Raw genomic sequence first — 72,089 nt, 5'->3', positions numbered from 1 at the left:
TCTCTCGTTTCTCTTTTTCCTGGAGTATTTCTCTCCTCCATGAGAAGCTGTACTCACTCTCGCTAAAACAGGAAGCGAGCCAAAAAACACAGCCATAAAAATCAGACACCACTCTGGAAACGCCATCAGGGCAGTAATGCTAAAGGCTGCAGCTGTCTACTATACTGACCTACATAGGACACACACACACACACACACTCCTAACAGCGCATGTTACTAGCAACAGCTGTGTTTCATTCAGCCGTAAAACTTTGTTTTCAGTGTTAGGAAAAAGTCTAATGTTTGACATTATCAAAGCGTTTGAGGATATTTGTGATGCAGGGATACTTCAGCTCCAAAGCAAAGAAACAGCGTGTGACTGTTACGGTGACTTGTGCTAACAAAACAACAACACATCTGTGAGTCAGCATACACACACACACACACACACACACAAAAACTACAACAAAACCTAAAACACGGCAATTTCAGAATAAACAAAAACAAAAACACAAACATTTTAGAATAAACTACAAAAAAAACAAAAAACAACTGATTCAGAATAAATAACAACAAAACAAAAACCACAACAGTTTCACAATAAACGACAACAAAATCAAAAACACAACAGTTTCAGAATAAACAACAAAAAAACAACAAAAACTGACAACAAAATTCAGAAGAAACAAAAATATAACCATAAACACTAAAACCAATTAAATTAAAAAACAACAAATCCATTAATGCAATGACAAATTAAGAATAAACAGCAAAAAAACCCAGCACAACACAACAGTCAATTCAGATAAACTAGAATAAAACCATTATCACAAAGTAAACAACAACAAAAAACAGCAGGAAATTCAGAAGAATTACAACAAAATGGCAAACTTGTCAAATTTGTGAACAACAAAAAAAATCCAATGACAACAAATCTACAAACTCAAGAACCCTAACCCTAACCCCAACACCAAAAACACAACAGCATTAACTTGAAATGAAAAAAGGGACGTTCTACCTGAACATTTTTCTGTTCTGTTCATTTGATGTGATTTTAGACACACTGTTATCTTCATACAACTTTAATTTAATTTTAGTAATATTTTTTTTCGTGTTATAGCTATACACTGTGTCCAATTAGAGAAGAGCTTTCATTTTGAGGTGTTTCATCATTCATGGTGACGTGTTTGTGTATTTACTGTCATGTTTTTCATTCGTTCATGTGTTTTGCATATATGGGCCATCGTTAGTCTATAAACAGGAACTCAAAACATCACTAACATCATTGCGATATTTTTTTCTCCTCTGCCCAATAAACCAAATCCACAGCTCTGAGGTGATGACGCATGTGATGTCCTGCATTCAGCCAGAAACACTGAGTCACGTGCACTGAAATAAACGTTTCTGTTACTGTGTCAGTTCTCCCTACACCACACTGAGGAACACCAGCTATAACCATCAGATACACTTTCCTATCATCTGTTTACTTCAGGACAATTTTTACTTCAGGATAGTTTTTACTTCAGGAGAATTTTTTACTTCAGGAGAATTTTTACTTCAGGACAATTTTTACTTCAGGAGAATTTTTTACTTCAGGAGAATTTTTTACTTCAGGACAATTTTTTACTTCAGGATAGTGTTTACTTCAGGAGAATTTTTTACTTCAGGATAGTGTTTACTTTAGGACAGTTTTTACTTGAGGATACTGTTTAATTTAGGAGAATTTTTACGTCAGGATATTGTTTACTTCAGGGTAGTTTTTACCTCAGGATATTGTTTAATTCAGGAGAATATGTTACTTCAGGATAGTGTTTACTTCAGGACAGTGTTTATTTTAAGACAGTGTTTACTTCAGGACAGTTTTTACTTCAGGATAGATTTTTACTTCAGGACAGTGTTTATTTTAAGACAATGTTTACTTCAGGATAGATTTTTACTTCAGGACAGTGTTTATTTTAAGACAATGTTTACTTTAGGATAGATTTTTACTTCAGGACAGTGTTTATTTTAAGACAATGTTTACTTTAGGATAGATTTTTACTTCAGGATAGATTTTTACTTCAGGACAGTGTTTATTTTAAGACAGTTTTTACTTCAAGACAGTTTTTATTCAGGATAGTATTTAGTTCAAGACAGTTTTTACTTCAGGATAGTGTTTACTTCAGGAGAATTTTTACATCAGGATAGTTTTTTTTTTTACTTCAAGTCAGTTTTTACTTCAGGATAGTTTTTACTTCATGACAGATTTACTTCAAGACCGTTTTTTAACTTCAGGCAAATTTTTTACTCTAGGACAGTTTATTTTAAGACAGCGTTTACTTCAGGATAGTTTTTGTCTCAGGATAGTATTTAATCCAGTACAGATTTTACAGACTGACATGAAACATTCATAAGGCCTTTATGACAACTGACATAAAGCTACAGAATAATTTATAAAGGTGACAGCTGTCATCGCTGATTTCTTTCTTTCGAAAACATGTCGCTAGTTCATTGACATGTTCCATGCTGACTGACTGGGTTTTTTTTTCACACTTTAGGTTTGCCCTACGACCTTTTTTTAATGATCATTAAGTCGATGCACAGTTTTAAGCATCTGAGCTTTTTAAGCGCTTGCAGCTGACCCACTCTGCCCCCAGCATTAGCAACCGCACCACGTCCTTCATTTCCCTTGACGCAATGGAAAAAAAACAAGTGATGTGAGACCCCACAAATATGTCTCAAGCCTCCAAGAATACTCCCAGTGTCTCCAAAACAAACGTCATAGCAAACTGTCCCAGGCTTATCCATCGTTTTCTCACAGATTAGAAGAGAGATACAGAGAGAGAGAGCGAGCGAGAGAGAGAGAGAGAGAGAGAGCTTGTTCTTACACAGATTGCAGGCTCCAGACACAGGGTTGCAGTTTTTATCATGGCAAGGACAGGTTTGTGCGCAGTTCACCCCAAACTGGCCTGAGTCACACGTCAGATTGCAGCTGAAAAAAATAAAAAGTGAAGAAATAGTCAATGAAAGTGCTAATGAGTAACGAGTGAAAAAATGAGAAGCTTTTAAAAAAATGTTGAAGTTTGGCCAGGGACATGCCTACATCAGCACGACTCTCATAACCAGAACATCACTGAGTCATTCAGCGTATGTGGAAAACTTCACATGGTTTCTGACTCTGGTTTGGTCTTTGCATTTGTGGAAAGTGTGTAACAACCTTGATGTTATTAATGGACAGACATCTTCAGTCTGACACGATAATATCTGCACCTGTTCTAACCCCAGAGCTCAGTTTATCCAACACATTTACATAGCCATGACTGATTAGACACCAATCACAGAAACAATGCAAACAGCTGCAGAACCAGAGAAAAGCTTATTGTATTTCTTTCTTTTTCTTTCCATCTTTCTTTTTCTTTCTTTCTTTCTTTCTTTCTTTCTTGATTTATATCCTTTCTTTCTTTTGTAATCTTTCTTCTGTATCTTTGTTTCTTTCTTTCTTCTCTTGGTATGTCCTTTCTCTCTTTTGTATCTTTCTTTGTTCTTTCTTTCCTGATTTACATTCTGTCTTTCTTTCTTGATTTGTTGTTTGGTTTGATGTCACTAGTCCATTGACACACTATACAAACAGCAGGAGAACACGAGAAAAGACGTGTTTTCATCATTCCACACGGGTCCAAGTGTGAGTTTTTATGACTTTCCTGATGGAATTTAGGAGCCACTACAATCAACCTCCTTCGCTCTGTTGGAAAAAATGTTTCTTGGCAAACTGCTCTCATTTCCTAACATTTAGTAAACTTTAATAAACACACTCTGTGATTTGTGCCAATCAGCCATTTCAAGCACGTCAAGCAGATAAGCCAGAGAAAAACGTAAGACTTTTTTCTGCTTAATTCACGTCTTTCAGTGCAATCTGTCGCTAAAAGTCGCAGTCGGGATGTTTTCCGAAATCTTTTCTTGTCAGTCATCTTTCCAACAGAGGAAACAGCTCTATACTGGCTTTGTTCACTGCCCTGTTTTTTAAAAAAGAAAGAATGATTTTTGTGTCTGTTTCGTCTCTAAAGATGTAGACTAAATGGGAAAGAAACTGTCTGCTCAAATGCACAAGCAACAAACATCCTGGCTGAGGTTGTAATCTGTTAATGTGCTGAATCGCACTGAAACCACAAGTGCTCATGGAATGCGAGTGTTCCACGCCTCTGGATCCGTGGAAAAAACATGCACCTATTATGAAATAGCAATAAATGTTTAGAGAATTTAAAAAAGAAGAAAAACTTTCAGTGCTCGAGCTTTACATGCTCACCATGTTTACAAGAAAAGATCTGAACGAATGGCCCACATTCCTTTCCTTTCCACGGTATTCCTTTCTTGTAATTTTCGGAAAACTACAGCAAATTGCGTTCTCAATATGGCAATAGAGCGAGGTGCTTTACCAACACACCAATATTCCTGTCAGTTTCACCTCATTTCCACCATCAGTTGTCTTTTACGTTTGTAATACGCTGAATTCTAGCTAAATAAATTATTAGCATGGGAGATTACCTTGATATATGATTAACATCAAATATAGTAGACATTAATAATTTGCAATTTGGACATAACACCTTCATGAACTCTACAATGGATCTAGAAGGCTCTAGAAAACACTTTCAGAAATTGTAAAATTGTAAATAAAAAAAAGGAATTCTATAATGGCAAGATATACCACGTGTTTTAAAATAGAACAAACATTTTATATTTATTTTCAGAAAATAAGTAAAAATGTATCCTAAAATGATTTTCTAAAGGAATCTACTGAGACTTCATGTTTCGAAAATCCACTTTCTATGATTTCCTGTGTATGTATTGTTCTAGTACTTTATACAATTCTTAACTTCCTAAAATGTAGGTAATTAAATAAATCAATGGGAGTACGAGTTCTAGAATGATAGGTAGGAACATTTGGCAGGAAGGGAGCAAGATTTTAGGCACTATAATGGAAAATTATCTTTAGGGATACTAAATTGTGTAATTCTTTATTCAGGAAATCTAGTAAGGTTAGTTCTTTGATGATTTTTTATGTTATTTAAACAGTAGGGAATATTAGAAATTATAGAATATAAAACATTGTAGAATGGCAGGATATTAAAAGTGTTTTTAAAGTAGTGCAGTAAAACTTCAGGGAAACTAAAATGAAAAATCCTTCTAGAACTTAAGAACGGGACTAATTATATTTGAGCTCATCCGAATGAGAAGAACTAGCTAGTGGACGGAAATTTGATACTGGAAATTGAGAGACTTAGCTTTTGGAGTGGAGGGTGTAATTGGTGGGAAGAGGGGTTAGTTATTGAGAACTGGAAGACCCAGCTACAGGGTTGGAATTTGCTAGTGGATATTGGAAACTGGGAGGCCCAGCTAATGGATGGGAATTAGATATTGGAAATTGGGTTCAGTAACTGGGAATTAGGAGACCCAGATACTGGGTGGAAATTTGCTATTAGATGTTGGAAACTTTGAGACCTAACTAAGGGATTGGAATTTACTCTTGGATATTAGAAATTGCGAGGTTCAACTAATGAATAGGAATGAGTCCATTGTAATTGAAAACATAGAGAACAATCTAGAGCTTGGGAATTTGTTTTGCTAGACTATGAATTGGGAAAAATTATTTGACTACACGCAAGTCTTTACAGTTGCACCTCACGGGAAATTAATGAAGAAAGGTGTGACACTTACAAAGTCCCATAAAAGCCTGGATCACAGAGGCACTCTCCTGTAGCAAAGTGACATTCTCCATTAAAGCAGTGGCTGCAGTCATTCTCACAGTTCTCCCCATAGGTGCCATTGGGACAGCGAACCTCACAGCTGTAGAGACAGAGGAGTTTATTTATCCCACTATAGCTTATCAAACAAAGATACAAACCAAAAACCAACAAATGCATCAACAAAATATTGGTTTGTACCGATCTCCGATCCAGCCAGGATTACAGTGGGAGCACTTCCCGTCGATGCGGTTGCAAAAATGACCATCTTTACATGGTGGACACTCGTCTTTGCAGTTCTCTCCGAAAAAGCCTGGGGCACACATCTGATCACATTTGGTGCCATTCCAGCCTTTCTCGCAGGTAACACAGCGTCCTTCTGTGACCTTACATGGTTGCTGACCCTTACAGTGACCACATCTGCAAAAAGAGGAGATTTAGTATAAATATGTAAAACCAAATCCCACTAATCCAGTGCTTCTGCTACTGGTCTCTGGTACCCAGCTGTACTGTATGTACTGGTGTAGTCAAGTTGAAAAGTGCAATATTGGAAAACCAAACAGAGCCAATCTCCTTACTTGTTCCTGCAGTTCTGTCCATAGAACCCAGCAGGACATGGCTCCCTGCAGAATTTGCCCCTGTAGCCTGGTTTGCAGGTGCAGGATCCATCTGCCTGGTTGCATTTCCCGTGCAAGCACTGACAGTAGCGTTCACAGTTCGAGCCCCATAGACGGTCCCGGCACTGGCATCTCCCGGTGAACTGCTCGCATGGTGAGTTGTTGCAGGCACACTGGGCACCACAGTTGCGCCCATACCACCCCGGAGAGCAGAGGCAGCGGCCTGTGCTCTGGTCACATACTGAGTTTAGGCTACAGTAGCAGTTGTTGCTGCAGTGCGGACCCCAAAAGCCAGCATGGCATGTGCACTTGCCGGTCTCCTGGTCACACTTGCCTTTCTGGCAGGGGCATGGTTTCTCACAGTTCTCCCCCCAGCGATTTGGGTGGCATGTGCACTTGCCTGTTACGTCATCGCACTTGCCATTCGGGTGACACGTGCATTTGCCTTTGCAGTCGGGACCCCAGAATTGAGCTGGACACTCTATAGGGAAAGATTTTAATTTGTTTTAATTTAACCATGATGTTTCCTTAGAACTGTGTGAGTATACAAACTATTTACAAAGCGTATATCCACCCATTTTCTGAATTGTGTAAGACAAATGGCTCTTATTTACACAATATCCCTTCCTTGTCACATGTTGGATGTTCAAATTCTGCAACAACACGGCTAACTTCCTGCTTTTTCATATTGCAAAACTACAGCAGATACAACTTTTACACTTTTTACAGTAAATGGACCGACCATACTTTATTGAATGCATTTTGAGTGCCTTTAAGGGTTTTACCCTTGAACCCAAGGTCGAACAATTAAACAAAATCACATTTCAACAAGACATTCCAATCCAGATACTCAGAAAACAGATTACTTATTGTATACATTATTTCATGAGATTTTAGAGAAACAACATGGAGAAAATAAACAAAAAACAGACTTGTTTTGCATGTTCTTGTAGGATTTTTTTTTGGATGCTATTGTGAACATCTGTGCCATCCATCATCATTTGCTGAGAATGCTGAAAATGTTGTGTAGGAAGGAAGTCGTAACACAGAATGGTCTCTTACTGGTGTCGCAGCTTGCTCCAAAATATCCATGACGGCAACGGCACTCGTTCGGTCGGACACACACCTCATTCTCCTTGCAAGTGAAATTGCCCTCGCAGAGAGCTGGTAAAAAAAAACATGATTGAAGTCAGAATGTTGTTGATACAAATATAATGTATTTCTGAATAGTTTTAAGGATGTGGAAATTCCAGACCTTGTGGTAAAAAGCTTACCAAGCTAATGGGTGGGAATTGGCTATAAGAGAGAGAAATTTGGGAAAGCCACCTAGCTATATAGTTTTAATAACCAGTGTTCTAGTAGTGAAACTACTAAGGAAAACTAAATGGTTTGGTTAGATGGTAGATTTATTCTGTCAAAAGGAACAATTTATTGACCTCCACAAACATTTAACAAAATAAATAAAGCACAAAGAAACAAACAAACACTCATACAATACATTTCAAAAAATGAAAGTCAAGACTGTTGATGAAATTTTAAAACCCTTCCAGTGAGTGCTGGTAATAAGAGATAACCAAACATCCAGTGAGAAAAAGAACCCATTTTATCCAAGCACTTTAATTTTCCACATTGGCACTGTTGAGCAGACAAAAGTCGACATGTTGTGATGTCACAAATGGGTGAAAACTGAACTAATTGGAAATAGAAGCTCCACATGTTCCTATTTAGCCCACGTTTTGTTTTAAAATGTACACTGAAAAAAAATTCATACAGCCACAATCTAGAATTTCCAAAGAATATCCACTTTATATTCATACTATTTTGCTTAATTTATGTTCCAAATATAACTCCAGTATGAGCCAAAATGACAGAATATTTTTTAAACAATACACTACTTATTCCATTACACTATGGGCCATTTGAGTCCCATATGTGTTAGATCACTAAACACTATTTACACTAATGGTTGGCTTAGTGACACTTAAACATAAATAAACCAACATGGTCCCAAAACCATTCTGATGCTAGATCATAATTCTAGATTTTTTTTTTTTTCAGAAACTGATTATAGTTTTTAGCAAGATGGCGAGTTCTTACGTGTCAAACACTCATCTCCTTGTTGTGCCCATCCACTGCAACACGCAACCCCTGGAGACCTAAAGAGAGAGAGAAATATATGAAGTTCTTCCATATTTAAGTGATTTCATTTTATTCCAGTTGGGTTATAATGTAGGTGGGTGGAATGTAACAACAGAAGGAGGAGAAATTAGAGTGATTGGAAAAACCATGTTCTTTAAAACCACCCAAGATAATAGGTCTCTAGTTAATTATACATTTATGGCATTTGGCAGACACCCTTACCCAGGGCAAGTTACATTTTATCCCTTTTTGGATCTGGAATTGGATCAAGCTGTCCAAGCATTTGTACCTTATGTGCTCTTATAGTAAACGGTTCTTCAAGGATTCACTTGGTCATATCTTCCTAACAGCTTGTTGCAGGATTCTATTTTAGGGTCTGTTTAAGTTTTTTCCCAGTGGAACAACCAAAGAAATTTCAGCCTGACTAAAAATGATTAATAATCTGGGGTTTGTATATAAAAAGAAAAAGATCCTTTCAATCATTAGTCCAGCTCCTCTAATGGTGCTGCAGCATGACATTGACAGCAGCTGTCTGTGTCATCAGCGTCTTAGCAGGTGGCTACATGCTAATACATGTCCTTTTGGTGCCACTTATAAATGATCCTCCTACTTAAAAATAAAAGTGCCATGAAGAACCATAAAGGGTGTTTTCACAGTAATGGCATAGAAGAACCATTTTTGATTCCTCAAAGAACCTTTAAATAAATGGTTCTTCAAATAACTCCTTTTTTGTATTTATATAAAGAACTTTTTTATAGTCTAAAGAACTATTTTTCCACTACAAAGAGCCAATGGAAACATTCCATGGATGTTAAAGTCTCTTTATAGAATCATACACCTTGACAAAGAACCTTTTTAGAACCTTAATTTGTAAGAGTTTACACACTAAGAACTTAAAGGATCTTCAGCGTTTCCTGCAACAAAGAACCCTGCAACAAAACTCATAAATATTCACCAAACCCTTAATATGCATTTTCACCTAAGAGTGCAGCTTTTAAACACCAGGTAGGTTCCAGAAATGAAGATTCAAAGATTGAAGATCCAAAAATTCCAAGCATTTGTACCACATTTGTAACTCATTTCTCGAATTAACACATACATTCTTATAGTAAAGGGTTCTTCAACGATTAACTTGGTCATATGTTTCAATCAGCTTGGTGCAGTGTTGTATTTAACGGTCTGTTTCCAAGTGGAACAACCAAAGAATCTTTAGTCTGACTAATAATGACAAATAATCTGTATATAAAAATTTAAAAATATAACTTATTCAAGGGTTCATGGGTTACATAAGGGTTCATAACATCGAAAAAAAAAGGGTTCAAGGGTTTATTGGATTGTTGAGGGTTCTTAGCTTCCAAAAAGGGGTTCTACTTGGCAAACACACATAAAAATTGCTTCTTTGTCAGTTTGTATGGGTCTATGAAGAACCTTTAATATCTATGGAAACAATCCAAAAGGTTTTCTGTAGTGAAAAAAAAAAAGATTCTTTGGACTATAAAATGTTCTTTATGGCACTAAGTAAAACAAACTTCTTTTAAGAACCATTTGCTGAAAGGTTCTTTGGGGAACCACATTTTGGTTCCTCCTGGTACCTTTATTTTTAACAGGAGTATATATGCTTTAGCTGGAATGGATTACCAACAATTTTTCCACTTGGGCACCAAACTATATGCAACATGCACAAAAGCACAGATTGCAAATGTTGATTCATGAACACTCGGTCATTTCCTGCTTTCTTCTCCTCTTCAACATTGTTGGTTTTCAGTTTATTTACACTGTCATTGAAATGTCACTGGCAATCATTACACGCCATGGCATGCCCATGCCGCTCCGATCTGGTGGAAAATTACGTCTATTCTTTTACATATGAATTGACAGATGTTGTTGCCATTTGAAACCATGTTAACAAAGGCTTTAAACTCGACAAAGCCATAAAAAACTAATCAGGAAGACATTTGCTTTTCACAGCATTCATAAATGGAACCAAATAAAAAAAAAAAAAAAGAAATCTAAAAGCTAGCATGTGCAGATGTTGCTGTTTCTCTGACCCAAATCTGTCCCTGAGTGATCTTCTTCAACATCTCATCGATTGTGTGGTTCACACAGAATATATGAGACGTCTGGCTACCATCTGTGGCTTCTCTCAAACACGATGGCGGATGCTTCAAATAACACTCGCGTACAACAGAAACACAGATGGACATCCACACATGCACACAGCAAATGCTTGTTTCTTAGGGATCCCTTATTCTGCTAAGCAGCTGCCCCTAAAACTACGTAGTGCTGTTTGAAGTGATAGCCGCTTGGGATCGTGCGACGATGACAGAGGAGTTCAGTATAAGGCCACATACTGATGAGATTAGTTTCACTGTTCCATGTCCCAGACCTCGGTTTCAAACAGACTGAACGCAATGTCCTGAAAATGCTTTGTGGAAGATCCAAGTCAAAGAAAGAATACTGAAAACAGTGTTTTCTGAGAGATCATCTCGCAGAATCCTAATTTGGCTTTCGCTATAATACTAATCTTAAAAGTGGGTGCTGCACCTCATACTATTCTTCATCTCAATTGGTTTGGTTATCAACCCCAACACACAATTACTGTATTCTTTAGCTGATCTGACGTTTAAAAAAAGGACACCACCTGGACACATCTAATGCTTCCACCAAGTATTTGTTAGTTGTATTGACTCTAAAATTGAAGCCTGGTTTTGTTTTTTTCCTGTTGGTCTCAGATGCTCCACCCACAAAACAAACAATAATTATGACAGCAATAAGCCTTTCAAAGTTAAATATGTTTGTGGTATAACTAGAATCAATCTCCATCTTTACATAATTGCACTTTTTGACCATATAATACAGTTATAGAAGGGAAATTGTGTGATTTATAATCACATACTCCAGTGTCACCTAGATAAGCATGAGGTTCCCTTTTGAGTCTAGTTTCTCTCAAGGTTTCGTCCTCATATTGTCTCACCATTGTCATCTCTGACTTGCTCATTAGGGATCAATTAAAATTTAAAATGTATAACTTCATCCTGAATTTATATATACCTATAAAGCTGCTGTATGACAATGTCTGTTGTTAAAGGCATATTTGCATTGAATTGAATATAGTCACTGGACTTAAAATGGTTTATTTGTGAGTCTTAAGTCCTTAAAAGTCTAAAAAGCACCAAAAGTCTAAAAAGAGATATTATTTAACATCACTAAATTTAAAGCATGGCCAACCCTCTACCAGTGACTATACTCTTAGAAAATTTTGTAAGGGTTCTTCAGTGTTGTTTTTTTTTTTTTTAGATGAATGGGCACCCTTAAAGAAGCTACACTCAATTGCCAGCTCATAGACAGGCTGGCTAGTTACCTCACATTGATTTGTTCATTCCAGTAAAGGTGCTCCTGGTCAAATTCGCATCCCTTCTACCTCATCATCTGACCAGCTTTCATATATTAAGTCAAAAGTCCATGAATGTTATGTTATGTTTACTCATGATGTCACTAAAACCTCTCTAGCAACGGTTACAAACTACTGTAGGAAGTGGAATTTGATGTGGTGAACACTGGTCCCGATGTGGTCATACTAAATATAATTGGAACACCAAAACACTGGAAGACCACTCGTCCAACCAAATAAGTCAACCTGAACTAACTGTTGTATAATAACCAATAATTTGTAGTTCCACACACTTAAACTCTTAATACAAGTACTCTCTAAAAAATAAACCTACTTCATGGTTTCTGTAACGTTTCATTGGATAATTAAGGGTTGTTAGCTTCCAAAAAAGGGTTATATTTGGATTCCTTTCTGTTGTGGACCATTTACAGGAAGGGTCCTCCCAGTTGAACAACGAATGAACCTTTAAGATGCTCTTAGAATCTTTGAAATTCTTAAGCATTCTTTGGATGTTTTTCTCTTAATAGACCAGCTGGATGTAGCATCCTAAAGCAGTGTTTCTCCAGCAGATATTGTTCCTGGTCATTTTTGGAAGTTAATAACTATTAATTATCTAATGAACCATTGAATTTTAAGTTTTGTTGATTGGAGATCCAGTGTATCTACTGAATAATGGAAGAATATTGGGTTATTAGTTTAGTCAAATGTCCCTTCTGGTGGGAGTAGGCAGGATTATGACTATGTAGGCAGGGCTATGTGGAGTGATGAAATCTAGCACTGTGATGAGTTTCAAGTCATCAGGATCATGCTAAATGTGTTGTAGAAGTGGAAAACCACTTATTTGTATAGATTGAATAGTGGATGGTAAAAATGGTGGAAAAAAGGACTGCTTAACTTGTTCAGATTGTATGTGATTCAATATTAAACTAAACAGTCTGTGAATTTTGGCCACTGAGCTCATTTAAAGACGTAATCAGATTTAGTTTTATACAACAATCCAATATCTTTACCCAAACAAATATACTGTTTCAGTTTGAATGAATCCAGATTGGGCTGTTATCAAAAGAATTACAAGGTGGCACATGAGACCAACCATCAAAGAGGAAATCCATAGCAAATAGTACAACATTCTTGTCCGTTAAATGGCAAGTGGGGTCAAAAAGCACAGCTTAAGTTAACGAATTTAGGACACTCTTTTGAAGACACAGGGACGTGAATGGGTTTGAAAGTAGTGCAAAGGTCTGTACCTGATACAGATCTGATGTTAAAGTTCACATAATACAAGCTACATTATTCTAGTGAGGAGTTAGCATTTATGTGCCACATTGATGTCATGAGGGACAATACCATGATGCTTAATAGGACAAAACAATTTCTTTCTTAATTAATAACACAAGAGCTTATTTTCTTTTTCACTCACTGTTCTTTAACAGCATTCAAAGCCATATTCCAAAAAAATCCAATCCAAATACAATCCAGTTATCCTGAGTTACAGCTGAGCTACAGCAAAGACTTGGCTAAGCTTGTTATAAGTCTACTAGACGATGTGGGTGATTGTGGTGATGGTGGTATTAGCATGAATGCTGAAGCTTTGAAAGCTGATCTGTTTGAGCAGAGGGTATAGATGTAGAGGTTAAAGGACTAAAGCACCGCTGCATCACTCCCTTTAGTTGGAGATGAAGCAAGGCCTAATTACCACTGCAGTACTGTTAGTGGGTAATCGAATGACACAAAGGGTAAAGTGGGAAGCTGTTAAGTGAAAATTTCTGACCATTAAATCAAGTTTAAGCTCAAAAGCTTAGCTCAGCTTGGAATTTAAATAATTTTTGGATGCTACAGAAGCGTAAAGCTGATAAACTTATGTACTGCGACATGCAGAAATGGTTTATATTCCCTAGGCCTAACTTAATCAGTTGAAACGAATTGTTTAAAGGAATCGTTTGGGTAAATTGAATCGAATTGAATCACTGCTCTTTTACAGCTTTAAATGTTTTCTTTATATGTTATCTCAATTTCTTTATATGTTATCTCACATTTTCACAGATATGACACAGATGCTGCTTCTTATCCTCCATCACATGTGATCCCAAGAGGCCCTGTCCACACTTTTACTTCCAGCAGAGCAGTGAACTCTGCACTGCCTTAAGTTAAGATTTGTTTAGCCTCTGAAAGTGTGTGTGTTCCAGACATGAGCTTTACCACAACCTTGACTCCTCTGCTCTATGTCAAACTACACATACCACACCAAGAGATAGTAGAGAGAGAGAGAGAGAGAGAGTCAAACCACACTCATTTGATTCTCTTGAAGCTGAAGTAAATGGAAATTGAAGATCAGTCACCAATTCGATGCAACTCGATTCAGCAAGAATTGAGAAGTGGAAATTATGAGCAATTCTGAGAAAATAGCCCAACTTCCTGCCAGGGAATTTTTTTCCCTCCCCACCAGATTATTTTTGGTGCACTGGGATCTGATTCATGTGCACTGATATCAATCTGGACTCAGGAGTCTGTTATCTGCCCAGATTTCAAAAGCTTGAGAGTAAGAAATGCCTGGGTAAAAATTTCCCCTTTAACTGCTGCTGATATGACTTGTAGGAAAAGGTAGTAAAATACTGCATGGATGCATGAGTCATTATGATAACAGTTTAGCACATAAATACAATTTGGGTGGGCAAAACAGCTGTAATTTGGGTTTCTAGCCAAAGGTCAGAAGATGCAGCATTCTTTCTTATAATGAATTACTCTCATGAACAGCACATAGAGCATGGTGTGGGAGTTCTTCTAAACGATATTGTGGTGTCTGCGGTATTTTGCGTACACCTCCAGAAGGCCAAGGTTTTCTGGCTGGTTTGAGTGGTTTATTCTTCCAAATCCACACAGATTTGTGTCATACTTAGCAAAGCGTCTAAAAGTGTAATGAAATTAAGAAAAGTGTTCTGATGAGGCGTGGTCATTATACACTAACCAGCCACTTTAATAGTACGATTGTAAACCTCATTATTCATGCAATTATACAAATAGGTAGCAATGTGGTGCATAAAATCATGAAAACTGTTTCCCAGTGACTGGTATTTTAGGGTTTTTTTTTAGAATCTGCTGATTTCTTGGGATTTGTATTCACAGCAGTGTACAGAGTTTAGACTGAATGGTGCAAAAACAAAAGCAATCAGAGGCAGTTCTGTGGGCGGAGCTTGTTGGTTGTTAATGACAGAAGTTTGAAGGGAATGGGGAAACAGGAAGACTATTTTTGGGGGATGTCGTAGCTTAGTGGTTATGGTGTTGGACTACTGATTGGAAGGTTAAGAGTCTGAATCCCAGGTCCACCAAACTGCCACTGCTGGGCCCTTGAGCAAGGCCCTAAACCCTCAGTTGCTCAGCTGTATAAAAAAAATTAGATAAATGGTAAGTCACTCTGGAAAAGGGTGTCTGCCAAATGCCAGGAGAGTAAATGTGATGTAAATAAGTACTCTTTACAACTGTGGTGAGCAGAAAAGCAATCCAATGTCAAACCTTGAGGTAAGTATAATGGACACAGTATAATTTAAAGTACTGAAATTCCTCCATGATCCTTCTAATCTGGTGTAGAAAGGAGCATGTACGTTTTCATGAAAGTGCGATTTGTGCTGATTTTCAAGATAACAGTTTTTAAAATACCACATGGTTTCAGGTATGTCCTCAAGTTTCTAAGGTTTAAAAAGTAAAACATTGGTCATAATGGCCCATTAACTGACATGTATTGACAGAAACATGATTTTAATGGCCAGCTTTTAATGGAGCTTTCTTTAAAGTTGCTTTGTTTCAGATTATATAGTAGTTGCCAAATATATAGTGGACAAAAATCAAGTACATTTTCTGTTGAGGTTTGATATTTATATTAGTACAGTTTAAGACAAACCTGACTGATTTGACCAAGACTGTCACTTCTACCCACGTTTTTTTTTTTTTTTTTGTCTTAAAAGGCTACTCTGTTGATATTTTTTGGAGATTTCAATCCTAAAGTCTTAAGAATGAGTGCAAACCCTGTAGCCTTTCCTAATTTAAACCATTTAGCCATGTACAAGTTGCCATGGAAATTCTTATCCATTTGTAATCTTATGAGCAGGGCTCGCTCCACTTTGACCTCTCTTTGATTTACACCATGGCTGATAGACATCAGGAAACGCTGACAAGATATGCTAGGTGACCTAGAGGTTGGGAAGCCCTGCTACAAATCGATACTCCATCATGAGATTTCTTTTACCTGGCTTTTATTAAGTTTTTCATTTCTTATTGTGCTGCTATTGATTTGTTTACTAGCATAGATGACATATTGGGAAAGTTTGGCAGATAACAGACAGAAACATGTGATTTTTAATGTTATAACCACAAACAAAAATGTTTTTTTTTTTTTTTTCAGGATTTCACAAAAAATCAAGCCCAACTGTTTGGTTTTCCTGAACCTCAGCAAAAGGAGGAAAGGAATGGGATCTGGATAAAACAGTGAAATTTCTGCAAGTATCAATAGACAGAGCGAAGTTTTGCAGAAGATAAAGCAGTAATTTCTTGTCTTAAGAATAAGGCCCAAAGTGATAGAGAAGAAAAGAGAAAGAGAATTGCCTTTAAACACTTCTTCATTCTCTACTCCAGCTGAGTCAGCCCGCCTAACTAGCAGTGTATTTTGACAGCTGGTGATAAAAAACAAGCAACTTACTCAGCACTATAATCACTCACACAAGAAAAAAACCCCATTTTGTTGCATCTTGAACCCTGTGTGTTTCTGAATAAAGATTGTATTCACATCAGTGGATTGTTCGTAAAGGAATCTGTGGCCTCTGTTACAATGATGATGTAACGTCTCTTTGCTAAGTGCTAGGTTTTTATGAACTTTTGGCATATCTCGTAAAGAATCGAAAACAAACCATTTTCTGTTGTCAAGCTCTTCTTCTAATAGTGAATCAGTGAAACCATTTTTTTTAGGTTTTACATACCCTGTATTGGGACATTCGACTGCATCAGTCACGTCAGTCATGAAGAGCATGAACGTCATGGGAAATGCTGTGTCACTGTGTCTTCAACCTAAAGCTTGCCTCTATGGCAATGTCTCCTAATTATAGCTGAATGCCGTGGACAAAACCGCGTCAAGGTTGCTGTTACCTTCATTAACAAATGACAGATGATACACAAAGACAACCTTCTATTCGAAAATATTACATTAACATCACTGATGTCATTCATGTGTCGCAGTACTTATTTACCTCATCGTGTTACACCCTAACGGATGTTGCTGAATAAACGTTTTTTGAACTTGTAAGCATTTTTTGGACAATCAAGTAAGAAGTAAGTAAGTGAGTGCTCCAGAAAATCCTCGAAACTTTGAACTGTTGCACTGGTGGCTCAGTGGTAGGCTTCTCACCTACCATGCAGAAGGTCTGGGTTTGATTCCCAGCCACTGGATGCAGTGCCGGTCCCAAGCCCAGATAAAAAGGTGTGTCAGGAAGGGCATTTAGTGTAAAACCTGTGCCAGGTTGTTGTGCGGACCGGCTGATCTGCTGTGGCGACCCCTCATACATGTAGGGCGCAGCCGAAAGATCGACAAAATACTATAATTGAACTAATTTGTCTTTCAGATCATATTAGACAGTTCTTATCAACTGTAACACAAATATATCTGATTATCTGCTACAGGTGTCTAATTCGAGTGATACAGATGGACCTTTTCCAGTTACATCTTGAATAAAGTCTTAGTTTATGTTCAAATTATCTCATTTAGTTAAACTTGAACCCATTTCTAGAAAACCAAATTTGTTAATACAGGGTGTTTAAAGGTTTTTGATGGTTGGTGTAGTATATGTTTACATTTAAATGCAGTTGTAGAAATGGTGCAGTTTTGAAAAAAGGGACATAAGGACATAATATCATGGAATGAAAATATAAAATGTTAAAAAATGTTAAAAAAAAAAAAATGACATATATATAAAAATATAACATAAATTAATATATAAATAATATATTATATAATTATCATTTAATATATAAATAATATATTATTTTTTTATTTACTTACTTAATTATAAATATTTAAAAATATATTTTAGCAATGTTACAATGACCAAACAGTACATTTCAAATATTTACATTTCTCCATTTTAATTTATTGTGTGCTTGAACAATTTCTGACACTCCACTAAGTGTTTCTGTCAGAATTTTGCTAAATTACAGCGTCCAGACAGAAATGACCTTACTGGGAATAATGCAGGCCAATATTTAATAGTTCACTGGAGAATTTTATTTTTTTCTTCAGTCCAGCCATGATGTATTATCATCTAACAAGAAAAAACTTTATTCAACAAAAAAAAAAAGGATATCGTTCTCTATTACTAGTAACAACACAGCCATTACAAGCAATATTTCACAAAATATTCTGAGGAATTGTTCTGTTTGCTTTGGAAAGAATCGATGAGACAGGATTACGTTGGAACCAATTGAACTGAGACACCAAACCACGGTACTTAAAGACGATGAGTTAATCAAAAATAATAGATGTAGATCTGTATGATTTCTGAAGGAGTATTATGATGTTGCTCCAGAATGCCAAGGGGCATGATGAAATATCACATTCCCTACAGGAAAATTGCACTAATACATTCAAAACATCAGCAATAACAGCACAAATTGTTTTGACTCGCAAGCCGCCATGTCACGTCTTCTGTTTGGGGTGTGAGTCTACTGAAAACCATTCACAATGTGGGGAATATGACGCAGTATGCAGAGTGTTTAAAAAAGCAGGGATCGAAAGCAACAAAGAAGAGCACTTAGAATTATGATGCATTTTATTATGATTATTTAATATATATATAAAAAACCTGGTATATTCTCTGGAGTTGTAATGCACATGGTTAGTGATGTGTTAATGATCTGGCACTCAAGGCACACTCTGATGCTCTGGTGTAGCTGCAGAGCAATATGATCGTGGCTACATGCCAGACCACATGTTGTCGTTGTAGCGTATGTTATTACCATCGGGACAACTATGTAGCTGTAGATCAGTGGGATTTTTCTTTGCAAAATTTAATACCTGATGAAAGGCAAATGTAATCTGTTTTAACCCCACAGGTTTGGGGATTTTTCATTATGTTGGGATTCAAACATGTTCATTTATTACCTTCTGTGAACAGAATGGAGTCATTGTAGATCATTTATATCTCTTTCTCAGTATTATCTACCTATACTTTTAATGTATTTTGACAGCTTTCAGATCCTCACAGCTGTAATACTGTATATTTATCCCACTGTTCTTTAAGACAGTGCTGTTTGAAGTCTCCTACATCACATACACTGCTTTCTTCAGACCAGATCTGAGTGAGCTGATACCTTGCAAAACTTTTTTGAGCCAATCAGACCCCCCCCCCCCCCATCAAATATTCCTCTTAGGCTACAAGGTGCGATTCTGTACAACCATCTGAACCATCATGTTCATCCGATTTTGTAGCTAACTGGAAAAAAATAGAGCTTCTGGACCATGGAGAATGTACGGACATAGTTCTGTACTCAGCTCTAAATACGGGTTCTGTTTTGGATGACTATTTTGATGCACTAGCTATATTATGAGGTGGTATGCGGTTTGGAACGTTCCCCAGCTTAGTGCCACGACTTCAGTCGCCACTTATTAGGCGACACTTCGTATCGACGCCCTCTATCGGTGTCTCGCCTTAGCGCCGCTCCAGATGTGAACATCTGGTTTCTACTTGCACGGAGTGATTAGAGCTAGATCAGACCACTGTAGACTTGCTGGATAGATGGGGAAAGGGGGAACATGAAAAATCGCACGATAAATCCTAGCATGCCAAAGTTTCACATGCTGAATTAATCCAGGACACATCTAGCTATAAGTAAGTTGTACTTTTGGGTGCGCGCACGCGCGCTCTACGCAATCCCAGGCCTTCTGTAAAGCTGTGCATCTTCTACATTTTGCACAGATTGTGTCGTTTGTTTTAGACGCAAGAGTTATTCAAAATGCACGCTATTGCAAAATATTATTAATATTATTAGTAATAATGCACACTTACCCTGGTACCCTGCACACGTTCCGGCCCTTGGGATTGAGTTCTTGGCTGAAAGCGGGACAAAAGAGTACAAACAAAAGTAAAAGCACGGCTGCTGAAGTGCTCTTCATTTCCATTGTATAAGCAGAAGCAGCAGCATCCTTCCACGCGCCCCGTGCGCACCGCATGCCTTCACGCAGAAAAAGAAAAAAAACGTGAAAACTTGCAAAAACAAGGATCCGGAAAACGAGTGAGAGAGAGAGAGAGAGAGAGAGAGAGGGAGAGAGAGAGAGAGCACTAGATCTGGACGCAAAACTCCAAAATAGTTTTTACTCCAGTAGAGGATCTTCTCTCGCTTGCGCTCCAAACTTCGGCCGACTTTTTGACATCACTAAAGAAAATGGACATTTTGATAATCCAAGAAAAAGAAATAAAAGAAAACAATATACTCCAACAAGTCCTTCTGTAAAATCCAGTTTCAGGACTTCCAGTGCGTCATATGCCGGACAAAAGATGTTAAATAAATCCAGCAACCAGTCCGCATCTTAAAGAAGCGGAGACTTAAAACGCGCGTTTCTGTTTGTTTTTTAATTTCTTTTCGTGTGTTGATCTAAAGAAATCTTCAGTTTCTGCTCTGTTCCTTCTGCTTGCTCGCTTTTGGCCTGAGCAACAACTCAGAAACTTTCAGCCAAGTGTGTGTGTTTGTGTGCGCGAGCGTGAGCGCGCGCGCGTCTTGTACCAAGGACTGCCCTCTAACAGCGAACTCGTGCACACACTCACTCACATAACTATACATGTTATATATTATAAATAACAAAAGTGATAGAAAACGTCTTCGTAAATTTAATTAACGATTTAGGCACTGTAATTAGAATTGTATTTATTTTAATAGATATCCTCTAGGTCTTTTCACGAACTTTTCGTCAGGAAGAAGCGCAAAAAGTTTAGATTTATACAACGGCGCCGCCTGCTGGTGGTTATACAGAAAGACAATACATTTTAGTCCTTTAGACAAAAAATAAAGGATTTTAATTTTGATTTTAATGCAAATTTAATCATTTTTTACCCACGTTCTTATCTTCCATGGTTTGGCCTCCACTCTGTGTGCATGTTCCCCCCATGCTGCTGGTGTTTCCTCAATGTACTTCGGCTTCCTACCCCAGTCCAAAGACCTGCGTTGTAGGCTGAGTGGCATCTATAAATAGTATGTGAATGAGTGTGCAGTCATCCCTTGCCTTTTGCCCCGAGTCCTGGGATATAGACTCCAGGTTCTGGGTGACCCTACATACGATAAGCAGTACAGAAATTAGAAGTATGGATAAATGAATGGATGGGACATGATTCTGCCTTCTAAATGAATTAATATTATTTTTATTAATGCATAAGCATGACAACACCCTTGAGCACAAAACAACCTCCATGAAGACATGGTGTGTTAAGGTTGGACTGGAAGAACTTGAATGTCCTGCACAGAGCCCTGACTCTGACTCAACCCCACTGAACACCTTTAAGAACACTGTCTGAACCCCAGACCTCCAACATCATTGCCTGAGATATGATAAAACAAGGCTTTGTTTAACATTCATAGGTTGAGTACAGAGCAAAAAGAGATAAGGGAACATCCTTGTCTAACACCATGCTTTAAATAAAAACTTCAGGATGAGTCACTTTTAACAGAACAGTTTGAATTCCTATATATTGTTTGTGCAACATTTCAGAAAAATCAATTTCCAGATCCAAACCTTTGTAAAAGTATTGCAAAGAAGGCTTTAGAGAAGTCTAAGAAGAGAATAAATCAATGATTAGCACTAAGATGTGAATAGTCCAGTGAATCTAAGGCAAAGATCTAGTTTTATATGATTCAAAATCCAAAAAGCAGATCCATAACAGGTTTCATTCTAGCTGCACAAATTTGAGAATCATTACTGAGAAGCCAGATAGGACTCCAATTATCCAACAACACTGGGAATTTTTTTCTGTTTTGCAATCAATGTTATTAAGCCCTGAGGTAGTGCAGGTGGAAGAACTTGTTTTTCTATACTCTCTGTAGAAACCCATCTGAGAAAAGGAGTAACAAGCTCAGAAAAGGTTTTACAAAACAAAAAGGTTGTGAGGCTGTTTACCGCTGGAGATTTACTAACCTTGATACCTGTGATAGCGCGCAAAACCTCAATACTAATAGACTAATGTCACATAGCACCTTTTGCATAGGGTCAATAGTCCTAAGATTACTCCCTTGTCCAAAAAAATTCCATTGGAATTTCAGTTTGTCCTGTATTGAAAGTCTACTTGTATTTTATTGGCCACCGGTGACAGGCTCACGAGTGGCCAAGGCTCACTGATGCACGTTGGGAGCAAAGGCTGGCCCGTGTGATCCGATCCAACAGATGATCTCTCTATCTGTCTTTTATTTTTCTTTCTATGAGTTACTCTTGTCAAAAAATCAAGCAGTGTTTCTGTAGGATTCTGGGTTCTTTTTCAGGTCTATATATGATGGTTTATTTATTTATTTTTTAATAATTAATGGAGTACAAGGTTTTTAATCAGTTCCATACAGACCTACTTAGGAACTCAAATGAAGCCCATTACAAAGCCTGCAGAACTGGTGCTACAAGATTTTTACTGTATGTCTCGACCTATAAGACATTTCCTATATAATGTTATAGAAATGGCTCCAAAATTCTAATGTAAATATTGTAATTTTTTAAAAAATAGATTACGATTCTTTTGATTAGGGATATCAGAAATTCAGTTAAAATGCTCACAGAGTGTGAATGAATATAAATAATAAATAAACATGTAATAAATAATTGGCCAAAAATGTTGATGTTTTAAGTTGATCAGCCCCATGATTTTTTTTTTTTTTTTTCACGCTGGTGTTTAGTGACGTCACTCCCACATGTAGTGGAAGAGCTCCATAATGGTCATGGAGCTCTTCATGGTCAAGTTGATCATCTTTCACAGCCCCATGATTATTATTATTATTATTATTATTATTATATTGTAATACAAAGCATGAAGTTTTCATTCATTTTCTTTTACAACCATCGCTTCCGTGACCAAATAAAAGCTCCTTCCGCCATATTCTTATACACCTTCTCAAGTTCTTATTGCAGGATGTCTACCTCAGCATGGTCACCTTTCACTTGGACACGAGTGGACTTCGAGGATAACTAAGGGTGAAATATCACCGTCCCTCTGTAACGTTAACCGTTATAGAGCTCTTCCACCACATGTGGGAGTGACGTCAGTAAACACCAGCGTCACGGGCTGTGAACCAATCAGCGCGGCTTGATTGTGAGGTGTGTGTCTGAATAGAGGGCGGGGCTAAAAGTTGTAAAAGCCCTAGACAAGTTACACAGGGAGGCGTGCGTGCGTGTGTGTGTGTGTGTGTGTGTGCGCGCGCGTGCGTGAGTGTATGTGGATTTTTTTTTTTTTCTTTCAGCATCAAAACACACACAGGTGAGTAAAATGTCTTACCGGAAAAATATCCTGATGTCCGGGCTTAATGGCGGCTTCAGAAGACTACCGATGTCGCGCGCGAGCCGAGCGGAAGCTGTTCACTCCAAAAGAGCGCTCGCACATTTCCGTGGCTTGGATCACGCGCGGGCCGGCAGCGAGATCCACGTTGACTTTGAGCAGACTAAAGAGGCCTACAAGAGCAAAGGCACCACAGAGCTGCTCAGAGGTCTGCTGGTCTTTAAACTCTGCTCCTATGACTTCCTGGTGGATAGAAATAAAGAGGTAAAGAGGGCTTTAAAGCGGTGTTTTTTCATGTATATCAAGTCTCCTTTACATAACATATGGGCGTAAGATGATGTAACATGTCTAACATGTCCTAGCACTGGAATTTCTATTGTATCATAATATAATACAATATAATATTTTGCAGACACACTACAATGCAGTAATATTTTAAATAAGAATTTATTATTATTTTTTTTTAATATGATGAAATTTTTACCTGTTTCATCATCTACAACATATATCTACCTTAATATATAGTAGCATATCCTTGGTACTGAGAAAAAAAATCCTATAATATAAAAAAAAATGATACAAAAATCTAAAACATATTATTAATATAAAATGTGTGTACAAGAATGCATGAATAAATAAAAGAATTAATTATTTTTCACATATAAATGGGCTTTTTAAATGACATGTACTTATCATGCAGTTAGAAACATATAAACAATACACACATGTGCATCAAGTCCTTGTGCACAGGTTTACAGCTTTACAATCTTATTCAACTAGGTAACAAAATCAGTCGAAGGAATACCTTTAAAAAACGAGACACATTTTATCAGCAAGTCAACATGATATGAGCTAATCACGTCCACATTCACACGTTTATCAACACCAAAGCAAAGGTTATTGCTGCTGAATGACGTTGCTACTGCTGCCACTCTCCTGAGCATGCTGATTACGTCCTGTGCTCCCTTTTCTACTCCTCATGTGGGTCTGTTAGGAATTATCAGCCTTTCTGGAGGCTCTGTGTCCGTTCCAGATAGTTCTTCGAGTAGGAATGGGAACGTCATGTGACATCAGTGTGTTGAATTACCACACAAAGCTGGCTGGTGAGCTTTGAAAACACAGCATGTGAACCTAGACAGAAGAAGGAAGCAATAGTGAAAGATTTGTGTCTTTTATACAAAGCCACTTCATGCAACAAGGTCATACAATATTTAACAGGTAGATCTGTTTATATAAAATAACGCCGGATGAAAATAAATAGATTGCTATGTCATGGGTCTTTTGCAAAACTTTTAGGCTCGTGAGCTTGAAAATCACCCTCATCCTCATCTAAGGTTGTTTCCAAAATGACGAGTTTCGAATCTTTTCGAAAGAGATATTTTCCACGCATGACTGAGCATGTAAAATACCAGACACGTGCTAGGAATGCAGCGCAGATAATCCGGGTTCATTTGTGAAAACCGCAGCTGTGTTAAAGCGTCTCGTTACATTATGGTGATGCCAGCACACGGTTCCTGCACAGAAAAGTGTGAAACATAAAGCAGACCCACCTTTTGCCTCCTCTTTATAGAAAACGTGGGCATGTAAACAGAGAACAAGGAAATTAAGGGATTTTAATACTTGAGCAGATGTTCTCCAGAATGACTGATAAGATAAAAAAAAAAAACTGGTCCTAGGCGGTTTGCAGAAGTTTTAGTGAACTTGCCCGGAAGGATTTTTTAATTTTATCCTGGGAACTGTAGACTACTAAACGATCCAACTGGATGATGTAATCCTTCAAGCATACAAAACCCAACATGATAATAATTCACAATAATCCCTATATAAACAATTTAGATGATTGCATGGGGATATGTGATTGTATCCCCTTTCTTTTTGAATCCGAATTGAGATTTTAACCGATTCTGCATTAAAAACCCTCCAATTATCTTGACCTCCATTTTACAAAAATCAAGAATCTCTAACCATGTACCTTTCCAAAATGTCTCACATTCCACCTTGACAGATAATGGACCTGAGTAAGAAGCTGCTGGGTCAGACGATGTTTGAGAAACTGATGAAAATGACGTTCTACGGTCAGTTTGTGGCAGGAGAGGATCACAAGTCCATCAAACCCCTGATTAAAAAGAACAAGGCCTTCGGAGTGGGAGCCGTGCTGGACTACAGCGTGGAGGAAGACCTGACGAAGGAAGAGGCTGAGACAAAAGAGATGGAGTAAGTGATTATCATATGATTATTTATAATATAGGCCAGTAGTTGTGTTCATATTTATGCCTGGGAAAGTTTCACGTATTCAGAATCGGGTTACGCGCAAGCTTTTCAGATTACAGTGGAACCTCGGCATACGAATGCCCTCCCTTACGACTTTCCGCCTTAAGAATTAAAATTTTGCAAGAAATTTGCGTTATGAACAAACCGAACCGAACCGAACACCAGCTAAGTTACACGTACGTCAAAACTTTTTAGCGTCAGTGGAAAGCCAAGCAAAGCCACCTGAAGCAAGTTTACAAATTTTATTCTTTTTTTCAGTCAGTGAAAGCTGTTTGGAAAGAGTCAACCCACAATACCAGTGTTGCCTTCGGCATGCATTCAAAAGCTAGGTGATTTTTCGGATGTTTTTTTGTTGACAGATTGGTGGCGTGGGTGATCTGTTCTATTTTTAGCCCAAGCTTGGTGGCACGACTTCCTGTGAGGGGCCTTGACATGGAATGCTTGGCTCGGGTCAGTTCTTTGTAAGCAGCCGTACAGTTTACATACGCTTCGTATTGGGAATATTGGTCATATTTTTGTGTGGCTGGAACGGATTATCTGCATTTCTTATGGGAAAATTCGTTTCACAATACAAATTTTCGCCTTTAGAACTCGCCTCCAGAATGAATAAAATTTGGTTCCACTGTATTAAAATATATTTGATTTATCTTGGAAGTAATAAATCGGTGTTTTGAATGACATAATTTTTGATCATTCGCCAGCTAACCGTGCTAAGAGATACTTGTATACACAGAACAAATCTGTTTATATCCGAAGTTGTGAGCGGCCATGTCGATTTGACATCATTTCTGGAAGGGGGAAGAATTCGTAGTAGAGGTAGGTCAGAAGTCCTTTGAGGACTTTGAAGATGACAACCTCCTAATCAACACACAAAATAACATTCTACATTTGCTGTATCTCCATCATTGAGCATTTGAAGGCTTCAGCATGGAGGAGTTGGTGTTAAATCTATAATGAACTCAGATGTTGAGCTAATTTATGAGTTGCTCAGGAGCTCAAGGTTCCACAACTCCAACTGACTGTATACTGTATATGACTGTAGAAAGGACATTATTCATAATCACACTGATATTCACACATTGAGAACTAGCTAGGTGGCTTTCTATCAGTTATACAGACAGTTTGTAAACAAGACTTGTCCTGATCTTCCTCAGTCTGCATAGCAACAAGCATCTGATTGGTTGAAATTTGGCAAATGGGGAAAAAGCACCAAAAAAAGACACTTGCACAGGCTTTTTTAAAAACATTTTTATCATGAAATCTATCGCTCAAACATTGGACCCTGAGGTACACTGGGCCAATAGTGACGAGTGTCATTGTTGTACAAACACTTGACTACGCAACTGCAACTAGCTTTCACAAGCATGACATCATAGTACAGGGTGTCCCCAGTGTCTCCATACACATGCCATGGACTGCAGTTACATGCATAACTAGAGAGGCACACAAGTTCGTCTTGAGTAACAGACTCTTTATGTGTGTGTGTGTGTGTGTGTGTGTAATTACATAGAAATGGCAATCATATAAATGTGTTGTAAATAAAATAAGTGTTAATTTTTCTTCTTTATGGAGACTTCCTATATGGGACGTCCTTTACTGTAGATTTCGCTTTTTTAAATGGGGGATTTAAATCAACTGTGATTTTTGTTAAAACTCATAATCTACTTAAATCGTAATCTACTTTCATGTTCAAGCAGCAACATACAGGGACAGACAAAGCAGTACACAACTTATTTGGGGTTATAAACGTGTTTGTCTGCTACGTTTGACTTGCAAAAAAAATGCTGCAGAAATACAGTTAGCATGGAAATAAGAGCCACATTATGTAATTTAACTAGGCACGTGAGTAAAAATGGAACACCTGGCAACTTTATGAAAAAATACGTCATCTAAGGTGTTACTTTTTGTTATTAGTTGACTTTTATAAACGTACTGATTCATAAAAAGTGTGGAGAAAACAGCATTTGTCAAACTATGCTTATTTTTCTCTTCTCTCCTTGTTTCTGTTGTCAGATTCTGCCTTCATTTTGAATCGCTACTTATTTCTTTCTTTTAGTTTAGTTTTCTTTAAGGTAATTGGATCAAATATCATTTTTGCTTGAGTGTAACTGAAAGTTGAATAAGGATTGGTGGATTTGACAATATAACATCTGTGTCGTGATAAATTATGCCACAAGGTGTTTTTCTGCTATATTGTGAACATGTTTTTATTAATTTTTAAAAAATATATTGTTGAATGTTACTAAATATAAACATTTAAGTACTTATTTTTTTTATACTAATAAAACACACACACACACAAATGCACATATAATGTAAAAACTAGAAATACCATTATTATTATTATATAATTTTTGTTATATCATTTATCATTTTCATTTTTCATTTATAAGAAATGGTGGTAGAATATATCGCAGATATACAGCATGTATTGTAGAAATATGGATTCAAAATTCAATATATATTATTTTATGCACAGTTATAGTAGTACAGTAGTCACCTCCTGCAGTGAAAGAAAAAATCTGTAACTCGAAATTAAAAAATGCTTATCCTTAGACTCTCCATATAAATAAACTACATTAAACAAACAAAATGAATGAGAAATAATAAGAAATGATAATAGATTTGTTGGAAAGTGGCATACAAAATGTGTAGTTGTGTTACTATGTAGTACAGAATGTGTAAAAAGTGATGTGCACAGTGTGCATACTAAAATAATTGCTCTTCTTGATATACAGAGGAACCTCGTCATATGAACGCCCTCCATTACGAATTTTCGCCTTAAGAATTGAAATTTTGCAAGAAATTTGCATCGAAGTATTTTCGACATACAAACAAATCGAGCAGAATGCCGGCTAAGTTGCGCGTACGTCTGGGAACCGTTCAAAACTTGTTAGCGTTAGTGGAAAGTCAAGCGAAGCCAACTGAAGCAATTTTTTTTTTCAGTCAGCGAAAGCTGTTTGGAAAGACTCAACCCACGATACCAATGTTGCCAACGTTCAAAAGCTAGGTGATTTTTTCGGGTGTTGTTTTTGTTGACAGACCGGTGGCGTGGGCGGTCTGTTCTATTTCTAGCCCAAGCTTGGTGGCACGACTTCCTGTGAGGAGCCTTGACATGGAATGCTTGGCTTGGGTCAGTTCTTTGTAAGCAGCCGTACAGTTTCCATACGCTTCGTATTGGGAATATTGGTCATATTGTTGGGTGACTAGAACGGATTATCTGCATTTACATTATTTCTAATAGGAAAAAGGTTTTCACAATACAAATTTACAAAGAACTTAAGCTCGCCTCCAGAACGAATTAAATTTGTATGCCGAGGTTCCGCTGTACGTAACTATTTAGCACTCCCGGTGTTGCCTCAACCCTACTTCGTCTTCATTTGCCTTCTTGCCGTCTTGTTGACCTCAGTCACATGTCCATGATGTTCTCACAGTTCTTGAGTTTAGCAGCCTGCAGCACACAAGAGGATTACAAGCAGCTCAGGTTCGAACAATTTTCATACCGAAGTAGCTCTAACGTCTGGAAGCAATGAAACCGGGGTGCAGTTAAGAGACGATACCTCCAGAGTGCACATCTCATCCAAATGTTCTAACACTTATCTGTATGGTAATTCACAGCATATATATGTGTGTGTGTGTGTGTGTGTGTGTGTGAGAGAGATAAAGAGAGAGGGAGACAGGGAAGGGGGGGGGTCTGCATATTGCAACAGGCAGCAGTTATGGGCCATTATGAAGATTTCTCTATGTTTTTGAGTGCGCCTGAACAGCATTACACACCAATAAGGCTGGAAGTGCAGATGGATAATCTGCACTGGGACGAGCGAGTTCTCGGGACGTGTTTTCGGATGATCTGAGGCTAACTGACAAGCTGTAACACTATCCTCAGAACAAAAACAGTCAAGCTTTCAAATTAGGACTCACAGCTGGAGGGCTTGTGGAGTAAATAAAGAACTGGCACGTGATTGGTCCGGCTAGTCAAGGCCCATTGTGTTGGATTGGCTGAAACATACTCTCATGACACACACACACACACACACACATTCTCTCTGTGTGAAATTCGGTCACATGGGGTGCACGCTAGGCCTCTGAGTGATCAAGGATGCAGTATCTGCTTTCATTCAGGAGAGCCTTTTGTTCTTTTTTTCCTCCCTGTGAGTCTGCGGTAGTCTAAATGTAGTGTTTATTGATTTTAAAGCTGCAGTCTGTAAGTTTTAAAACCGTTCCTAGATTAACGTCCTCGTAGAAAATCCTCGATAATATTGATAATATTGCGATGCAGTAAATCTGCCTTGATTCTTCATGTGCACATTTTTCTGCACTGTAAATCAGCTCCATCTATAGCTTCCCTTCTTTTCTAAAAAAAAGTCTAATAGCAATCGATGGATTTGGTTATGAAGGCAACGATTTCTGTGGACGAATATAAAATAGTGTTATATATCGGATATGTAGGACATTATAAAGGCTCGAGTATGCAAATGATGCTTATTCTGTCTTTTTTTGCTGATCCCAAACTCACATCACAAATACATTTATTAAATTTACGAATGAACAAATGGCTGCATACATAAAATACATACAGGTGATGATATTAATATAATATTAGTCTTTTGTGAGTTGCTAAGATCTCAAACGAAGAGCATTTATTAATATTGACAAATAATCAGTTACAGGAATGATGCAATTCTAATGCAAAAATAGGAGGAAAAAATATATTTTTTAAATGATGGCTAAATGGTTAAAATAAAAGCAGCTAATCTGGATTGCAAAAAATAAAATAAAATAAAAAATCAAAGCATGAATGAATAAATGTCTTGTATATAAATGTCTCATCATGTATTGTAGAAATATAGATTCAAAATTCAACATGTATTATTTTATGCAGTTATAGACTCTGCATAGTAAATAAACTACATTAAAAATAAAAATAATGAAGGAGAAATAAGAAATTTTAATTGATTTGTCAGAATGTGAAAAAAGTGATGTGTAAAATTAACTAAGCATGAATGAATAAATGTAGTGGTGTGTCGTGAAGTCTGGTTAGTGGAAGTGTGCATCACTACGGCTTTCTTAATGTTTTTTGATTTTTCAACGTTGACTTTGTTCACGTTTTCACTTCTGTGTTCTGGATTATCCCTTTGTGGCATTCGCCTGCTTCGGATTTCAGCCACGAGAACAGGATTTTAGGAGGCCTAATAAAGAAGGCACTGTGCTGGCGCACGTGCATCTCACTATTCCATGTTATGGAATAAATTATTATTATTATTATTATTATTATTATTATTATTATTATTATACACATGCATCCTACATCTCAATATTCCACATTAGTATAATAATAATAATAATAATAATAATAAAGAATCTAAAGCATTAAAGATTCTTATACATATGCTGCATTTGTAATATTTTTATATATTTTTTTCTGCCTACAAAATAGTAAAGCCCTGAATGTAGTATGAACATTATCCATGCATTAATATTCCAACACATCTGAATGCAAAAAATAAATAAATAAATATACATATATATATTAGAATTTTCCCGTCAAAGCATCCCACATCCTATTCCAGCTGTAATATATATATATATATATATATATATATATATATATATATATATATATATATATATATATATATATATATATATAAAATATAAAAGGAGAGATGAGAGGAAACATACTGGTGGGATATGCAGGAGCAGCTGAATTAGACACTTAGGTGTAAAGTCATCACGTGACATTCCCAGAGCAGACCTGTAGAAGGCGCTCGTCCGCCACCGTGCCACCGGACCGGACCATCTCATCACCCGCTTGAAACGGAGCGTTTATTGGAAATGCTTTTTACGACCGCAGAAGACCCAAGCTGCCCATTGGCTAATAAAAGCTAATTTATGTTCATCATGTGTGTGTGTTTTAGAGTCTCTGCCTCTATCAGTATTGCATTACTGTCCACCCCGGTGGACTGGGTAACGATGTTACACGGAAGTGAGTGCTCAGCTTTTCAGCATTACCAAGAGTGCAATATCCAGAGGATGGAGGATGTGGCATCAGAGGATGAGTTGGCATCCAGGACGCAGGCGGAGACGAAAGTGGAAATTTCCCCTCTGCCTTGCAATGTTATGATTTCTATTACAAATCTAATCGCGAAATCACGATGCTGTGATAGAAGCAGAAATCTGAAATGCATCAGTTTTAAATCCTTTCCTGTAAATCTGCTTTCTTGTTAAAATGCACTTTACATATAGAATTGGATTGAATAGAAATGAATATTAGATATGAAGAGAACTCATGAGCTTGTTCTTTTTGTGTTAAAGCCTGAAAATTCCTGAAAAAAACACTTAAAATTTCCTGAATTTATTTAAGAATTTTTCTCAACATATATATCAGATGTGAAACTCTCACAATCACAGACATCTGCATTTTATTCAGTTCAATTTTATTTGTACAGTACAACACACGCTCTCGCAAAGAAATGTATAAGTTCAGGATATAAATCATATAGAATTTATATCTAAATTTCTCTTCATAACCCTTTAACATAAGAGTTCCAAATTCAGTGCTGATCTGTACTAAAATATTTTCTATATATTTTTTTCCTTTAGAAGGATCAGCCATGACACAGCACCCCTGGAGCCAGGGGGACTTTGGGGAAGGGGGTTGGGAGGTTGTTTGGGGGGTGGGGGAGGGCCTTGCTCAAGGCCTCAGAACCTTAACTACTTGAGCTACCACCACCACCCCCATTCCCTCTACTATACTTCCTCTAGAATTAAATTCATTGGTTCATCTGTTGCATTTGTTTAGACACCACAGCAGTGTTGAATCCTTGATTCTGATTGGTCAGAAGGTGTTGATTGATTCGTTCAGGTTTGGTTTCTATAGCAACAGGACAACAAAGTATAAAGGTATAACACAACAATAAAGGTATAATTGTTGATTAAACTGTGATTTTTTTCATGTTAGTGTTAGATGTTTAATGGTTTTCTTATTATGATTTTATTAATTTGACGAGAGAGAAGAAGAGCGAGGGTTGGTGAAGCTGCTATAGTGTATGTGATAAGTGATGTGGTTAGTCAAATAGTCTGTGTTCTTGTTTCTATTGTCATGAATTAACAAGTTAATTGTCGCACTACCTCCTGATGTGGAAGAGTATTTCTATTACTGGTACCTTCCAGTCACTACATCGCATTCACAGGAGTTCAGCAATGGCAAATTGTTTGTAGTAACTAAGTAATATTTTTTTGGACCAATTAAGTGTAATTGGATAATTTCCCACAGTACACCTGCCGATCTCTCACAGCACAGTTGTGTGTTTCGGCACAGTGGTTGAAAATCACTGGCTTATATTAATCATTTAAACAGGTTACTGATGACTGACAGAGTGATGTAGAGTGAAGCGTGATCAATTCATATAGTTTAATGTAAACCAGTTCCAGTGTGAAATCTCAGGATGTTGGTGCTGATGGGAAACACTGTAAATATACACCGATCAGGCATAACATTAAATTGTGTTGGTCCTCTTTTGTTGCCAAAACAGCCCTGACCCGTCCTGCACTGTGTATTCTGACACCTTTCTATCTGAACCAGCATTAATTTCTTCAGCAGTCTGAGCAACAGCAGCTCGTCTGTTGGATCGGATCACACGGGCCAGCCTTCACTCCCCACGTGTATCAATGACCCTTGGCCGCCCATGACCCTGTCGCCGGTTCACCACTGTTCCTTCCTTGGACCACTTTTGATAGATACTGACCACTGCAGACCGGGAACACCCCACAAGAGCTGCAGTTTTGGAGATGCTCTGATCCAGTGGTCTAGCCATCACAATTCGGCCCTTCGTCAAACTCGCTCAAATCCTTACACTTGTCCATTTTTCCTGCTTCTAACATCAACTTTGAGGACAAATTGTTCACTTGCTGCCTAATATATCCCACCCACTAACAGGTGCCATGATCAGTGTTAATCACTTCCCCTGTCTCTGCTCAGAATGTTATACCTGATCGGTGTAGAGTGGCATTTAGGTGATTAAGTCATGTAGGGTAGAACAGAGCAGAGGTCATGAGTCTGTTAGTAATCACCTGTGGGTTTGGTCTGAGCTCAGGGTTTGATTTTATTCAGGGATTTAAAAATATACACTCAGTGACGAAGTAAATTCAAGAATCTTTTCCGAATTAGTTTCCCAGCATTATACATAACCAGAAACAAACGAAACATACATCTTCTCTTCGTTCTTCTACTATCAATCCCGGCACCTCGTCCAGGTGGGAGACGACTCGATACCATTTCGGACTGGCAATTTTTGTAGTTTTTTAATCCCCGTCGGAACGGAGGAAAGTCAGAAAGAGGTGTTTATTTATGTTCAGGGTTCTGAAATGGGACGATGGAGAACGAGAGGAAGAAATAGAAAACCAGCATGATTGTACAGGTGAGAAACAGGTTGCTATGACAACGCTGCTTCGAAACACATTACCCACAGGGGAAGCAGGGTGTTCCATGAGGCAGGGGGTGATGCCTTCTGCTATTTGTACGAATACCTTCTCAAAAAATAGCGTTAGATTTTTTTTTTTTATTCTGACCTGCGTTAGAGCTTCACGCAGCAGAATGTAGACCACGGTGCATCCGGTAGGTATGACTGCCTCACTCGATGGAATAATAATAATTATTCTAATAATAATAATGATGATGATAATAATAATAATTTTCAGAGCATTTCAGAATATCTGTGCTGAGTGTCGGGGAAAGTGCGCTCCTTGAAAGCCATTAAACTCTGTGAAAAACACAATCCTTTCACCAGACATTTGTCATCGTGTCGCTTTATCCTGAATTGTTTTTTATTAGAACTAGCAAGACTGTTCTATTCATTCTTTTTTGTCTCTGTCTTTCTTTTGTCAGATCGTGTGTGTCGGTGTCAGAAAAAGAAAACCCCGGTGAGTACGTCAGCTTGTGTCACCTGCCTCAGGTGTTCATATGAGCTTACTAGAGGATTTGTAAGGATTTACTAAGAAGCTACATGAAGAGCACTTATTCTTATTTACAAAGAGAAATTGTGTGAAGACGCAGAGTAAAAGGGGGTGATTTATTTATTTATTTGATTTGTTTGTTTATTTATTTTTTTGTTTTTTTTATTTATTTATTTATTTTAATTTTGTTTTTTATTAATTAATTTATTTATTTAAATTAGTTTTTTTTTGCCTTGACTGCTAAATTAAATCTAAAAATATTCATTTCTTCCCTTTTTTCAGGGCAGAAAGCTTTTAAAAATAAATTTATTTTAAAAAAATTCCTGCATTTTCAGAAAAGCAAAAAAAAAAAAAAAAACCCTATTCAGGTGTGAATTAACCCCAGTGAGATGGAGATCAGAGTGCTTTGGGAAAATGAATGATGTTTGACAGCTGAGCATCAGCCACTTTACTAGACGTTAAAGCCGAGCTATTGTAATGATGCTAAATTGGACGATTACTAAGTTTATGCAGCGACTGTTTTCAGTCAGTGTTTTCTCGCCGCGCAGCATCAACGCAGCCTGATACTGATATCACACACGGTCATGATGTTCAAAAGAGACGTCTGTCCGTCTCTGAAGATTGCATTCGGCTCTGTGGTCACGGCGTCATGGATTAGATTGAATAAACCGATAAAACCGATGAACATACAGCAACATAAACGTAACTAAAACTGGATAAAAACTAGGACATGATGGTCAAAGAGGAATAAAACACTTCCACACATGCTGCTGAAGAAAAACGCCGAGTTTCTTTAACTTCACTTCAGTCTTTGATTGTTTTTCTAAAACAACACGACCCTGAGACTTTCTTTTTTAACTTGTGTAATAAGAAATTTTTTTCCCACCAAATTCCAACTCAGACTCCACGCTTGACCTCAACAACCCTAAAGAAATTGTTTTGGCCTTTCAGTTTTGTAAAAAGAAGCACATCGCTTTTATAGAAAAAACACTTTATGTGCTCGGGATTACCTTCAGGTTGTGATGGTGTTGTTGATGGTGTGTGTGTGTGTGTGTGTGTGTGTGTTTCTAGATCAATTTCCTCGATTGTCAGGACATTTTGGTCCTAACAATTCCCAAAAACAAACAAACAAGCAAACACACACACACACACACATGCACACAAAGGTTTTGCACACACAGGTGCATAGACACACATACAGACACTCACAAACACACAAAGACAGACACACACTCAGATGTACACACCCACACACACACACAAAAGGTACACACAAAGGCACACACAGATATAGAGGCACATACCTACAAATTCACTCACACACACAAAGGTACACACAAACACACACAGATATTGAAGCAAATACACACAAATTCACTCACACACACAAACACAGACACAGATATTGAAGCAAATACACACAAATTCACTCACACACACACACAAGAGTACACACAAGCACAGACACAGATATTGAAGCACATACACACAAAAATTCACTCACACACACAAAGGTACACACAAAGATAGACACAGACACACTCAGACATGCACACACACACACTCACACACACAAAGGTACACACAAAGATAGACACAGACACACTCAGACATGCACACACACACACACACACACAAAGGTACACACAAAGATAGACACAGACACACTCAGGCATGCACACACACACACACACACACACACACAAAGGTACACACAAAGATAGACACAGACACACTCAGGCATGCACACACACACACAAAGGTACACACAAAGATAGACACAGACACACTCAGTCATGCACACACACACACACACACACACAAAGGTACACACAAAGATAGACACAGACACACTCAGGCATGCACACACACACACACACACACAAAGGTACACACAAAGATAGACACAGACACACTCAGGCATGCACACACACACACTCACACACAAAGGTACACACAAAGACACACACAGATATAGAGGCACATACCTACAAATTCACTCACACACACAAAGGTACACACAAACACACACAGATATTGAAGCAAATACACACAAATTCACTCACACACACACAAACACACACAGATATTGAAGCAAATACACACAAATTCACTCACACACACACAAACACAGACACAGATATTGAAGCAAATACACACAAATTCACTCACACACACACAAACACACACAGATATTGAAGCAAATACACACAAATTCACTCACACACACACAAACACACACAGATATTGAAGCAAATACACACAAATTCACTCACACACACACAAACACAGACACAGATATTGAAGCAAATACACACAAATTCACTCACTCACACACACACATACACACACACACAAGAGTACACACAAGCACAGACACAGATATTGAAGCACATACACACAAATTCACTCACACACACACACACACAAAGGTACACACAAAGATAGACACAGACACACTCAGGCATGCACACACACACACACACAAAAGTACACACAAAGACTCACACACACATACACACAGCATATTTATTGACATAATTATTCTATTGATACAATTATCTAAATGCAGTTAATTAATGATGTACTAAGTGTTTCAGTCTTTGTCACAAGTATCCTTTTGGGGACATCTGAGCCTCACCAACACACACACACACACACACACACACACGTGTACTCTGGCACGCACGGTACGCTGGTATTGATTTAGAGATATGGAGAGAGAAAATACTTTTGTACTCACAGCTGTTTGTTGACACAGCTTGTAATAAAAGATGAGCGGAGGCGGGGAAGCGAATCAGAGCGAGCGAGAGACGTGATACACAGCACAAACACACACTGCTCTGCTTCCTCTCAAAAATAGTAAACACACCATATTGTGATTGAGAGCCTCCGGCCTATTTCATGCCTGATTCTTTGAATTAAAGTCAAGACTTGAGTGGGTTTTTTTTTTTTTTTGTTCTTTCTGGATTGGGAAATTACCCATGATGCCGCATTGGGCTGATATTTTCACCACTACGTGACTCATATCCTCACTTGGTACTTAGTTCTTTCATTAGGTATGGTACACGTCAAACTGGGATGTGTGGGCGGCGTTCAGAATGGTCCAGATCACTGATTGGATATAGATATAGAAATACCTCCATCCCTGCATCACTCTGTTACTGAAGAAATTTTTTAAATACTGTGTAATATTTGCTATATTTGGATCGGTATTTGGGTCCTGATGAGGATTGTGTGTCTGTTTTGGCATTTTAGGAGTGAATCACAGGGAGAGGATGTTCACAGCCCATCGGAAGTTTGGCGACCGGAGGGACGGCGTAACGAGCGCTCGCACGTATTTCTACGCTGACGAGGTGAAATGCGACCAGCACATGGAGACTTTTCTCAAGTGCATCAAGGCGTCAGGTGAGAAATTAGTTAAACAAATAGGGAAAAAAAGTCATCAGTGTGTGCAGGAATTATAGGTGAAAAGTGATGAAACAAATATCTGGGGGGAAAAAAACCCTGAAAAGATTTGTGTTTCTTTTAAATGCAGTGTGAACGAGGCCATATATGCCTCAAAGGTTTATTTATTTATATTTGTTTTTTCCCCATCATGGGAAAATTAAATCCAAAATATAGAACCTCTTTCTTTCCTTATTTATTTATTTAGTTATTTATTTATTTATTTAGATTAGGTTTTTTTCTCCATCATGGATCAATTAAATCGGAAATATAGATCTTATTTTTTCCCCCCTTATTTATTTATTTATTTATTTATTTATTTATTTATTTAGATTAGCTTTTTTTTCTCCATCATGGATCAATTAAATCAAAAATATAGAAGTTATTTTTCCCCCCTTCTTTATTTATTTATATTAGTTTTTTTCCCTATCATGGGAAAATTAAATCAAAATATAGGAATTCTTATTTATTCATTTATTTATATTAGTTTTTTCCCCAACAGGGGTAAATTAAATCTAAAATATAGAACGTCTGTTTTTCCCTTATTTATTTATTTATTTATTTATTTATTTATTTATTTATTTATTTATTTATTTATATTAGTTTTCCCCCATCATGTGAAAAAAAGCTATTTATTTATTTATTTATTTATTTATTTATTTATTTATTTTCCTTTGAAATGTTTTGTTCATGAAGATTATAGCTAAGGTTTTCATATGAATCTGAGTTTCAGTATGAATCAGGGTAAATAGTACAATGCTTTCCACTTTCCAATGTTTCCATTTCCGTTTCTGCATCCTGGTTTTCAATGCTAGCTAACAGAATGAAATTGAGTTGAAAATGGGAAAACCCACACCACCTCTACGCTCATATGCACTCAGGTGGAAGCTCAGTGGACGGTTTCTCCGCCATTAAGATGACCGCACTTGGACGCCCACAGTTCCTGGTAAGATGGAAGAAAAAAATCTTTAAAAAAAAATACCTGGCAAGCTTTTCATCTCTGTGAATCTTAGGATCCTTGCTATTTTTCCTCTCCTGTCGTCTAGCTGCAATTTTCCGAGGTGCTGGTGAAATGGAAACGTTTCTTCAGCCTCCTGGCGGCGCAGCAGGGGAAAGATGGCCAAGAGGTGCTGGACAGGAAACTGGACCTCGAGCAGCTGCAGGTAAAGACATGGCTCATGCTCATGCTGAGTGGACATCTGAATAGAGGAGACAGCAGAAATTGAGTGTATAGTCCATAGAATGTGACGAATAAAATCCAAACCAGACCAATCTGATCCAGCTTGGGATGCGCCTTTTATTTTAAAACACAAATTAATACTCTTTGTCAATTAAGCTTCTGTAAGGTTCGGTAAGTAAACACCGCTCTTCTCTCGTAGACTTTTCTGACACATCTGGGAGCCAAAGGCGACATTCGTGACTGCTTCAACAACGAGAAGCTGTGCTCTTCAGGGTGAGAACGTCTCTCCAAATCTTAAATCCCAAGCATCCGTCATTACATACCATTAACAAAAAAAGGGGGGGGGTCAACTTCCTACTCACATTCTCCACTCAACACACCTACGAGTCTTTAACAAGCTCATCAGCCTGCTAACAAGTACACCTAAAGCGAGAAGCAGAAGTGTGTTAATTAAAAAAAAAGAAAAGTTTGAGCTGTCACAAAGTAGAGCCTTTTTTTAGTCAGCTTCATACTTTATGTGTGTTAAAAATATCTGTGCATATTAAATGTGTTGTAAGGAGTTCAAGGCAGACTGGTGAGTGAGGATATAGGATTTTAGTGATGATGGTGATGATGATGATGATGATGATGATTAGCTTTATGAATTTAGGATTTAAGGATCCACACAATAACAACACTTTAAAATACTCAATAAATTCACTTCTACACATTAAAAACATAATAGAATCATTTCTACACATTAACAACACAATAAAAACATTTATATACATTAAAAACACAATAGAATCATTTCTACACATTAAAAACACAATAAAATCATTTCTACACATTAAAAACACAATAAAATCACTTCTAGCATTTGTTTAGTCCTTTTCACTAAATAATAAACATTTCAAGCAAAAATACTTCTTCAGAACTCATATATCAGCATATCTGTTTACCTTCTTGATCACATCAGCACCATCGACATGCTAGACTGGAACGGTCTGATCGACGAGAGGACCAAGATATCCGATCTTCTCTTGGTGCCCAACCTTGAGGTAGGAGCAACACTGATATCTTAAGTGGCGTAGAAATGAAGAGAATCATCGATTTGGTTTTGTGGTCTAATGGCCTTCAGATACCTCAGAGAAGCCATGTGACAGTTATAAGCCATTGGAAGTAATTACACTGACACGGTCTAATTACTGATACAGTTTTGTCCTCTTTTCTTTCTGAAACAGAAAAGTGCCATCTTCTCGGTTTCATTGGTTGCACATTTTCATTTGCATTTAAAAAAAGAACAGGTGTGAGAATCTGTTAGGAGTGCAACTGGTTTTTAAAGCACATTTTACTGTACACATGAAGAGTAAAAAAGTGGTCCAAAAATACACTTTTTACCACAAAAATAGAACCACAGCATCACTAAATATATACACTGATCAGGTATAACATTCTGAGCAGCAAGAGGTGAAGTGAATAACATCGTATCTCCTCATCATGGCACCTGTTATTGGGTGGGATATATTAGGCCGCAAGTGAACATTTTGTCCTCAAAGTTGATGTGTTAGAAGCAGAAAAAATGGACAAGCGTAAGGATTTGAGCGAGTTTGACGAAGGGCCAAATTGTGATGGCTTGACCACTGGATCAGAGCATCTCCAAAACTGCAGCTCTTGTGGGGTGTTCCCGGTCTGCAGTGGTCAGTATCTATCAAAAGTATCCTTTAAGTCCTGTACGTATCCTTTAAGTTGATCTGCTGCTAACATCTTGATGCCTGATACCACGCATTCAGGGATCTAGTGTAGTCCATGACCCGACAGGTCAGGGTTGTTTTGGGAGCAAATGGTGGACCAACACAATATTAGGCAGGTGGTCACATGATCAGTGTAAGCCCCAACTGCCTTTTATAGGATGCATTCAAATTCTTAATCGTTGCGAATTCTTATGAATGGTGCCAATAATTATTCAGAGTAATACAGGAATACACAGATAAAAGGTTTTTTGACTTCACACATCGGTTAGTTTAACTGTTAGCAGTCAGTAGATGAAGCATTGCAACGGAAATCCACTCCACCGAATATTTATTTGAATAAAATTGTCCTTGCATGAAGGTCATGTTGCATGTGATTAACACAAGCTCCAATTTTTTTTATATTTTTTTTGTAAAGGTATTCGAGTTTGAATGAGTCACAACCCTCACTTTTACATTGCGTAACCCTACATGAGTAAGAGGACCTTGACATCATTTATTCTGAACAAAAAATACTTTCTTTATAAAGGACCACAGCCAGGGACAGAATCTTCCTCAGAGTAGCCTCACTTCGGTGGATATCTGTTAAATACAGTTTGAAGGTTTTATCGCTGTGTTTTTAGAGCCCATGTTTGGCAGCGTGTTCCACAACTCGGCCTCTTCAGTCCTCACGCCAAATGCTCTTGTTGGTTCCAAAGCGCTAGTTAAAGTTTAATTCACACAACTGTCCACAAGTTATCAAGGATGAAAGCAAAACATGAGTGGCCACTTCCCATACATGTAGCCAAGACATGATCAGCTATTCTTCCCCCAATTTAGCCAGGGTAGAATTGACCACTTTTGCCAAATATGTAGGCAAGAGCTTATTGGCCACTTTCCCCAAAATATAGCCAAGACATGATTGGTCAGAATCCTCTAATGTAGCCAACACCTTATCGGGCAGGTTCCCCAAATATTCTCAAAACCTGATTAGTCGTTTTTGCTAAACGTAGCCAAGACCTGATAGGTTACATTCCTCAAACATAGCCAAGCGGTCCCTTTTGACTGATTGGTCACTTTTACCAAAAGTAGTCAAGACCTGAATGGTTACATTCCCTAAATGTAGCAAAGACCTAAGTGGTCACTTTTGCCAAACATAGCCAAGACCTGATCGGTAACGTTCACCAAACACAGCCATGACCTGAGTGGTCACATTTGCCAAATGTAGTGAAGAACTGATTGGTCAGGTTCCCCAAACACTGTCAAAACCTGATTCTTTTTACCTGAGGTTTCTTAGCCAAAACCTCACCAAGACCTGCTTGGTTACTTTCCCCATATGCACCCAAGTCATGATTAGTTCATTTCCCCAAACGTAGCCTAGACGCAGCTGCCTACTTACCCCAGATGTAACCAAGATGTTATTGTCCACTTGTTCCAAATCCTATTCCACTGACTACAATGTGTTGGCATTTTTAAATAACCGTGACTCAGCCTCATATTGAACCTGTTTTTTTCTTCTTCCTGATTGAACAGACGGGCCAGCTGGAGCCTTTGCTGAAGAAATTCACAGAGGAAGAGGAGAAGCAGATGAAGAGGATGCTTCAGAGACTCGATGTACTTGCTAAAGTGAGTCTTGAGGAAAACACTCAGAGATACACACTTCCTTCACACTGACTGTGGGTCAGCAGGTCTAGTGATACTTCCACATTCAGAGCATGAGTGTTAATGCGTAATGTAATAAATAGTGACAGGCATCCACCAGAAGGTCACTGGTTCAAGGTGTACGGTCTTTAAGGGTCAAATTGGGGTCGACTTTAGTCACCACTCTGACTGGTTTCTCAAGACAAGACTTCAGCACTAGAGCTAAATTCAATTCACAAGATGAAAATAAATTATTTAAAATGATTAAAAATGTAAAAGTCAGTGGCAGATGAATTGCAGTTCCTCCGAAGAACTGAAAATGAACCGAATGAGCCGAAATGGAATTGACCCCGAGCTCAGCTCCAGACTTGGCCTCAGGCAGTTGATAAATATTAACACTTTTTAGCTTCTTACTTAGCGCTTCTATAGTATTGGGGTCAGATTGAACAATTTCATATAAACAAAAAAAAAAAAAGGTCTGGTTGATATGAAGATTGTTTTTGTAACATACCAAATATTTTTTACAGTAAAAAATATTACAGTTCAATTTATTATAAGGAAATATTATATTGTGTGTGTGTGTGTTTTAAAGATTACTTAACAATTTTAATCATTCCTACTTTCTCATTAGTTTGTCATATACAGTAAAATTGTGGAAAAAATATCAATTAAAATTTATCTACATTCAAAATATTTTTATTTTTAGTGTATATACAATATTTATATGATGACATAAATGCTAATTTATGACAGCAATTATGAAAATTCCAGCAATTAAATATTTTTCAAAATTTCTTGATAATTCTGTCATTATGATTTAGGAAAAATTAACATTTTTTTAACAAGTTAAAATTTTAAATATTCACTTAATAATATGCGGATGAATGAAACCGCAATGAGAAAAACAGCAAGCAGAGAGTTCACCTTCATGGCCCCGAGTTCTTAATTTAATTTAACACCTTTTACTCTAATGTCTAAAGTGCTTAAGTGTCTTCAGAAGTGTTTAATGCCAGATTTGCGTGTGTGTTGCGTGTGTTGTGTCTAGCATGCGGTAGAGAACAGCGTGAGGTTGATGGTGGATGCAGAACAGACGTATTTCCAACCCGCCATCAGCCGCCTGACTTTGGAGATGCAGCGCATATTCAACCGAGACAAACCCATCATCTTTAACACCTACCAGTGTTATCTGAAGGCGAGTCACACTCTCACACACACACACACACACACAAACAAGCACACAGTCAAGCATGAAGTCACACAAATGATTCTACACTTTCACCCTTTTTAAATGGTGCAGTTAGACACAGTTCATTTGGCGATAAGCGTCTGTCGTGTTTATCCGAGTTTCGGTGTGGTAAGGTGTATTAACTCCACATTGCATCCTTGCACCTGTCACACCCACCCTATACTCTTGTACACTGCTCTTGTTTCACACTTCAAACATATATAAATGGAATGAAAACAAAAAGAAACTTGATGATGACAAACCAGCTGTTGTATTAAGTCTGAGCACAGCTGTTTGTCTTCGCAGGAAGCTTTCGAGAACGTGTGTGTGGACATAGAGCTGTCGAGGAGAGAGGGCTGGTGTTTCGGAGCTAAGCTGGTACGGGGGGCGTACATGCACCAAGAGAGGAGTCGAGCGCAGGAAATCGGCTACGATGATCCCATCAACCCGGATTACGAATCCACGAGCCGGATGTACCACAGGTTAACCTGAAACATGAGTCAGCTTTTTATGTTTTGCATTGCTGATGATATCAAATGTTAACACTCTGTATTTCTGCAGGTGTTTGGACTACATACTGGAGGAAATCCACAGGAACGGGAAAGCCAGTGTCATGGTGGCGTCACACAATATAGACACTGTGAAACACACAATCCAGAGGTAGGGATGATTGAGCTGCACCTCAGTATATCAGGGACGGAAAAATCCTTCTGATTCATTATCCATGTCCAACAAACTGAGACCGAATATCGCCTCCCTAATGACGTTCTCAAGAGAGAAATATTGTAGCCCATTCCCCATTTGCTATCATAGTTCCCATGGCAACAAGCAAACCCAAATATTCTCACTGAGTAATAATCGCTGAACTTTACCGGGGTTAATCTGCCTCCAAATCTAGCGCAGAATGCTAGTCTGATAGCCATTATATCGCAGAACTTCCAGGCGGAAGGAAGGACAGATGCTCGTAACACATGCGCAGGTTTTAATGCACGTTATCAGATACTGTCTTGCGCAGTATTTCCTGGTTTATTGTTCGTCTGTTCGAATAAGATTGATCTCGAATTACATTCGGATTAGGATCGGCCTCATGTTATATAAGAGGATTATTAAACTGTATGGATTGCATAGCTACGATCTGAATTTTCATCAGAAATCAGAAATACTTTATTTGTCCCATTTCAGGAAATTCTTTAGACCTGTAATCATTTATTTCTATTGATTAATTATTAAATGAAAAATATTTACAATGATACTATTTAGATATCATACACAGAGCCGTGATTACATCAGATCTATTATGCATTTTGCACAGGAATTCTGCATTTTAACATCTCGAGTCCTCACTTAAGCCGTCTTCATGCTTCCCCCCTAATAAAAGCGACAGACGAGCGAGTCCCTCAAGAAGGACTGACAGTAGCATAGGTGCTTTGAACTGTCTGATATTAACCGACCCTCTGGAGGCCCTCTTCCCTTCCCCTGGTCTCACAGCAGTAATCTCTCGCCTCCTGTCAATTTTCCGGCTCGGAATATTCGCTGACGTCGCGCCTTTGTGCTTCTGTCACAGGAAGCAGAGACGGATATAATGAAATAAAACGTAGGTAATAGAATGAAATCAAATCTTTCCATGCGTGTTCGTCTTGGCTAATATTAGACACGTATCTAGCTAACATCAAGCAGATTTGTTACGGGTTCCGACGAATAATCTGGTGGCGAGCGGAACGTTTTCCAATGACTATAAGGCTGGAATGAAAAACATAACAAATATAAAGGTTCCTCGATAATGGCGATGAATCGGATGCGATTGAAAACACTGCACACTTTCCTGTTTCTCCCCAGACTGCATTCAAACACCACTGGAGTGTATGTGGATCTAAAGGTTTTTACAGTAACCACCATTATAATTAAAGCCTTTGAATCTCTCTCAGCACACTGAAAGATATCTCTGCCCGTGTCATGTCTAGACTACGATAAAACATTTTCAAGAGGTCCTTTATTGCACATGGCTGCTGTACAGCTGTTTGTTTCTTTCATGACCTTGACGGGTCCGAGATTTACACAAACACACACACACTCACACGCACACAGACACACGCACACACACACACACACACACACACAATGAGAGATAGAGTTGTTATCTATACCTTTTTTCACTCATAGCATCACTTGAGAATTCTCAGACAGTTGGCTGGAACACTCGATGAAGCTTCATCTCACCAGCTACATCTGCATTTTAGTGTCATCTTGTACCTGCAAAGATAGCTCAAACACGGCCAAAATGACCACACAGAGAAATCGGCTCCTCTGTGTGTGTGTGTGTGTGTGTGTGTTTCTTTTGAAAATTCAGGATGTTTTCCTTCCCCTGGTATAAAAACAGAGTAAAGAGTATACTGTCATTTACTTTAAATGTAATAGATATGGAGGTAGGGCACACAAACACACACACACACACACATTAAGACACACACTTTAAGTTAGCACTGGATTTGTAATGTGGTTGAAGCGTAATAAATGGAATGTTGACCTGACCTCAGTCCAGAATGATGTGCTTCACTACACACACAAACACACAGTTCTCTCTCTCTCTCTCTCTCTCTCTCTCTCTCTTCCTTTCACACTCAGGGTGAAGTAGTTAAGCCCGAGTCTTAGCAATCAGATCCAACAATCCATCACCCGCGGCAGCTATTAGATCAAACAATTTCCAAAATAAGGCCAGTGATTGATGCTCCCCGGTGAGGGAGTTATAGTCCGTAAGAAAGAAAAAAAAAGCTGCCGGGTAATCTTATTAAACATGGCGCCATCATTCCTTTAGGGTTCCACTCCATTTACCAAAGCACATGTCAATGACAAAGTCAGAAGTGTTTACAAAAAGCTGATAAAGCCTGCCACTCAGATTCCTGCGTGCAGTGAAACGAGCATCGGTCGCTTAAAGTTAGGAGAACGGAAGCCGCCTCGTCCGTCCGTCAGCGTTAACGCGTCTCATTTCTGTTTATTTTTGCTCTCTAATTACATTACATGCTGATCGTTGTCTTTTTTATTTTAGGATGAATGAAATGGGACTTGCACCGACTGACAGAAAGGTGTATTTCGGTCAGCTGCTTGGGATGTGTGACCAGATCAGCTTTCCTTTAGGTGGATACACACACGCACCACACGCACTCCTTATACTTTCTGCCCCTCTTTAATTGTGGTTTAGAGAAATCAATTTTAAAGGGACGGTTCGACAAAAATCGACCAAGACATGTCTGATGAACAAGTGTTGTCTAAGTGCTTCTGGAAGATATCTGAGTCTTCTGATGTAATGTGGCACGCTGGAAGCGCAGATTTACTGTAAATGCAAATATACCATGGGCACAATGTCCGTATTATTTGCATTTTGCCTTATTTTTCGATTGAATTCAATTTTATTTGTTTAACAATGGACATTGTTTCAATGCAGCTTTACAGAGCATAAGAGACATTGTACAAAAGTCCAAGATTAATGTTAGACAAAAAGTTCAAGATTATTATTATACTTATATTTAAATATATTTGTATTAATCCCTAATGAGAAAGCCTGAGATGACTGTGCTGAGGAAAAACTCCCTGAGATGGAAGAGAGTGTGATTATAAATGATTATAAACACCAGAGAGTGTGATTATAAATGATTATAAACACCAGAGAGTGTGATTATAAATGATTATAAACATCAGAGAGTGTAATTATAAATGATTATAAACACCAGAGAGTGTGATTATAAATGATTATAAACACCAGAGAGTGTGATTATAAATGATTATAAACACCAGAGAGTGTAATTATAAATGATTATAAACACCAGAGAGTGTGATTATAAATGATTATAAACACCAGAGAGTGTGATTATAAATGATTATAAATATCAGAGAGTGTGATTATAAATGATTATAAATACCAGAGAGTGTGATTATAAATGATTATAAACACCAGAGAGTGTGATTATAAATGATTATAAACACCAGAGAGTGTGATTATAAATGATTATAAACACCAGAGAGTGTGATTATAAATGATTATAAACACCAGAGAGTGTGATTATAAATGATTATAAACACCAGAGAGTGTGATTATAAATGATTATAAACACCAGAGAGTGTGATTATAAATGATTATAAATACCAGAGAGTGTGATTATAAATGATTATAAACACCAGAGAGTGTGATTATAAATGATTATAAACACCAGAGAGTGTGATTATAAATGATTATAAATACCAGAGAGTGTGATTATAAATGATTATAAACACCAGAGAGTGTGATTCTAAATGATTATAAACACCAGAGAGTGTGATTATAAATGATTATAAACACCAGAGAGTGTGATTCTAAATGATTATAAACACCAGAGAGTGTGATTCTAAATGATTATAAACACCAGAGAGTGTGATTATAAATGATTATAAACACCAGAGAGTGTGATTATAAATGATTATAAACACCAGAGAGTCTGATTATGAATAAAGTCGTTTCTATGTCTAATATATTATACCCATTTTTACCTCAACTTATGAAACGGTTTCTTACATTACCCACAATGCCATTTGACTTCTCACAGTGGTACAGTGGGATGCAATAGATGCGGCGGAGCTTTAGTCCTTTAGTCTCGTCCAGCTTTCTGTACACTCTCCTCGAACAGCCTCAACTTTTGTGTTTTTTAGTTATCACTTAAGTTTGAGATTAAAAAATACCATTGCGATAATAATAATAATAATAATAATAATAATAATAATAATTTCTGTGACATAATCACATATCCTCTAACTAACTTACTTAGAAATCCCTAAACACATCACAAACATTTCAATTTAATTATTCAAAATAAATAAAGATGAATAATTTTATAAATAATGAAATCATTTAAAATCAGTTTTAATCTTTGTCATTTTTATTCAGATTTTTTTAATATTCCTATAAAAATGCTTTGCAACACTATCCATTTTTTAAAAGCCTTTTATAAATAAAATTAAACTGAATATTTAAATTTTTTAGGCTGAAGGTTTCGGAAAGGGTTTGTACTATCAAGTAAAATATTAATATTGAATATTTAATGGAATATTCTCAGTTTATGGCATCTGGAATGGTTCGACAGGTTTGTTGATCTTGGTATGTGTGTGTGTGTGTGTGTGTGTGTCTGTGTGCATGTGTGTTTAGGTCAGGCAGGTTTCCCGGTGTACAAGTACGTACCGTACGGCCCGGTGAACGAGGTGATCCCGTACCTGTCCCGGCGTGCTCAGGAGAACCGAGGCATGATGAAAGGAGCACAGATGGAGCGCAGTCTACTGTGGAAAGAGCTGGTACGCAGACTCACCAGCGGAGAACTGTTCCACACACCCTCTGTGTAAAAGACACACACTCTTATTTGTGCTTCACTCAGGAGACTTCCTCTGTCTAGGCCTGTTCTAAGTTAGACACCTACAGAGCTACTGAATAAACTTCAGCAGCATCTCATGGGATTTAGACACGTCTGTTTTTCTTCACCTCCTCTCTATCCTGCCTTATTTTCTCCATTTTTACAGAGAAGAGGACCATAACGTCTAAAAAAAAATACACACAAACCACAATAATGTTTCAGCCGTATTAATTACTCCAAAACAGCTTCAAAATTCACTTCCTGGTTTAGTTCTTTTAATATTAATCCCATTGTCTTGTTAATGCTGTAAAACTACATTCATGGGATGAAATGGAGTGTTGTATTAGGGTTGTGCAAATGTAGGAAATGAATCAACACTGGATTGTTGTGATGAAGTGAAGCAGTCGCTGTTATTTTTCCGATTTCTGCATGTCAAGTATTAACACTTTATCACTGATGTACACTTTAACCATTTACAGTTACTTTTAATGCTGTGGTACGCACACATAACAAGGTACTTCCTGTTATCGCTTATGCTACAGCAAACAGTCGTTACTTTACCAGGATAGGCGCGTGAGGCTTGTCGTGTTACTGTGCACTGAAACTGAAGAAATGTTGAGTTAAATGTTACTCTCTTCTTATTGAACACTTCACTGTATAGTTGTTGCTCTAGAAAAAGAAACATATCAGAATGTTCAAATAAACCTGTGATTTTTAGCTGAAATTATTGCTGCTGTTGTATGAAATTAATAAACAACTTCTCACCAATCGGAATGGAGAATTTCCTCAGTCATGTTCTTGAAACGTCACGGAGATGGAGAGGTCTCTAATCTCCTAACATAAGCACTCTCTAATGTTATCTACAGTAAGCTGCTTTGTTCGAAATAGAAAAATTCCAGAAAACAAACAGTTTTTGAAGACTTCTCAGTCGATCCCTTCTCGCCATCCTCCGTCTTCCCTGGAGTGAATTTTTCTTCTTCCCATCTTTCCCAACCTAATTATCTCCCAGCTTTCCATCCTTTCTCCCTCCTATCCTCTTCTCTCCTCGTCTCTGCCTCATTACTCTTTCCTGCTCCACTCCCACTCCCTCATCCATCTCTCCGGCACCTTTATGACGCTGAGAGGGCTCCCTAAAATGTCAGAGTGCTGGAACGAGTTTTGCAGCTAACTTTTATACGTTGCCGTCATTCATCAAGCGAGACAACAATAATACAAAAAATAAATAAATAAATAAATCAGCACGACCTCTGCGGTAATAAAGAAGCTTGTCAATATTATGCTGTTAATGGTGGTTTGAATTCAAGGATAACAGCGCATTGAGGTTCAGGACTGTTATTGATCTACACTACAGGCCAAACAGATGGAAGTATTTTACAATTAAGGCACTTTGTCAACACCCAAACGCCAAACAGTGAGTTTATTGACATCCGCTTTAGCTAAAGACGTTTGTTTGTTCCAGAATGTTCAGTTGGTGTTCAGTGACCTTCTCTAACACGTTGTTAAGTGTATTTGGGGAATTGCAGCTCTAAACACAATATTATAGCAGATGTTTAATTAAAATCTGAAGTAATGTTTCTTTCTTTTTCTTTTAATCATATTTTGAAAGTTAGTTTTGCTCCAAAAGGTTTGTTGTGTGGTGTAATTGGTGTACTTCTGATTGATTAGTGTACTTCCTGAATGATGTTTTGGTTAATGATCCACTCACTGGATAGCATTTTATTACAATATGCTGCACAGATTTTAATTGGAAATGTATCAAGGAGGCTGAGGACATGCCTTCAACACTGAGATTGACCACTACAGAAACCACACCCCCTTCAATAGGACTGACTGGTAAAGAAGCCACACCTCCTTCACTGAGACAAGCAAATAGACCACACCTCCAAAAAGAACAGACACTTATATAGACAATAGAGACTGAAAGGTAAAGAGGTTATATGAGGCATGCCTTTTTCACTGAGCCAAGCAAAAAGAACACACCTCCAAAAAGGACAGAGACCTATAAATGCCACGCCTCCTTCCTGGGATTTGAAAGGTAAACAGGCTACACCTCCACTATAGACAGTTATATGGGCTATGCCTCTTTTGCTGAGACACCTCCAAAGAGGGCCAGCACCTATATAGGCCATGCCTTGTTCCTGGGACTGAAAGGTAAAGGGGCAACAACTCCATTAAGGTCAGTTATATAGGCCACGCCTCTTTCTCAGGAACTATAAGGTAAAAAGGCTACAACACCACTATAGACTGTTATATGGGCCACACCTCTTTCACTGAGACAAGCAAAGAGACCACACCTCCAAAAAAAGTACAGAGATCTATATAGGCCATGCCTCCTTCCCTGAGACTGAAAGGTAAAGAGGCTAGACCTCCACTAAAGACAGTTATATGGGCCACACCTCTTTTGCTGAGACAAGTAGAGCAGCCACACCTCCTATAAGGATAGAGACCTATGACAGTTATATAGGTCACACCATCTTCACTGAGACAAGCAGAGAGGCCACACCTCCTTCACTGAGACAAGCAGAGAGGCCACACCTCCTTCACTGAGACAAGCAGAGAGGCCACACCTCCTTCACTGAGACAAGCAGAGAGGCCACACCTCCTTCACTGAGACAAGCAGAGAGGCCACACCTCCTTCACTGAGACAAGCAGAGAGGCCACACCTCCTTCACTGAGACAAGCAGAGAGGCCACACCTCCTTCACTGAGACAAGCAGAGAGGCCACATCTCCTTCACTGAGACAAGCAGAGAGGCCACACCTCGTTCAATGAGACAAGCTATAATAATGGACATAATAATGGACATACAGGTCATGCCCTTTTACTGACACAAGCCCAGAGACCATACCGTTCTCACTGCATCAGGCACACAAGACACTTTCCATTCTTCACCTCTTTCAAATCGATGCAACTTTACAACCTCTGTTTAAAATATTCTAGAGTAAAAGACTTTTTCAATCAAGAAAGAACTAAAAATGCCTCCAGTTTATACGACAATAAAATGAGTGCAGAGCTCAGTTCTTCATTAGGCTAATATTTTAAACATAAAGAGCTTTAGATAAATATTTTTTTTGAACTGTGCTTATAGAAGTTTGGTTGGAACAAAGCCTGAGCTGTTATCAGCAGTGGAACAAGAGGCTCCCGCCTGCAGTAAACAGCATTGTTTTATGTAATGGATCTACTTTTTTTATCTCTTTCACAGGCTGTTATGTCTCTCATGCCAAGATGTGCTTAGCAGCCCCTGCGAGCGTATCTGAACGAGGCTGCGGTGGTCAAAGTGGGCGAACGCGATATTTGTACGTCGCCAGGACGAACTTGTTTTTTTAAGATTTTCCTTTGTGCTCTTTTGTCACTGTAATTATTTTCTCTCGTTCCTTTGCTGCCATGTAATTATTAATTGCGTAAGGAATAAAACACATGGGGGACATGTTACTGATATTGAGTTCTCACCCGGAATTGGTGCTTTTCCTGTAACAGCAATTTGTCCATGCTAACAGTTTTGGGAGACAGCTTATCATGTTTGTTAGCAGTTACCTCCATCTTGAAGAATTGACGACTGCACAGAACCTTGGTTGAATATTTTTCTACGAGCGTGGATACTTTCTCCAAATTTTTGCACAAATTCCCGTAATACACACTTGTACTTAACCATGACATTGATCTTTGAAGAGATTTGACATAGTGATGTCAGTTTTTATCTGTTGTCATGTTATGCATGTAATGAAATGTTGCTTTACGCTATTTTAGCATTTACATGTGCTAATTTATGCAGTCATGCTAATATGATGCAAAAAAAGGTTCAAATTCTCAGAACCGCTCCCTCGACAATTTTGTCATAATATTATTACCCGATGTCATGAGTTACAGCTACATAAATAAATAATAATACAATAACCTTTAGAACAAAATGAAGCGATGTTGTAATATTACGAATTTGATATTGTCACATGCATCCTGCTCACATCACCCACCACTACGCACATACGCATGTTCGGTTTGGTGTGGGTGGAAAAGCTAAATCTGTCTCCCGCCTCCATGACTGAGCTGTCCAGCACGAGGAAGACCTTTATGAGTCGCCTTCTCGCTGCTTACATCATGTCCATGGCTGCAGTACACCAAGACAAGACACCAATTATTTCCTTTTCCCCCTGGGTATATTATTATGTAATTATAAAACCTAGTATCTAGTACAAATCACAGTAATTACACAGACTTTCTTGGTGCACTGATTGCTCTAGGTGAATGCTATGGACTACTTTTCAACACTGGATATGTGTGTGTGTGTTTGTGTGTGTGTACGAGTGATGTGATTGTATCAGTTTGTCATCATCAGAATTCCCCATGGTCTGAGAGTCATGGTCCTGACATCACACCTGAAGTATAACGAATCACACGTACCTCAGGAACAGATGTCAGGCACAAGATGCTATCAGGAGACAATGTTCAAAGTACCTCTCTCTCTCTCTCTCTCTCTCTCTCTCTCTCACACACACACACACACTCACCCACCTCATGTATTTCCTCAATGAATTAACCTTCAACATGCCACTGTTTCACTGCCAAAAAGTGCTGCCAACACTTTAATTGTTGAGAAATATTGTTTGCTATCACCAGATTTTTTGTCTTTTGACCCATGACCCATGTTCAAATGCAACATTACGCTCATTTTACATGAACATTCTTCAGAACTTTATCCTACTAGCAAACATCTAAGGGGTGCCATCATGTACAGTTCATCTAAGGGGTGCCAACATTTACGGTTCATCTAAGGGGTGCCAACATTTACGGTTCATCTGAGGAGTGCCAACATTTACGGTTCATCTGAGGGGTGCCAACATTTACGGTTCATCTAGGGGGTGCCAACATTTATGGTTCATAGTGTATAAGATTTTAAAACACCTGGACACTCTGTTCAAACGAAATGCGAAGAAAACTGACGAAGCAGAAATGTTTAGTCACTGAAAGGGAAAGATCTTTGGTTCTGGTAGCAGTGATTTTGCTGTATAGTGATTTTATCTAAATGAACCTTGACCTTCAAAGTCACAAGAGGTGATCTTGTGGTGTCTTTAGTAAGTAAAAAAATAAATTAATTAATTAGTAAATGAATGAGTTGCTAATTATGACTATATGGTTATACCATGGCGGATTTTCTTGTTAGCAATGTCAAAATAAGTAAAAAGTTTACATAATAAAATAAGTATTCTATATTGCCAAGTAGTAGATATATATACACACAATTTGTAAGGATGTTGTGATGTAGTTTATAGTTTAAGTGCATTCTTTAGTTATTTTAATTAGCTGAAAAGCTAATAAGGTTAGTTAACTTGGCTATGTACGTGTTTATAGATTGACATAACTTGTTCTTATGGTTACAGTTATCTAATTTATTATGAACTATGTTAACAAACTTATTTTACTGTTGTAGAGAAACAACTTTAAAGTGCAACCAAATCTAATTATTATCATCAGTTGTTAGCTAGCTAACTATGTTCTTAACTTTGACTTCACATATCGAAAGCCGCATTTTTTGGCTAAAGAGTGTCGCAATCCGCTCTCTAGTTCACTACTCAGGGCACTGATCAGGAGGTCGGCCATTTTATGTTCGCTCTCAATCGCAAAATATATGCAGTGCATTGGAACGTTCGCACGCTAAGAATCCTATAATGCACCTCAAAAACAAGGGCGCATCGATGCTCACTTTGTTGGAAAGCCTCTCAGCTCAAAATAAATAAATAAATAAATAATGGCAGACGAACTCCAAGCTTCGTTTACAAATGTAAGTAGCTTGTTATCGTTGTTGTAACTCAAAAAATGATTACTGATACACATTAGTGATTTTTAACTTTATTTGATGTAGTATATACAGTATCTTTTATGTTCAATGAATTTAAAAAACATTAGTTTACGATGCTGCTTGAAGTACCATTTGGCGGGAAATACCCCAGCGGGCAATTTAATGTCAAAACAAAATATTGGGTCAAAAAACAGGTCAAAAATGCAAATCAAATCGACGTCAAAAACGTGACGTCAATTTGACATCCACATATTCAGGTCTTATTTTGAACACCAAAATAATGACACAAAAGTAAAATAAGAAATATTTTATTTAATAGGCTTCAATTCAAAATACAATACAAATATAATCTGGATTTTGTTTCCCCTGAAGGTTTCTATACTGTACCATGTTGCTATACTACATACTACTACATACTTTGGACATATGAATGATAGATAATTATGGATAAATTAAGATTCTGAATCTGAACACAGATCAATTGCTGTCGGCCCTTTTGGCGTCCCATACCCCCATATCTGTCAGGAGCAGATCGGAGATAGTTCTTGATGTGTTTTTTTTTTTTTATATCGGCCTCTGATGATGCTGGGTCTGACTGCTGTACAGCACCTAAATAAAGATAGAGCAACTTGTATCACTCGTTTTAAGACATAGCATAAATTATAACATTTTTAGCAACCATCACTTGTACTAGCAATCCACAAAGCAATCAAAACTCTCTAAAAACCACTTAGATGAGTGTTCCTCATGATTTTTTCAAGTGAGCTGCACCAGCAAAATAAAGTCAACAGGTGAGCCGCAAGAAAAAAAGATTACACACAAAAATACACATAACTGCCTAGTACAATATGCAATGCAATTAAATGCAGATATCACTCCTGAAGCTCTCAAAATGTGTATTTACCACATTGGTCCTTTTAGCAGTATGAAAAACAAACCTTTATTCATTCTCTGAATGGATTACACACAGTATAGCCAAAAAAGCATGAAGAGTGCTCCTTTTATAATCACTAACAAGCTGCCATTCACTTCAGTTAATTGCAATCTCGCAAATTTCCAGTATAACCAATCAATACACTGCAGACTGCACAATGAATTTTTGATTTTTTTATATCTCACATACAGTAATGTGTAAGTTTGTACTGTTAACATCTGTATGGCATATATAAAAGTTCAGCGGCATAAATACTTACTTTTGAGAGATAAACTAAACATTTTGAGCATGTTACAAACTTTTGCATGTAATCCATTGTGTGGTGCTGTTTGTATTATTTTGAGAAATGCACATGATGGTTGGAAATATTAAGGATAGTTCGAGAAATGCACCAAAGTGACTAAGAAAAACTGTAAGTGACCAGCCTTCAAGCAGAGCACTATTGTACAGTTTCTCAACTCACATCATTACTTCATTCATCATTAACATTTGCACAACAGTAATTGCATTACTTGAACTAATTAGTGCACATTGCACCATTTTACAGTACCTGCAAAATGCTTAGCAAAATCCCTAGTTTATGTCTTAAAGGCAAGTACATTATGCCATTCAACATGCCAGTGCCATCAGAATGAACAGTTAATGCATGACTTATGAACAAGAGGGTCAAAATGGTTAGCCAAGTTGTCAATATACTGTAACACTCTGTGAGCTGAAGTACAAGTGATTAGATGATGTGAAAGCTGATCTAGAAGTTTTGAGAATTGCAATTCTGATCTGAGAAATGCACCCAAGCAACTGAGATAAATTGTATTATGGAGTTTCATTTACCTTTTCATCACATTTTTCACACAGGTTTGCACCCCCAATCTTGACCAAACGAGACACCCGAAAACATGTTTTCAGCCAACACATTCTTAGTCCGAACACAAAAGATAAAATTAAAATTACACCAAAATTGACATTACCCCTTCGACATTACAAAATCAGCTTAACAAGGAAAACTCCTCTATTCACATCCCACAGGCAGCTTAAACAGGCTATAAAAATGGCGGGAAAATAGCATACACAAAAAGTACCAAACGTCCTTATTTCATTAAAACGTTTTCTTCTAAGTGTTAAAAGTTGCCCAACATAATTTATGTTCTACATTATTATGAGTTGTCAACACATTTACCCACCTGATAAAAACCACAGCGCGAGTCTACGAGCCTGCAGCCATGACACAAGTTCACGGTCCTGTGAAAGGGTTCGTTAGGATTGATTCTGGAGATTGGATCTCGTCACCCCTCCCCTATTGCAAAGCGCCATACAGCAGAGAAAGCATTTCTCAATGCGAAAAGGAATAATTTCAGGAAATAAAAAAATAAATAAATATTAGATTAATTTCAAATTTGTAGGGGTGCCATTATTGTTATTCAGACAAGAAATGTTTTTTCACTGTGAACAATTAGGACTACTATAAATTAATTAACTGGCAAAACATTACAGAAAATTACACAGCATTAACATTTATATTACTGAGATTAAAGAGAAAAGTCACCAGTAATAGACGAGTGGTAGAAAATACGTGCTATTTAAACAGCTGAATTATTGATGTCAATATGATGTCAATATGACATCAATTTCACGTCTAAAACATGACATCGATTTGATGTTAATTGAACATCAAACATTTTGGCCTACATATATAAAAAATCAGTTTCAGTGTAGGATTAACTTCCTATTTTAAACCAGTTACCACTGGAAGAAATTGCCTTCCAAACTGAATTTAAAATAATGTTATACAGCATCTTGATCAAGTCTTGACTAATATTTGACGTCAAATTGATATCAACGTGCCCGCTGGGACTTTATTTTAATTCCTAATGTATTTTAAAAAAACATAAAAGCTAATGTCAAAGATATTAGCCCTGCCTTTTGTTGATTAATGTCAGCAGTGAGGTTTTACAACATGAGAACGATGTCATATCGCCGGAAATGGGTCAGTGGTCAGTGTCCCAATGTGTGGTAAGCTAGGGTCCTTAACACAGGGCCTATACAAACTTGAGTACATGATATACTGATTCATCACCTAGGGAGCTAGCGAACTAGGTAGCAGTTTGAGACACAGCCTTAGTTTACCCTCTCAAGGAGAGCTGTTCGTATAGATTGTTTATACCATAACGCTTATGTATTTTACATAAGCTATAAGAAACGCTGATTTCTTTCTAGCCTAGATTCACACAGCCAATCAGTGACAGTTCAACTCCCCCTAGATCTGATCTCGATTAAATCTAATAAAAAATAAAACCAATTTGTTCACCAAGACACAAAAAAAATCTGAGCTCAAGTGAATCTGTCTCACAGATGAAACTTTCTTCCAAAAAAAAAGGTAAAATACCACCTTAAACTCCATGATTGTCAGACTGATTTGTGAAAACGGTATCAAACCCCGCTGACAAGCTAGCACTCCTCAGCCCTCCCTCGATCTGATTAGCATTGACAGAAGGGTTTAAAAAGAAATTCTCAAGAATTAATTACCTTTCTTCATTCAAGTTTCGACAGACACTTCAGGCAAACCTTAGACTTCGATTTTACTGGCCACCTCAGCTGTTTCTGATAGGAATGCTAAAACAATGAGTGCGAAAATGTTTTTTTTCTTCTTCTTCCCTACACTCCCTGTGTTCTTTTTCATTTATTATTCATCATGAAGAGTTTTCTGCTGTGTGCCCCTCAATGGCTTCCCTTTATTCGCTTTTAAAGAGAAATGCAGAACAGGTAAAGTGTTTCAGAGAGAGAGAGAGAGAGAGAGAGAGAGAAAACACCATGTGTGTGGACATGACTGCGTGACAGAGATGCTAATAGAGAAAATGAAACGTAGCCCTCTTTTGAGGCAGCCCCTAAGCTTCATGAAAGGTCTTTAGAAATGTATTATGAGTAGCTAAACGTCTAAAATGTCCTTGTTAGCATAGCAGAGGCTGAGAAGTGAACCCCCCTCGGTACACTCCAGTCTCTGAAGCAGCTAATCTCTTGTTGATGTGGAAAATGACTTCTTTTTTGAACCTGCTTTGCTTTCTGCTTTCTCTCATTCAGCAGTGAAAAGTGAATGGGCTAAAACAGGTCAGACTGCAGCCTTTATTATCGACTGACCTAATGCTGTTTCACCCGCAGTGAGCCGTGTCGATAGCGAGCCAGCACCAGGACCCCGTGCCCTAACACACTCTTATGGCCTCTTTCGACAAATTGAAACAAACTGGATGTGTGACTCTTAAAACAGGAAAAGCTAAATCCATCAGTCGAGTCTGTACCTGAGCTTTAGTTTAGTCGTATACTCCAGTGTTGTTGTTTTCTTTCTCTATCTCTTGCATCTGTTCTGTATGTGTGATTAAAAGAGACAAAAATTTCGACACGTTTCCTTGTACTTGATCATATTGTTATATTTTACATTTTACAGAATGCAAACCTCAAAATCAGCAAAATTCATCGTTCTGTCATTTTCAGCAAGTTGACTAAAAAACAGAAATTAGAAATTAATTTAGTCAGAAACATTTCAACAATATGATTTTTTGAAGATTTTCTTTGATTTATTTAAGACAGAATTTTTTTAATGTTTACCAAAATATATAAAACTTATACAAAGAATGAAATAAGTTATTTATAATTTATATATTTTTTAGTAATTCATTTATTTATTTTTCTGAGATTCCTATTATCTTGATGATCTTGATTCCCATTACAGTGGAACCTTCAGCATATGAATTTAGTTCGTTCTTAAGGCGAAAATTTGTATTGTGAAACGAATTTTCCCATAAGAAATAATGTAAATGCAGATAATCCGTTCCAGCCGCCCAAAAATATGACCAATATTCCCAATACGAAGCGTATGTAAACTATATGGCTGCTTACAAAGAACTGACCCAAGCCAAGCATTCCATGTCAAGGGTCCTCACAGGAAGTCATGCCACCAAGCTTGGGCTAAAAATAGAACAGATGACCCACGCCACCGATCTGTCAACAAAAAACACAGGTAAAATCACCTAGCTTTTTAACGCGTGCTGAAGGTAATGTTGGTATCGTGGGTTGACTCTTTCCAAACAACTTTCCCTGACTGAAAAAATAATTCGTTAACTCGCTTTGCTTGGCTTTCCACTGAAGCAAACAAGTTTTCAACGGCTCCCGGATGTACGTTCAACTTAGCCAGCGCTTGGTTCAGTTTGGTTTGTTCATATGCTGAAAAATGCTTCATATGCTGATGAAAGTTTCTTGTAAAATTTTAATTCTTAAGGCGAAAATTTGTGTGAGGTCATTCGTATGCAGAGGTTCCACTCTTTCTTGAAACCTTAATAAATTCTAGCTGCTGATTTGTCCACAGGATTCAACAACTGCCCTTAGACATCCATTAAACGCTGAGTTCCGTGTGATCAGGTTTTTCTTTCTTTCTTTTTTTTTCTCAATAAAATCTATGTCCATAGTAATCAGACATACACTACAAATGCAGTGGATAGAGATTAGGGTGAAAAACATAGGAGTATTTCTTTAATCCTCATCTATAACCTCATTAGGTCCTACAACATCTTCTGCTTTAAAATGGCTGTCTTGGAGTGTGTGCGTGTGTGTGTGTGTGTGCACATGTTTTCTCTTGTGTGCACATGTTTTCTCGCTTTAGTGAAATCCATCATAAAAGAGGTGATTTAATGCTTTTAAATCTTCATTGTATAATCTCTATTTTCAAGTGCTCCAAATACTTCTGCATACACACACACGCACACACACACACACACACCACTTATACAGCTAAATCCCCCTTACACATGATACATACGTGTGGTCTGACACATACACACACCAGGCCCTCCCTCATCCCATAAATCCCTGCACCAGTGTGTATGAAGTTGCAGTAATCATGGACGCACTACAGCAGTGTTCCAGTAGAGGGCACTCCAGCATTTCCTGCTTTTTTTTGTTTTTTTTTGTTTTCCTGAAATAATGTAGTCCAGTTCTGGCAGGACTCTGCATGTGTTTCGTCGGGTGATCAGGATTAAGTTTGTAGGATGAACAGGAGAAATGTAGCACACAGCAATTCGATGTCACAGCGCTGTAATCCTCACACGCGACACGGAAATAAACACGGCACATGTCACAGCTAGACGAGCAAAAATCTGTCACGTGCAACTGTATGTGTAAGACAGACATCTCGCCGTTTCTCAGCCTTCACACACGTTTTCTGTCTTGTGCACACACACACACACACACAAAATACAAAGACACATTTCACGGTATTATCACGACTATTGCTACAATAAACTTGGACTTACATGTAAAAATAAAAAGGGCGGGGCTACAATTAATACATTATCTAATGGTGTGTTATTAAAAATTACCCACATCTTTTATGCCTCACAATTAAAAATCTTTTTCATTACAGTAGACCAAATGCTATTTATTTCTCTCTCTCTCTCTCTCTCTCTCTCTCTCTCTCTCGATGATACTAAACCTAAAACGCAGATTGTCATGTTAGCAAAATACCACAAAAGCATCAGCTCCTCCTTTCTTTCAAATTAAATTTGTAGGTTTAAAGTTACAAAGCTCTGAAACTGGAGACTCCTTCCATGAATATGTTCAAAAATGCTGGGCCCCTGAGCAAGGCCCTTAACCCATAATTGTATAAGGTGAGATGAGATATAATGCAAGTTGCTCTGGATGAGGTTGTCTGCCAAAATGCTGTAAAAGGTCCGCTTTTGTTCAGGAAGTAAAGTAACCCATTTGAGCCCATTACATCATTAGTTTCGATAATACATGTGCAGCATGAGCAGCAGGGGAACTCTGTGGGACACAGAAGATGTGAAGTGATTTATTCAGATATGGGGAGAAGAAATCATACAAGAGTAATTAAAACAAAACTCACAATAAAGACAAAATAGGAATAGCAAGAAAATATAAAAGAGTTCTCCATTTCCTTTTCTGTTGACGGAAGTTGAACGAAGATGCACCGGGGTTCGATAGAATCAAGTGAAAGCAGATCAATGCTGAGTTTTGTGCTGGGATCGAACACGCTCGGATTCGGACCACAGCATGAACTTGGAGTTCGTTGTAAAGTATTAGAACAAGCCCCTTAAGACAAACATGCAGTTTGCATAGCAAGATAGAGAAAATGAATCTACAACTGGGTCCCTTTTTTGAGTGTGTGTGTGTGTGTTTGTGTGTGCATAGTATATGCATGTACAGAGGCAAATACGATGCATCCACCTTCCTGCTTCTCTTTCCTTCTGTCTTTAAGGAGATGGAGTTGGAGCTTATTTAAAAGGACAGACATCTGACGCACAGGAGTAAGACTTTCTTCCTGTTATCTTAGACGAGGACATAAAAAAACTTTCAACAGTGGCACACATCCTTCTCTCAGGAGCCCAGTCTGTTAAAGGCGACTCAAACAGCTTCATAAGCCGGAAGCGTTCTCCATTCCTGCATCCTGCGTCCGCAGGCTTCCGTGTGAACTCTTCTAGATAAGCAGACGCAGTAATAGCCCAGCAGTGAGAACAGTCGGCCCTTTGGTCGAAGCTGCGATTGGCGGTTGAGGAGTTGATGGAATAGAAATGCAGGTGTACCGCGTGTTTATCTGACCCTGGGTCAGGGCTGTGGGCGTTCGCTGCACTCTCCTTCAGCTTACTGCTCCCTTCACTCGGCTCTGTGCTTCTGCACAAGAAGGTGAATCAGGCCAGAACAGAGACTCCATTAGATGCACCGCAGACAGGGCTGAATGTCAGGGGTGATGCCAAAAAAGAAAAAAAAACAGACGAAAATAATCTCCTTGGAAACCTGTGACCTTTGTTCTGGGTTTTGGATTCAGGTGCCTCTTGCAAGATCGTCCATATTAAATAGATTAAACTTGTTAACTAAACAAAGATTGAACAATTATTATTATGATATCGATTTGAATTCGTTCTAAATTAGAACAATCAATACATTCCATTCGGATGATTTTTCTTATATATTATCATTCAACAAAATGAAGATGCAGAATAAACTGGGTCAGGGAAACTCATGTGCTTGTACGCTCTCAGACATTTGGCAGCTGATGTTCTGACAGGAAATTGCTTTACTTTGATTGGCTCTTGAAATTCAATTTCCTTTTAATTGTCTGCTGGTGTATTATGATCTATCACACATCAGTGCCTCTGGTGACTCAGACAGTTAAGGCTCAGGGTTAGAGGTCAGAGCTCAAGCCCCAGCACCACCAAGCTGCCACTGTTGGGCCATTGAGCAAGACCTTTAATCCTCTCTGGTCCAGGGATGTTTGATCATGGCAGAAGCTATGCTCTGACCCCAACTTCTCAAGTATTTGTATATGTGACAAAATAAAGGCTTCTGCTATTTGATCAGCTGTAATTTAGAGAAGCTGAATATTGTAATAATAATCTTCAGAATTCTGAGTGTTCTATGGAATATAGAAAATGAGTTAATGACTTTATATCACATTCAGGTGAGCTGAAGGTCTGGGGTCAGGTCCTGATTTGTCAACTAGTGGCTTTTATTGATGCCTTTGATGTAGTGATAAAGGTACGATCTCTCTCTCTCTCTCTCTCTCCCCCCCCTTCCTTTCTCTCTCTTTATCTTTTGGTTTTTATTGATGCCTTTGATGTAGTTATAAAGGTACACCTCTCTCTCTCTCTCTCTCTCTCTCTCTCTCTGTGTGTGTGTTTCTTTCTTTCTTCCCCCACCCCTTTACGGATTTTCTAATCCATGAGATGTAAATGCTCATGAGTATCACACTGGATCAGACATTTCAAACAATCAGATCTCAAGAGAACTTTTACTAGTTTGATTGAACAACTAACAGTCGTCAAACAATTAGTCTAGAGAGCCAACTGATTCATTTTTCCCCCCTAATATAGATAGACCAGGACTGCAAAACATTCAGATGAGCTGAAGGTCTGGATCAGGTCCAGGATTCATCAACTAGTTGTCATCGTTTGTCTTTTATGCAGTGATTAAGGTACATCTCTCTCTCTTTCTCACTCTTACTTATGTTATCTGTTGTAGATGTCCTGATACGTGAGATTCAAATGCTACATCACTCTGTATTAGGTGTTTCAAACAGTCGAACCTCAAGACATCTTTTACTGGTTTAATTGAACAAATTTGTTGTTAATTTCATACAAATTCATCTGCAAAAAACAATATGCACAATTTGCTAGTTGCCTTCTTTTGGCTTTTACAGTTGCCTAATTTTTTTTTTTTTTAAAACGTACCAGTAGCTAATACCCCTAGAATCGAGATCAAATAAAATTGCACTGAACAAAAGAAATCAACTGATTATCCACTCTCAACCCTCGCAGCGGTGCTAAAAACACAGTCCCCGCAAAGCCGCATGAGCCAAATCTTCAAAAAAGGCGTTAACCCAGTCGATCTTTAAACGTTTCTTTTATGTGAGTTTTACTCTACGTTCCATTTGTGTCATCTCTCTGCATCTCGACTGCAACCAAATCAGTAATGACTTTAATAAGACAGCACCTGATAGGGAAGTTTTTATTCAGTTTACCTGTTCTTACACTTTTCTACCACTAGGGGAGAATTTTTGGAATATGCATGATCCAGAGCGTGCGGAAATATACGTACATCTTCATGCATAAGCCCGGTTGATAAATGAGGCATCAGGTACTTTATTCAAGCTACCTTCTACCTGGTTTAATCATAGATAACAAATCAACAAAACGTTACAGGGAGTATTAATAACCTGAATGGTCTATATGAATAGTCACAGATACCAACTTTATTAATTCTATAAGCTATATATCATTATCAGTAATTGGATTCTTGGTGCAGCCCAGAATTCATATCTGTCGGGTTTTATTCAGTGTGTCTAAAAAACCTCAAATGAAATATACCAAGGTAAGGCCAGTGGGTCTTCATTTGATCTCTCAAATTGACCACTGACTATAGAGTGTAATTTGTAGATTTTGGAATTTGTAGAATGTAGATTTTGGAAAAATTCTCAGACAGGGATGTAGTTTGGAGGTAACTAGCAACTAGTAATTACTACTAGTAACTTGAGATCAATATAACACATTAGCGAAAAACAGCCTTGGGTAATGTTTGTTACAGTTTAGTTTAATACTAACAACAACAATACTGTCTTCTGTTGACAGATGGTCTAGTATCTATTGTAGATAACTCTGTTGTCAGGTAGCTCAAGGTCCTGATATGACGTGAAGCTTCGATGGAAAAGAAAGGTAGATAAGCAGAGGGAAATTATGCAATGACATGGCAGATTTAATAAATCTATCAATCTAAATTTAATAATAATAATAAAAAAAAAAAAAAAAACTATCTGGAAGCTTCCCCATTTCTGCTTTAAAAACGAAAATGTTTCCAGACATACACTATATTGCCAAAAGTATTGTCCAAATCATTGAATTCAGGTGATGTTTTTCAGAGGTTGGGCTTGGCCCCTTAGTTCCAGTGAAAGGAGACAGAGACTGTGAGCCAGACCTTCACATCCAGTATCAGTGCCTGATCTCACAAATGCACTTCTAGACCCCCTAAACCTTGTGGAAAGCTTTCCCAGAAGATTTGAAGCTGTTATAGCTGCAAAGGATGGGCCAACTCCATATTACATTCATGTGCATGTAAAGGCAGACGTCCCAGTTTTGGCCTGGCTCGCAGTCTCTGCTCTAATTCATCCCAAAGCTGTTCTATCAGGTTGAGGCCAGTCAAGTTCCTCCACACCAAACCCGCTCATCCATGTCTTTATGGACCTTGCTTTGTGCACTGGTGTGCAGTCATGTTGGAACAGGAAGGGGTCATCGCCAAACTGTTTCCACAAAGTTGGGATCATGAAATTGTCTTGCTATAATGAAGCATAAAAGTATTTTCACTGGAACTAAGGGGCTGAGCCCAACCTCTGAAAAACAACACCTGAATTCAATGATTTGGATGGGTGTCCCAAAACCTTTAGCAATATAGTGTATATGGCTGAGTTTATGCACATAAGCACTGCTTAGGTCAAATGGGACAAACTAGCCCAAACACAAGCAGTCCATATGGTAACCAAAAGAGTCCTTCACCATCATTTGGACAAAACTGGTAAGTGTGGGCTATCACATATTTGTTATTCTATTGTCAGTAACACACACAGTCCAGTGTAGATGCAATAATAGTGTATTTTTTCCAAGCTCTGAAAGATTCAAAGAACGCATCTAGTTGTTTTCTAAGCATTAATGTTCAGAAAAATGGAACACATATGAGACAGAGAGCGAGTGAGATGCTCATCTCGTCTGTCTCCATGGTCATCTATAATCTTATCACTGCCATCTATCAAAAAAAAATAGTAGATGACAGAAAAAGGGTTGTAGACTGAGCATGGGATTATAGGAGTTGGCGCTGAGTGTGTATGTGTGTGTGTCAAACAGTATTTATAATTCAACTTGCTAGTTATTTCAGCAATTATTTATCAGCAGTTCTAATTAAGTAAAAAAAAGTGAATAACATGTTTAATGTGTCTGTATGCAGTGACGTTCTCAAGGTCATCTATAGTTCAACAAAAGAAAGTTAAAGGAAAGCTGGGAACAGAAGAGAGGTTTTTATTTGGGATTGTCTAAAGCGCCTCGGTGAACCATCTCAAATAAACTTTTGAAGTCACCCATCAAGTGGGTGGGGTAATAAGCAGGTGAAAATGTGTCAGTTCAGACTGAAGGAAAAACAAGCTTTTTTCCTCATCTGAGGAAGTGTAATAAACAGACAATCTATGCAAGACTTTCCGACTTCTCCTCAACAACTTTGTCCTTCGCTGATTTCAAATTCCTTCAGACGTCACTAACGATCAGTCTCTGCAGAAATGAGTAAGTGTTTCTGTAAAGTGCCTTCTACAAACACTTTGTTGACCTTTAGCAAGACTTCAAAATGCTATTGGTAGACAGAATAAAATGATGAGCCGGCCCACCAGGGAAATAATTTCAGAAAATATATTGATTCCACGTGAATAGATCTCCTAAGCCCCCATCCAGCCTGGGTCTGGGACAACTTCCCTGTGTGTCTTTCCATGACAGAAGTAATCAAAGATGCAGAAACTCTTGGAGCAACACGAGTAGGGATATAACAGAACACAAATACATTATTAGGAATCCACACATGTTGGTTTTGTCCTTCGGCTGCTCCCTGTTCGGGGTCACCACAGCGGATCATCCGATCATTTCGATTTTGGCACAGGTTTTATGCTGGATTCCCTTCCTGATGCAGCCCTACTGTTTTATCTGGGCTTGGGAGCAGCAGTAAGAGTTATCCCCTCAGTGGCTGGGTTGGTTTCCTGCCTGGGAATCAAACCCAGGCCATGGTGGTGAGAGGGTAAGATTCTGCCACTGGACCATTGGATACATTATTAGGAACTGGACCACTGGACCGAAGGATACATTATTAGGAACTACCATATAATGTTCTCCAAATATATACAAATATTTCACACACCATGGTGACCATGCTGGCTTTTCTACCTCTAGGGTTTTTTCAAGGCACAGTGGTAAAATCAATATTTGAAAACATTGTTTAGGCCACGCCCACTTTGGGTCCTAATACAAATTTACATTAACAATATTTGGCAGACTCCCTTATCCAATGCGACTTACATTTATCTCATTTAGACAACTGAGCACTTGATGGTTAAGGACCTTGCTCAAGGGCCCAACAGTGGCAGGTTATCTCATGACCAAAGCATTGAACAGACAGCTTACAGAATGACCATTGGTGCAAACTACAACCTGTTTATTTAACTAAGGAAACCAATAAAGATTGGATCATGTTTATGACTACGAAAAGCCGGAAGGTGGGCAATGTTGTGGCACTGAAGAAAAGCCTTTAATGAACAGTCTAAGAAGGCAAGTGCAGAGTATCATCAAATCACATATGGTTCAGAAGCCTCCAGGTTTTGTATACTTAGTAAACCATATGCATGTGATTATGCGAGCAACATGACTCAATTAAATTCCCTATTTAGAGGTTGATAATGTCTTTACAAACTGGTTGTGCAGGAGCCCAGATAGCAGATGAGTGATGGCCCAGAGTCAGCCCACACTTACCATTGTCACCAGGCCAAAATATTACATAGTGAAATGAGAACGATCCGCTTATCCCAATCTGGCCACCAGAACACAGCCAGCACTGAGTTCTGTTCTGTCGTGTATTTCTCTTTGTACCTAGCCTCCTAGGGGCAATATATTCATAGAAAAGTTCCAGAAAAACAAAAACAGTGTTTCTATCTTTAACGTAAATGTTGAGATCAAACCCATTTCTGCTTCTGAGCTGCCTCAAGTGCTTGTTCAGCTAAAAAGCATCTACAAATTGGAGGTATTATCTTGAACAATTCTGTATAAAGTTATCCAACAGAGGTAAAAACGTCACAGCCTGAAGTCCTGACTCATTTTATATCAGACTCCTAACCAGAAAATCATTCATTTGGTTATACTGATTGAAAATGTCCTATAAGTCGATTTCTATTTGGTTAGCATAAATAGCATTAATCAACTAGCCTAGCTTGCTCTCGAGATTAGATTTATCTTAATGCAGATGAAATAATAGATCAGTGCAATTCTGGTGATGACGAGGTTGTCCGCTTTCACTGTAGCTTTAGTGGTGTTAAAGTAGAATGTCACATTACATACTGGTGAAACTGGGGAAAAAAACCCCAAAAGATTAAAAAAATAATAATTTTTAGTCACATTGCAGTGTTGGAAATAAAATATTTCCAAATCAACATTATAAATTTCCACAGATTTGCTTACGAACAAGTCATTTTGGTCTGTAAGAATTAAAAACCCAAATGTTATTTATTATTACTGGATGGTTTTCTGGACATTTTGACAAACCAACAAATAAAAAACCAAACACATCATATAAGATTGCTTTCTAAAAGCACTCACATTGTACCTAGCTCTCAATGGGATTACATGGAAAACTTAAAGCAGCCTGTTGGGGATAAAACAGAATGACCGTGGTCTGATTTGCTGCAATCAACCAGTCTGGAAGATCAACCACTGTCAGCCATAATCCACTTCTTGTTTCCCCACTAATCTAAACCTGGACAGCTTATTCTCCTGGCACTTTAATATATAACCAGGATTTATGATTTCAAAGAGGCGATAGATCATCATTACATCAGACCCCTAACATATATTGTAGATGTAATGTAGACACAATAAAAATTTGTTCTGTTCCTGACTCTGGAAGATTTAAAGGCTGAGTTTTCTCTGTCTCGGTCAGTCTCTCTCTCTCTTTCTCTCTCTCTCTCTCTCTCTCTCTCTCTCTGCTCAGCATTGACCTTGGGCATGATAGAACAGGTGACTGTGAGCAAAGCAGAATGAGAGAAACCGAGGCTGTCTCGTCTCTCTCTCCACAGGCAACCTCCCACATCTCTAATCTCATCAATACCATCAGCCTGCCACTCTATCAGCAAAAAAAAAAGCAATAAAATCTAGGAAAGAAATCTAGTGGACGACCAAATACATCAGCTGGCTGATATGAGAAAGATCCGGGTGATTTTGTGATATGTGGATATGTGATTAGCTAAGCACTTTACAGATTAGCTCCCACAGCAGAAGTAGTGAGCAAGCTAAACATGCTGATGGCATGTTTTTAATAGGATTTTTGCATGTGGAGTCATTTATTATGTCTTCTAGTGTATTTTTTTCTTCTTGGAAGAATGTACTGCTTTTCCAGCTAAGTGAATTTCAATCCTAAAATCTTGCACTCTTTAGTGTAAGGTCAATAGAAGACCTACTACAGTGGAACCTCGGCATAGGAATGCCCTCCTTTACGAATTTTCACCTTAAGAATTGAAATTTTGCAAGGAAGCATCGGCATATGAAGCATTTTCGGCATAAGAACGAATTGAACCGAACCAAACGCCAGCTAAGTTGTGGGTACGTCCGGGAGCCATTTAAAACTTATTAGCGTCAGTGGAAAGCCAAGCAAAGTCAGTCGAAATGAGTTTATGAATTTTCTGATTTTTTTTAAGTCAGTGAAAGCTGTTTCGAAACATTGACATTGCCTTAAGCTTGTGTTCAAAAGCTAGGTGATTTTTCGGGCGTTTTTTGTTTACAGATTGGTGGCATGGGTGATCTGTTCTATTTTTAGCCCAAGCTTGGTGGCACGACTTCCTGTGAGGAGCCTTGACATGGAATGCTTGGTTTGGATCTGTTCTTTGTAAGCAGCCATATAGTTTACATACACTTCTATACATATCCATATCTATACATCTATCCATCCATCCATGCATCCATTAAAATATATATATATATATCCACATCTACATCTGTTTATCCAGATCCATCCATCCATCCATACCTTTATATCTGTTTATCATCCATCCATCCATCTATCCCTCCATCCGTATCTATATATATGGTTATCATCCATCAGTCCATCCATCCATCCATCCATCCACCTTTTTATATCTGTTTGTCATCCATCCATCCATATATCTATCCATCCATCCATCCATCCATCCATCCATCTGTCCATCCATTGATCTTTCCATCCATATCCATCCCCCATCCATACTTATCTGCATATCTATTTATATCTGTCAATCCATCCATATCTATCTATGTCTACATCCACCCATCCTTGCATCCATTTTTATGTTCATATCTATGTTTATCCATCTATAATCTATATTTATTCATCAACCCATTGATCCTCCATCTATCCATCCATATACTGTATCTCTTAATTCTAAATATCTATTTATATCCTATCTATTCATCCATATCTATACACCCATCCCGCCATCCATATATATAACAAGTAAGTAACAAGTAAGTGGATTTTTTTACATAAAGTGCCAGCATTACTTTGTAAGTGCACCATGCAAGAACTGAAGATGCATTGAAATATTTTTGGATGATTCATTTTCTCCCAAGCCGCCATGAACACCAGTACGCCCTGTGACAGGCAGCATGTTGGTTGCATGCACGTGCTCTCGTGCGAGCAGGCATTAGTAGATCAGTGTGATGTCTTATTGACCGCACGTTGATAACACTGAACAGCCCAGCCTAGAGCACAAAGAGCTGCGGATCAATAACATGTGACTGACAAGTAGAAAGCTAGACGAGAAACTAATAACACTCACGTCGCAATGCTGGCTTACAGATTTTACAAAGCTTTTCAGGCTTTATGTCCTACATGTGCGCAGAACAAAGATAATTCCCTGACTCTGTATAAAAAAATCAATAGAGATGACGGAGTGAAATAAATTAAGACTTACACATGTAATATACCACATTCGAGCATACACTGGAGATAACTTGAGCAGTGCAAGCCATTCTACTGTCAGCTTACTTGTGAAAATTATTGTACTGCTAATCAAACTGTTAATAATTACAATTAAGTGAAAAAAACTCTCTTAATTGTAAATTTTCCAAAAAAAAGAGAAAATGATGAATAGCAATACCACTAATTTTGCAGTTGACTGCCTTAGTATTATAATGCTTTCATTATTTTCATTTATTGTTTTACTTCTTCATTGTCAAATATACATATTTACCCTTTCTTATACAAATTATTAAAAAGAAAAACAGACACACATCCAGATACTTCGTTTAAAATGTCTGCAGAAATTGCATACTCAACATGTGCTTCCCTCAGACAGTATAACTCAACAATATGAGACATTCAGTAGCAGTGCAGCCTTGACTGAGAATCTAATCTGCTTTCCAAAAAAAAATAAATAAATAAACCCCACAAAGAAGAATGATATTAACACTGGCTAAAATAATGATGTAGGGTTTTAATTTCTTAAAACAGATGTAAGTTAAAATTAGTGCAATACTATCACAAAGACCTCCAAACCACTTCAAATCATGTTCGAGCATGGACAGATCTGTGCCTCGAGAGAAATAGAAAATCTGATCACTGATGATTTACGTTTACGATTAAAATGCCATCCTGAAACCAGTTAATTATGTAAACATTTAAATACTTTTGTTTGTTGATTCTGATGCTAATTTGTCCCTTGGTATGATTAACGTCAAGAAGAAGACATGAAGTTGTTCGACATGATATTAATGAAAAATCCAGCATAATACTATTAGAGATGCAAACATTGGACACGTAAGCAGAAAGCAATGCAGCTACAGTACATGACAGTTACAGCAGAGGCTTGGCTCAGCCAGTTAGTGATCTACGAGGTGACACGTGTGATGGTGTTGATTGCAGTATTAGCATGAAGCTTTGGAAGCTGATCTGTTTGAG

The 72,089-nt window shown here is 37.9% G+C and overlaps 2 protein-coding genes across 3 annotated transcripts in view; one reads left to right on the top strand and one right to left on the bottom strand.

Annotated features, from left to right (window-relative positions):
* scarf2 (scavenger receptor class F, member 2) overlaps nucleotides 1–20,576 on the bottom strand; it is a 32,757-nt gene extending 12,181 nt beyond the window's left edge. The window contains exons 1-8 of one of the 2 annotated variants that reach the window (XM_058375004.1): nucleotides 20,201–20,576; nucleotides 19,892–20,057; nucleotides 8,414–8,472; nucleotides 7,379–7,480; nucleotides 6,278–6,797; nucleotides 5,901–6,119; nucleotides 5,674–5,802; nucleotides 2,847–2,950 (exon numbers count right to left, since the gene is read on the bottom strand). In XM_058375004.1, coding sequence (XP_058230987.1) covers nucleotides 2,847–2,950; nucleotides 5,674–5,802; nucleotides 5,901–6,119; nucleotides 6,278–6,797; nucleotides 7,379–7,480; nucleotides 8,414–8,472; nucleotides 19,892–20,055 — 1,297 coding nt within the window. In that variant the 5' untranslated portion in view covers nucleotides 20,056–20,057; nucleotides 20,201–20,576. Of the gene's footprint in view, nucleotides 1–2,846; nucleotides 2,951–5,673; nucleotides 5,803–5,900; nucleotides 6,120–6,277; nucleotides 6,798–7,378; nucleotides 7,481–8,413; nucleotides 8,473–19,891 lie in introns of both variants that reach the window. The other variant, XM_058375003.1, reaches the window with a different exon arrangement.
* A 2,636-nt stretch (nucleotides 20,577–23,212) lies between these two features.
* On the top strand, nucleotides 23,213–49,918 carry prodhb (proline dehydrogenase (oxidase) 1b). The gene is made up of 14 exons (XM_058375505.1): nucleotides 23,213–23,611; nucleotides 25,353–25,561; nucleotides 34,506–34,540; nucleotides 37,832–37,981; nucleotides 38,902–38,966; nucleotides 39,067–39,183; nucleotides 39,400–39,473; nucleotides 40,159–40,240; nucleotides 42,443–42,535; nucleotides 43,596–43,742; nucleotides 44,082–44,257; nucleotides 44,337–44,435; nucleotides 46,819–46,907; nucleotides 48,946–49,918. Exons 1-14 carry the CDS (start codon nucleotides 23,339–23,341, stop codon nucleotides 49,134–49,136), a joined length of 1,800 nt encoding a protein of 599 aa, XP_058231488.1. The 5' UTR covers nucleotides 23,213–23,338; the 3' UTR covers nucleotides 49,137–49,918.
* The last annotated feature ends 22,171 nt before the right edge of the window (nucleotides 49,919–72,089 follow it).

This window comes from Hemibagrus wyckioides, linkage group LG22 (genome assembly GCF_019097595.1).
Source record: "Hemibagrus wyckioides isolate EC202008001 linkage group LG22, SWU_Hwy_1.0, whole genome shotgun sequence".
Lineage (NCBI taxonomy): Eukaryota > Metazoa > Chordata > Actinopteri > Siluriformes > Bagridae > Hemibagrus > Hemibagrus wyckioides.
This window is presented reverse-complemented; position numbering and strand designations above follow the sequence as displayed.

Excerpts from the sequence above, each read along its gene's own strand:
- prodhb (XM_058375505.1), top strand. The coding sequence starts at position 23,339 with ATGTCTTACCGGAAAAATATCCTGATGTCCGGGCTTAATGGCGGCTTC. Across the intron at positions 34,541-37,831 it reads GTCAGAAAAAGAAAACCCCG|GAGTGAATCACAGGGAGAGG; the intron begins GTGAGTACGTCA and ends TTGGCATTTTAG. Across the intron at positions 40,241-42,442 it reads TCTTGGTGCCCAACCTTGAG|ACGGGCCAGCTGGAGCCTTT; the intron begins GTAGGAGCAACA and ends CTGATTGAACAG.